General features: G+C 39.0%; 2 protein-coding genes across 4 annotated transcripts; one reads left to right on the top strand and one right to left on the bottom strand.

Moving 5' to 3' along the window:
* The first annotated feature begins 11339 nt into the window (after window positions 1-11339).
* CHPT1 (choline phosphotransferase 1) lies at window positions 11340-52037 on the top strand. Of its 3 annotated transcripts, none has more exons than XR_010321717.1 (9): window positions 11340-11627; window positions 28413-28560; window positions 28792-28933; window positions 43003-43087; window positions 45043-45174; window positions 46515-46673; window positions 47128-47253; window positions 49177-49376; window positions 51869-52037. XR_010321717.1 is itself a non-coding variant. In XM_064283687.1 (9 exons), exons 1-9 carry the CDS (start codon window positions 11355-11357, stop codon window positions 51911-51913), a joined length of 1221 nt encoding a protein of 406 aa, XP_064139757.1. In that variant the 5' UTR covers window positions 11340-11354; the 3' UTR covers window positions 51914-52037. The 3 variants fall into 3 exon arrangements, 2 of the variants coding, with proteins under 2 accessions (XP_064139757.1, XP_023394611.1); XM_064283687.1 differs by having other exon boundaries at window positions 49177-49287; XM_023538843.2 differs by lacking the exon at window positions 11340-11627 and adding an exon at window positions 25379-25429 and having other exon boundaries at window positions 49177-49287.
* On the bottom strand, window positions 50577-64732 carry SYCP3 (synaptonemal complex protein 3). The gene is made up of 8 exons (XM_003405292.4): window positions 64086-64732; window positions 63643-63712; window positions 63444-63478; window positions 61631-61748; window positions 59884-59983; window positions 56877-56975; window positions 52073-52177; window positions 50577-51948 (listed from the first exon to the last, which is right to left on the bottom strand). The coding sequence occupies exons 1-8, from the start codon at window positions 64216-64218 to the stop codon at window positions 51895-51897; spliced, it is 714 nt and encodes a 237-aa protein (XP_003405340.1). The 5' UTR covers window positions 64219-64732; the 3' UTR covers window positions 50577-51894.
* Window positions 64733-69278: the final 4546 nt, after the last annotated feature.

The raw sequence follows: 69278 nt of genomic DNA, 5'->3' as shown, positions 1-69278 counted from the left end.
AACATATAGACGTTATTATGCAATCTGTATGTACTGTGCAATCTGTATGTATATAACGATGTGATCTGTGTGCGCCTTACACACACACACACAAACACACACACACACACACACACACACACACACACACACATAAAAAATGGTCACCTTCCAGTCGATTCCAACCCGGGGAGACCCCAGTATGTCAGGGCAGGCCTGTGCCCCATAGAGTTTTCCGTGACTGATTTTTTTTTGTGAGTAGATCACCAAGCATTTCTTCTAAGGCACCTCTGGGTGGATTTGAACCTCCAACCTTTCAGTTACCAGCAAGTGCATTAATCGTTTGCACCACCCAAGCGTTCCTGTCATCTATCATGCGTACCCATGTATGTATGTGTGTGTATATACAGATAGATAGAGATAGATTGATATGTATTGTTGTCGGTAGTTGCCGGAGAGTCAGTTCTGACTCATAGCAACTCCTGTGTGCACAGTAGAACTGCTCCATAGGGTTTTTGTCTTAGTTATCTAGTACTGCTGTAACAGAAATACCCCAAATGGGTGGCTTGAAAAAACAGAAATTTATTTTCTCATAGTTTAGGAGGCTAGAAGTCTAAATTCAGAGCACTGGCTATAGGGGAAGGCTTTCCTTCTCTGTGGGCGCTGGAGAAAGGTCCTTGTCTCTTCAGCTGCTGCTTCCTGGTTCCTTGGAAGTCTCCATGTTTCTTGCATCTATCTTACCCCATCTCTCTCTGCTAGCTTATTTAATCTCTTTTCTATCTGAAAAGAGATTGATTGAAGATACACCCTACACTAATCCTGGCTCATTAACAATAACAAAGACAACCCATTCCCAAATGGGATTGTAACCACAGGCATAAAGGTTAGGGTTTACAGCACATGTTTTGAGGGGACATAATTCAATCTGTAACAGTTTTCAAGGCTGTGACCTTTAGAAGCAGATCACCAAGCCTGTTGCCCAAGGTGTTTCTAAATGGGTTTGAACCACCAACCTTTCAGCACTTTATCATTTGCACCACCCAGAAAAAACATATATATGTTTCTTCTTTGCCCTGAAAAGAACAGCTTTAAGTAAAATTAAGTGAGTCAAGCTGGTTGGTTTAGTTACCTAGTGCTGCTATAACAGAAATACCACAAGTACGTAGCTTTAACAAACAGAAATTTATTTTCTTACAGTTTAGAAGACTTGAAATCCAAATGCAGGGTGCTGGCTCTAGGGGAAGGCTCTCTCTCTCTGTCGACTCTGGAGGAAAGTCCTTGTCTCTTTTCAGCTTCTGCTCCCCAGCGATCTTCATGTGGCTTAGCATCTCTTTTCCCCCATCTCTGCTTGCTTGCTTACTTGCTTCATCTGCTTTTATATCTCAAAAGAGATTGATTTAAGGCACACCCTACCCTAATACTGCCTCATGAACATAACAAAGAAAACTCATTCCCAAATGGGATTATAACCAGAGGCATAGGGGTTAGGATTTACAACACATATTTGGGGGGGATAATTCGAACCATAACACTGGTCGTCTCATCCTTTAATTGCCCTCTGAGTCCTTTTTCTCTTCTTTCTACCCTGCCCCTCTTCCAGCTGGGGCTCAAGGGCCTTGCTCAGAGTGGTGCTCTCTCTCTGGAGCCTCTAAGACTGTGCTCTGTGTGCTTCAGTCCCTCCCGACTCAATACGTGGTCCAATGACCAGCAGTGTGGGCAGCACCTGGGAGCTTGGCTAGAAATGAAAACTTCAGGGCCTGCCCCAGACCCACTATGTCAGAACCTGCATTTTAACAGGATCTCCAGGTAATCTCTGTGCATATTCACGTCTGGGCGGGGGGCACCCATATAGCCTTCTTTCCCTCTTTTTCCCTGCATCCATATTTATTTGGGGCCTTTCTCAGACAGAATGATGTGTTCCAAAGGAAAGAGATTCTGAAAAACATATCTGTTATAAGGTATTCCTGATAACGACCTAATGTGTTAATCCTAAAAGCCCTAACGCAAAGACAGGAATAGCTCATGGGATTTCAGGCACCACAGGTTGCTAAAGGAATTTCTGAGGAAGGAGATTCCATCTAGTGTTCTTCAAATTATACCATGGACAACATTTGAAAGCAGTAGGACATGCACTCAGAAAATAAAAAGATAATAAATTAAAAATGGTCGAAGGATAGAGACAGAGTGCTAAGAACAGTGGCGGGGTAGGGAGGGTGGGAATCAGTTTCCTTCACCCTAAACTGCTTTCGCAATTCCAGATAAAGAAAAAAATCACCGTTACAACATCTCAGAGATTCTGTTTTGAAATTCTGTGTTGTGATCTTGTCCAGGAAATTAAGAGAGGAGAGCAAAAGTTTCAGTGAACCTATTACGGAATACCAGATATTTATTCGTGTGTCTTGTAAGCTACCATAGTTCCATAAAGTTTGGACTTTAGAGTCTCAAAGTCCAAAGCTATAAAAACACAAAGTAAATCAAAGCAAGTAACTGAAACTAAAGCATGTATTTGTACCACAGAACTATATGAATCTTATAAATACCCTACCTGCTGGTATAAAGCTCAGAATTCTAAACACAAGATAGTTTGACTACTAAAAACAAAAAAACCCGTTGCGTCAAGTCTGACCACCAGAAAGATAAAATTCTGCTATTCCGAAAGTCTAGCCAGGTGATTTCCTCATTACAACCTGTGCCTTTTTCCCAACCTTTCAAAATGAAATGGTATTGCACACACAGCTGCATTTCATCTGGTGATAAGAGAATGACTGTGGTGTTTTATAGAAACTTGGCCTAGATGTTGAGAATCCTAAGGAAGAAGATCTGAAATATGGATGCAAAATTGCACAAAAAGAGCCTGTAGCAAAACCATGAGCCTGGACCAAGATGTTCTTTCTTCTTTGGGAAAGGAATTCAATATAGCTAAACAATCAAGTAAAAATTTATGGATGCCTAAATGGCAACTGGAGCCTTGGTGGTGCAGTGGTTAAGAGCTCAGCTGCTAACCAAAAGGTCGGCTGTTGGAATCCACCAGCCACTCTTTGGAAACCCTATGGGGCAGCTCTACTCTGTCCTATAGGGTCGCTGTGAGTCAGAATTGACTCGGCAGCAACAAGACAGCAACTAACAACAACAACATTATACTACACATAAGTAAAATGTTACCATTGGGGGAAGCTGGGTGAAGGGTACAAGGGACCTCTCTGTACTATTTTTGCTACTTCCTATGAGTCTATAATTATTTCGAAATAAAATACTAAAAAAATAAAATAATAGATGTCTACTGGATGCCAGGCTTTGGGTAATACATTCAGCTCAGGGATGTGGTCCTGGTGCTCTGTGAGATGGGGCTAGGAAGCCAGATGGGCACATAAACAACACATCAAAGGCAGACCTGTTTACAAGGTTCAAAGGTACTCTGGTTGTGCAGGTGCAGGAATGATTAAATTGGAAGAATATGGGAGGTCTGAGAAGGTGTAATTTGTACTGAGTCTTGATTGATGGGCAGATGTTTTAGGGTAATTAAGGGAAGAAGGGACCTTCCAAGCACAGGGAAGGAATGAGGGGATGAAAATGTGATGGCTGTGTTTGGGAACAGCTAATGGACTACTGCAGATGGAGCATGGGACTTAGAGGACTGAAGGAACAGCTATTTGGGAGGTAAGACTGGGAAGGTAATGTGAGGCTTTGAATGCTGGACTAGGGAGTCTGGACTTTATTAAATCTTCTGAGGAGGGGAATATACCATCAGTTTTAGTAAATTTAGTATTGACAAAAATACTCATCTAAGTCCTATAATCAGTTGTTGTTATGCTGTTGTTAGGTGCTAATTGATTTCAACTCATAGCAACCCCATGTGACAGAGTAGAACTGCCCCACAGGGTTTTCTAGGCTGTAATCTTTACAGGAGCAGGTTGCTAGGTCTTTCTCCACAGTCACTGGGGGGGTTCTAACCACCAAATTTTTGGTTAGCAGCCTACCACTTAACCCTTGCACCTCCAGGGCTCCTTAGATACGGTGTATGAGGTAACATTTTGCAGTGGCTAGTATTGGCTCTGGAATCAGATTCCATGGGCTCAGATCCTGGATTCACCACTATACTAGCTGTGCAACCTTGGGCAAGTTATTTAACCTCATTGTGCTCCAATTTTCTTGTCTCCAAAATGGGGATAATAACGGTACCTACCTCATAGGATTCTTGTGAGGATCAACTGAAATAACTTGTGATGCTTAGAACAGTGCCCAGCATACAATAAAAAAAACAAAAACAAAAATAGGCACTCATAAATGTGAACTACCATGTTAGTTTCAGAAAAGAAAAATTATAGGTATCAATAACCATGATAATAGAAGAAAGCCATGATGCAATAGGTAAAATAATAGAGAATCCCTGGTCTACGTTTCTTTGACATTAGAATATATTATATGAGATATATGGAGCAGTAAGGTAGAAGAGACGGCATATGCCTTTGTAAGTCTTGAATTAATTTGAAATGTCCAAAAATTCACCGAAAAAAAAAACTTAGAGGAAAGTAGCTTAGGAGCATGGTGAGTGCTAAAGAAAATATTATTTTTATTTTTATTACTTTTTAATTATGAAATATTTCATATTTACAAAAGAAAATGACAATGTATATAAGGCATAAATAATAAAACAAACACCATGTTTTTACTTAGTTTAAAAATAGAGTATCATTGTGGTTGAGACTGCTAAATGGCCCTCCAATATCCACTCTTCCACTTTCCAATAGTAATAAAAATTTTAGTTGGGCAAATGGTTAGCCGGCTAAAGACTGTATGTCCAGCCTCCCCTGCAGCTAGCTGTAGCCATGTGATCAGGTTCTTTCTGGCCAACAGGATGAGAGCAGAAGTGATGTGTGCAACTTTCTTTAAAGGAAAGGAACACAGCATCCCCTTTTCTTTCTCCCCCTCCCAATTGGTTGCAAGTGGTAACCAGTCATTTTTGACCACAGGGACAAGGGCAACATCCTAAGGGTGGCAGATTAATAAAATGGCAGAAATTTTTGTTCCTGACACCATCAAGTTGCCATACCAGCCCTGAACTACCTAGACATTAGACAAGAGAAAAATAAGCTTTCCTATCTTGTTCAAGCCATTGTGTTTTCTCTAGCTGTATCCTACCTAATACAGTTACCAATACTTTTGAAGCCTCCTACACGCCCCGTCTACAATCCCATCTCCCTTCCTCTCTACCAGAGATAATCACTATCCCAAATTGTATTTATTATCATTTTTCCTTTTCTTTATACCTTTGCCACATATGCACATATACTTAAGTACAAAAGTCTTCCTTTTTTTTAAACTTTATATAAATGAAATCATCACTGTGCATTTTTTTGGTGACCTCCTTTTTCATCATTCAACATTATCACTTGAACATATACCGTACTGTTACACGAATAACACGGTTTTTTTTTTTTTTTTTTGCCAATTGTGCAAACCCCTCGAGCATTATTTTCCTAGGTACACTATCCACGTTACATGTACTGGTGCGTTATTTATGTGGGCGGGTTATTTGTGAAAAAATATGCCATTATGCTTGTACAATTCACCCACATTAGTAAGTGTAACTACAGTTCATTCATTCTTCACTGCTATATAAAGCATGTTATATTATGTGAAGAGATGGATGTTTAGATTATTTACAGCTTTTGGCTACTGTACATACAAAAACAAAAAAACCAAACCCACTGCTGTCAAGTCGATTCTGACTCATAGTGACCCCATAGGACAGAGTAGAACTGCCCCATTGGGTTTCCAAGGAGCACCTGGCAGATTCGAACTGCCAACCTCTTGGTTAGCAGCCGTAGCACTTAACCACTACGCCAGCAGGGTTATACAGAAGTGCTGTAAATATCCTTATAGCTGACTCCTGGGACACACGTACAAGAATTTCTCCAGGATATACTCCTGGATTAGAATTGTGGTGTCACAGGGTAGGTGTATCTTCAACTTTAACAAGTCAGATCACTTTTGAAAATAGTTGTGCCCATTTATTCTTGTGCCACAGTGTGTATAAGAACTCTGTTGTTCCTCATCTTTGCAAACACTTTTTCATTTTGGCCAATCTGGTGTGAAATGTATCTCATGTGATTTTAATTTGCATTTCCCTGATTACTAACGAGGACAAACACCTTTTTGCTTATATATGTATGTATGTTGTTGTTGTTAGGCGCCGTCTAGTCGGTTCCAGCTCATTATGACCGTATGTACAACAGAATGAAACACTGCCCATCCTGCACCCTCCTCACGATAGTTGTTATGCATAAGCCCATTTTTGCAGCCACTGTGTCAGTCCATCTTGATGAGGGTCTTTCTCTTTTTTGCTGAACCTCTACCAAGCGTGGTGTCTTTCTCCAGGGACTAGTCCCTGCTGATAAGATGTCCAAACTACGTAAGACGAAATATCGGATCCTTGCTTCTGTGGAGCATTCTGGCTGTACTTCTTCCAGGACACATGTGTTCATTCTCCTGGCAGCCTATGGCATATGCAATATTCTTTGCCAACATGATAATTCAAAGACATCAATTCTTCTTTGGTCTTCCTTATTCACAGTCCAGCTTTCATATGCATATGAGGTGGCTGAAAATACCATGGAGTGGGTGAGGTGCACCTAAGTCCTCAAAGTGACTTAACACTTTATAGAGGTCTTTCGCAGCATATTTGCCCAGTGCGATACTCATTTGATTTCTTGGCTGTTGCTTCCATGGGCTTATATCGTGGATCAGGTAAAACGAAATCCTTGACAACTTCAATCTTTTCTCCATTTATCATGATGTTGCTTATTGGTCCAGTTGTGAGGATCTTTGTTTTCTTTATGTTGAGGTGTAATCCATACTGAAGACTATAATCTTTGATCTTCATCAGTAAGTGCTTCAAACCCTCTTCCTTTCAGCAAGTAGGGTTGTGTCATCTGCATATTGAAGATTGTTAATGAGTATTCCTCCAATCCTGATGCCCTGCTTTTCTTCATATAGTCCAGTTTCTTGGATTATTTGCTCAGCATACAGACTGATTAAGTATGGTGATACACATCTTTCCTTATTTTAAACCACTCAGCATTCCCTTGTTCTGTTTGAATGCCTGCCTCTTTGTCTGTGTACAGGTTCTGCGTGAGCACAATCAAGTGTTCTGGAATTCCCATTCTTCACAATATTATGCATAATTTGTTATAATCCACACAAATGCCTTTGCATAGTCAATAAAATACAGGTAAGCATCTTTCTGGTATTCTCTGGTTTCAGTCAAGATCCATCTGACACCAACAGCGATATCCCTTGTTCCATGTCCTCTTCTCAATTCGGCTTAAATTTCTGGCAGTTCCCTGTGGATGTATTGCAACTGTTTTTGAATGATCTTCAGCAAAATTTTACTTGCATATGATATTACTGATATTGTTTGATAACTTCTAAATTCTGTTGGATAACCTTTCTCTGGAAGGAGTACAAATATAGATCTCTTCCAGTTGGTTGGCCAGATAGCTATCTTCCAAATGTCTTGTCATAGACAAGTGAGTGTGCCCAGCACTGAATCCGTTTGTTGAAACATTTCAATGGGTATTCCGTCAATTCCTGGAGCCTTGTTTTTGCCAATGCCTTCAGTGCAGCTTGGACTTCTTCCTTCAATACCATTGGTTCTTGATCATATGCTGCCTCTCGAAATGGCTGAATGTCAACCAATTCTTTTTTGTACAGTGACTGTGTATTCCTTCTATCTTCTTTTGATGCTTCCTGTGTTGTTCAGTATTTTTCCTGTTGTTGTTGTTGTTAGGTGCCGTCGAGTTGGTTCCGACTCATAGCAACCCCGTGCACAACAGAATGAAACACTGCCCGGTCCTGAGCTATCGTTACAATCATTGTTATCCTTGAGCCCATTGTTGTAGCCACGGTGTCAATCACCTCGTTGAGGGGCTTCCTCTTTTCCGCTGACCCTGTACTTTGCCAAGCATGATGTCCTTCTCCAGAGACTGATCCCTCCTGACAACATGTCCAAAGTATGTAAGACGCAGTCTCACCGTCCTCGCTTCTAAGGAGCATTCTGGCTGTACTTCTTCCAAGACAGATTTATTCGTTCTTCTGGCAGTCCATGGTATATTCAATATTCTTCTCCAACACCACAATTCAAAGGCATCAATTCTTCTTCGGTCTTCCTTATTCATTGTCCAGCTTTCACATGCATATGATGCGATTGAAAATACCATAGCTTGGTCAGGTGCACCTTAGTCTTCAAGGTGACATCTTTGCTTTTCAACACTTTAAAGAGGTACTTTGCAGCAGATTTACCCAATGCAATGCGTCTTTTGATTTCTTGACTGCTGCTTCCATGGCTGTTGATTGTGGATCCAAGCAAAACAAAATCCTTGACAACTTCAATCTTTTCTCCGTTTATCATTGGTCCAGTTATGAGGATTTTTGTTTTCTTTATGTTGAGGTGTAATCCATACTGAAGGCTGTGGTCTTTGATCTTCATTAGTAAGTGCTTCAAGTCCTTTTCACTTTCAGCAAGCAAGGTTGTGTCATCTGCATAACATAGGTTGTTAATGAGTCTTTCTCCAATCCTGATGCCCCTTTCTTCTTCATATAGTCCAGCTTCTCGGATTATTTGTTCAGCATACAGATTGAATAGGTATGGTGAAAGAATACAACCCTGACACACACCTTTCCTGACTTTAAACCAATCAGTATATCCCCTTGTTCTGTCCGAACAACTGCCTCTTGATCTATGTAAAGGTTCCTCATAAGCACAATTAAGTGTTCTGGAATTCCCATTCTTCGCAATGTTATCCATAATTTGTTAAGATCCACACAGTCGAATGCCTGTGCATAGTCAATAAAACACAGGTAAATATCCTTCTGGTATTCTCTGCTTTCAGCCAGGATCCATCTGACATCAGCAACAATATCCCTGGTTCCACATCCTCTTCTGAAACCAGCCTGAATTTCTGGCAGTTCCCTGTCGATATACTGCTGCAGCCATTTTTGAATGATCTTCAGCAGAATTTTGCTTGCGTGTGATATTAATGATATTGTTCTATAATTTCCACATTCGGTTGGATCGCCTTTCTTGGGAATAGACATAAATATGGATCTCCTTAGTGAGTTGGCCAGGAAGCTGTCTTCCATATTTCTCGGCATAGACAAGTGAGTACCTCCAGCGCTGCATGTGTTTGTTGAAACATCTCAATTGATATTCCATCAATTCCTGGAGCCTTGTTTTTTGCCAATGCCTTCAGAGCAGCTTGGACTTCTTCCTTCAGTACCATCGGTTCCTGATCATATGCCACCTCTTGAAATGGTTGAATATCGACTAATTCTTTTTGGTATAATGACTCTGTGTATTCCTTCCATCTTCTTTTGATGCTTCCCGCATTGTTTAATATTTTCCCCATTGAATCCTTCATTATTGCAACTCGAGGCTTGAATTTTTTTCTTCAGTTCTTTCAGCTTGAGAAACGCCAAGCGTGTTCTTCCCTTTTGGTTTTCCATCTCCAGCTCTTTGCACATGTCATTATAATACTTTACTTTGTCTTCTCGAGCCTCCCTTTAAAATTTTCTGTTCAGTTCTTTTACTTCGTCAATTCTTCCTTTTGCTTTAGCTCCTCGACATTCAAGAGCAAGTTTCAGAGTCTCCTCTGACATCCATCTTGGTCTTCTCTTTCTTTCCTGTCTTTTCTTCATGGATGATGTGTTTGATGTCATTCCACAACTCGTCTGGTCTTCGGTCACTAGTGTTCAATGCGTCTAACGTATTCTTCAGATGGTCTCAAAATTCAGGTGGGATATACTCAAGGTCATATTTTGACTCTCGTGGACTTGAAGAAAATCAGAGCAATAAAGACTAGGTGATACATACTCAGCGAAAGGCAGGGGTCGGCAAACTTATACCTCTTAAAGTGCCGGATAGTAAATATTCTAGGCTTTGTGAGCCATATGGTCTCCGTCACAACTACTGAACTTTGTAAACATTATGTATAGAATGATCACAACTGTGTTCCAATAAAACTTTACTCATGGCACTGAAATTTGAATTGCACGTAATTTCACAAGTCATGAAATATTATTCTTCTTTTGATTTTTTCCCATCATTTATGAAAATAAAATCCATTCTTAGCTCATGGGCTGTACAAAAGCAGGTGGTGGGCTGGGTGTGGCCTGCAGGCAGTAGTTTGCTGAGCCCTGCTCAAAGGTGTTGCAAAGAATCCTGTGGAACAAACTGCATCTGCTGATAAACGTTGCCCAAGACAACTATTTTGGACGCACTGTCTCAGCTTGCTCTATGTCTTAGAAAAGTGTTTACAGTCCCATGAATCGAAGAGCAAGGTAAGTGACAGGCCTACCTCAGATTATGCAACATACCATTTTTATGACAGAATGCTCCTTGTGTAAATGGGTGCATTGTGAGGTAAGGGGCTGCTGAACTATCATTGTGTGGCATGCCTCCTCAATGGTGGCAGTAAGAGGACACTCTATGGACTCTTGCCCTCTATTCTTAGGGAAGTGTGTGTGTGCAAATATCCACTGTCACTAGTATCAAATGCTCTGAAAAATAGGTCCCGTGTTACATAGTGTTTCCAAGTTCTGATTTTTGGCTTCAAAGCTCTGAACCTGCAGTGAGGGTTCCCTGGAGCTGATAACATGGCAGCGCCGATTTTCTCAGTGCTGGAGGGAAGAATCGGGCTTGAGTGCTTACCAAGCAGGACCTCTCCTCCGGCAGACAGATGGGGCCAAGGTGCTGGTGACCTAAGGCACACAAAATCATTTTCTCACACAAAAACACTCCAGGCTTTGCAGGCATCTTGGTGGTGCAGTGGGTAACCAAAGGCCAAAGCATGCGCAGACTAGGAGGATGGAACTGCAGGCGACTATAAATTAGAGGCACCAGCTTCAAAACTGTTGAGCCAGAGAGAAGACCTCGCTCAGGGGGGCATATCAGACGCCTGGGAGAAGAAATCGGGCCCTAAAGGCAGGTTCACTGGGCCCCTGGGGAAGTCAGAGCTTTGCAACTAATTACACAGTTCCCGTTTTTTGGGGGTCGTTGGCTGGGCCTTAAGGATGAGTTGCTGGCCCCAGTGGCCCGGTCCAACCTCCCTGACATCTCGCGGGCTCCTCCCCCTTTCCGCTCCTCCAAAGCCCCGCCCCCATCCTCGGGTCGCACCCGCGGCCTGGCCGCTTTGGGGGCGGGGGCCCCGGGACTAGGGGCGGCCCGGCCTGGCGGCGACCTCGGCCCCGCGGGCCCGGACGGCGGCGAGTCCCTGTCGGTCGGCGCAGGCCCCGCCGCGAGCCCCTCCCTCCGCTCTCCCCGCCCCGCCGGCGGCGCGGACCGCGTTTCCTCGCAGCCGCGGGGCCCGCAGGCGGCCATGGCGGCGGGCGCCGGGGCCAGGTCGGCGCCGCGCTGGCTGAAGACGCTGGCGGAGCCGCTGAGCGCGGCGCAGCTGCGGCGGCTGGAGGAGCACCGCTACAACGCTGCGGGCGTCTCGCTGCTCGAGCCGCCGCTGCAGCTCTACTGGACCTGGCTGCTCCAGTGGATCCCGCTGTGGATGGCCCCCAACTCCATCACCCTCCTCGGCCTCGCCGTCAACCTGCTCACCACGCTCGTGCTCATCTCCTACTGCCCCACGGCCACCGAGGAGGTAGGGCCCGCTGCCCGCCCGCCGCCGGCGTCTCCGAGGCGGCGGAGGGGCGCTCCCAACTGCTGTCTGCGCGCACCCCGGCCCCAGGTGCGCCGCGGCCCTGCCGCTGGAGGCGCCCGGGGAGGGGACGACCCACGCGCGGCTGAGCCACCCTCGGGGCCGCGGAGGGGCGCAGGCGGCCACTGCCCCACCCCGCGTCCGCCCGAGACTCCTACGGGCCGCCTAGAGGCTGCCACACCACTGCCCAGCCCGGGGTCCGTCCCGAGCCTCCCCGGGACCGCCGAGCCGCCGTCAAGGTCACGACCCCAGTCCCGTGGCGTCCCCGATCCTCTCCTGGGCCGCACATGGGCTGTCTCGACCACTACGAGCCGGGCCTGCCAGGCAGTCACCCTACCCCCGAGCCCAGGCTGCCAGGTGGACCAGTATTCGGTTACTCTACACCCTGGGCACTGACACCCTCTTCTTCCGTCCTGCCTGGCACAAGGACTTGTGGCCAGGTTGGCCAAGCCCGTGATGCCCTTTGGACACTTTTTATAATCGTACTCTTCTCAAAGGTTGTGCTAGTAATCCTGAAATTACTGGTAGCACTCAGCAGAGATAAGTTACTTTTTCATGATAAACACAGTGGGATGTTATCAAGGTGGTTATCCTTATCTTCAGGTCCCAGGGATAATAAAAGCCAGTAGATTTTATTAGCAACGAGTATTTGATCTGTGTCCACAATAAAAAGAGTAAATAATGTGGACCTTGGACATCTGTTAATCAGAATCATCCCTTGGGCCGAATGTGAAGGGGCTAGGGTGCAGAAGGCGGCTCACTTCCATCTATAGTTTTAGTACATGGAGTAAATACTATATTGCACTTTCTTTGATATTGTTTTGAGTGCCCTCCAAATAATGAAATCCCTTTATAATCATATTTGAGTATACGTCCTGGAGAGGACTAATTCAAGATGAGTTTGGATGGCAGGAATACAGTAGAAATATTTCATGCATATGGGATACATGCATTTGTTTTTTTCTTATGTTTGATGGAGCCTATGTTTTAACATATCTTGCCAGTTGATTGATATTTTTATTATATATGGTTTCTTCATAGATAGTCCCATTCTGAATTCATTTCCATACTGTTTGAAAAAGTCAGCTGATTTAGTTTCCATTTCTTCAGGCCTGTTTCCAGAATTCTCCAGAGACAATGTAGTAGAATTTCTGAGAAGTGGAGGACTTGGCTTCTAATCTAACTCTGCCATCCCACAGAGAAAACTTCCAGGTCCCTTCTGTGTGTCAAATGGAAAATAATACCTGGCGAACCAATGTCCCAAGGATGTAATGAGACCAGGACCAGGTGATATATTACATGCAGATAAATTTAGAATATTGTAAAGGGCTTAGCAAATTAAAGTATTAATGTTATTAATGCCCTGAGAACATGTAATAAATTTCATTTTTAATGAGTCTAGACTGAGCTAATAGCACCTGAATGTTTCTGATATTTGCCAGTTAAATTATAAACTTTTTAATATTATTATTAATTTAACCATAAAAGCCAAAACCCCTTGCCGTTGAGTTGATTCCAAGTCATAGAGCATAGTGACCCTATAGGACACAGTAGAACTGCCCCGTAGGCTTTCCAAGGAGTGGCTGGTGGATTCGAATTGCCAACTTTTTGGTTAGTAGCCGAGCTCTTAACCACTGTGCCATCTTTTTTTTTTTTTTTTCAGGGCTCCATTATTAACTTAAGAACCATTTATTGAACTTAAAATGAACAGGGCATACAAAGAAGTCCAATAGATTATATTAGGGGAGTCAAGAGTGGTCTGATGGAAGAGGTAAAATTACGATTAATTAGTTTTTAGGCTCAGCCTCCTTCCAAGAAAAAAAACGGGGATGGGGTGGGCGGGACCTGAGACCTTCCAAAAAAAAAAGAGTGGTCCAAAGAAGGGGAAAAGGATCAAAGTGGTGAGTTGAAACTAACCTAACCTAATCAGTTGCCATCTAGTCAGTTCTGACTCTTGAAGAGTTAATACACTGACACATATATCATTAGATGCTGCACAGGCTTCTAAATGGCTGAAGCAGTGAAGGGAAACACCGTTACAGGATTCACATTGCCAAGACTCAGACTGATAAAATCCCAGCAGAAGCAGGAAAGAACCACAGCAGTTTCTGCTCTTTTGCTTAAGGCCACAGAGCTAATGAATGACAGAACCAAGTAGGATTTAAATCTAAGAGGGCCTGACTCCAAAGTTCGTTTTCTTTTTACCATCTTGTTTGGAGTTCCCGCCTTTGTCTTTCTGCTATGTAGGAAAAACACCTTGTGTTTTGTATAACGCTTATCAGTGATATAAAAGGCTTTTGTGTTGATTTTGCATGTGTGTCTTATAACAACTCAAGGAAGTCGGCAAGTTTTTCCCATCCAAGAATGGCCTTCCCACCATCTCAGTGTTTCTTCTATCCATCCATCCTGAACTAAAAGTAGTATATATTTTTATAAGAGGAAATTGAAGCTCAGAGAGATTAAATAACTTTAATCTGGGTTGGAACTCTTTTTTTCTTTTTATTTTTGTTTTTTCTTTCCAGTTGCTTTCACGTCGACTCTGACTCATGGCAGCCCCACGTGTATCAGAGTAGAACTGTGCTCCATAGGGTTTTTAGTGGCTGATTTTTCGGAAGTAGATCTCCAGGCCTTTCTTTCGCAGTTCCTCTGGGTGGGCTCAAACCACCAACCTTTCAGTTGGCAGCTGAGCACGTTAATCAGACAGATTGCCTCCAGAAAGGGTCAGAAAAAACACATAAGGTTTTTAGATTTAGATGCTTGGGCTTACGTTACCCGTATATGCTATATAAGGAGACATGGTGGCGCAGTAGTTAAGAGCTATGGCCACTAACCAAAAGGTTGGCAGTTCAAGTCCACCAGCCACTCCTTGGAAACCTTATGGGGTAGTTCTGCTCTGCTCCATAGGGTCGCCATAAGTCAGACTTGACTCAATGGCAACAAGTTTGATTTTTGGTTATATGCTATAATGCTGACTACATATTTATATTGGTAATGTTTAATATTTATTTTTTTGACTACTATGACACGGCTGGGGATGAAGGGAAATTAATATAAAAAGTTTAAGTGACTTATATTAAGCTTCTATACTGGAGCTCTGAGCTGCTTTGCAAGCCACCGTTTCTATTATGGAACTTTCCACTCCAGCCAGGTTGAAACTACTTACTGTAGTAACAAAAATCCTCACAACTAGACCTAGAAGAAACATCGTGATAAACAGAGAAACTATTGCAATTGTCAAGGATTTCATTTTACTTGGATCCACAATCAGCGGCCTTGGAAGCAGCAGTCAAAAAATCAAATGACATATTGCATCGGGAAAATCTGCTGCAAAAAACCTCTTTAAAGTGTTAAAAAGCGAAGATGTCACCTTGAGGACTAAGGTGCACCACCACTCACCTCATACGCATGCGAAAGCTGGACAATGAGTAAGGAAGACTGAAGAAGAATTGATGTCTGGGAATTATGGTGTTGGCAAAGAATATTGAAAATATATCATAGACTGCCAGAAGAACAAACAAATCTGTCTTGGAGGAAGTACAGCGAGTATGCTCCTTAGAAGCAAGGATGGCAAGATTTCATCTCACCTACTTTGGATATGATATCAGGAGGGACCTTAAAATCTGTGGCCTAGACAGTGCTGCTCTGTACCCCATGGGGTCGCCATGAGTCAGAATCGACTCCACGGCAACTAGCAACAACAGGCGCCTTGCTTGCCTTACCTTAGTCCCCGGCCTGTCTAGAAGGAGCCTCTTCAGGTAACATGGCGTTGGCTTCCCTTTGAGGGTTGTCTCTTGAATTCCTGTGATTTAACTGTACTCGATTCCAGAGGAATAAGCCATTTCTCCTTTAAAGTTCTAGTTCAGGTGTGGATAAAATGTGGCATTGTGTGCATACATAACAGCTTGCAATCCCACTCCTGGTGTGTTTGACCTAGACTTAGGGCTGTGACCTAGACATAGGGTTTATGAACAGAGCAGATGTAAGGCACCCAGCACAACAAGTAACTTCACACCCCTCCTCCCTTCCTTGTTCCCCTTGGCACAGTGAGAGGTTGGCATCTTCAACAAGAACTTCAGTAAATACTGAAAGAGGGGAAAAAACAAAAAACAGAACTAGTCACATGAAATATAAAAAGAATGAAGCCGCCTTTCAAAGTTCGTATTTCTAATGTTTTTGAGAAAGTTCCTTTGGCCCTGAAGTGCTGGTTTAACTACACAAGCATACACTGCCTACTTCTCCACCCCTCCCGCCCCCCCCACCCCCCTGCCCCAGCTTGGAACCTGCTTTGTTTCCTGAAAAGAGGTGTGCTCCTCAGAAATACTAGCCCCTAACCCAAGCTGCAGGGAGCCCTGGTGGTGCAGTAGTGAAGTGCTGGGCTGCTAACAGACAGGTTGCTGGTTCAAACTCACCAGCAGCTGCATGGGAGAATGATGTGGCAGTCTGTTTCCATAAAGAGTACAGCCTTGGAAACCCTGTGGGATAGTTCTACTCTGTCCTATAGGGTCACTATGAATCAGAATCGACTTGAGGGCACACAGCAACAGCAACCACCTGAGTTGGGAGTCCCTGGTTAACATCTGGTTAACATGATTGGCCACTAACCGAAAGGTTAGCAGTTCGAGCCCACCCAGAGGCCCCTCAAGAAAGGCCTGGTGCTCAGCTGCCAAAAGGTCACAGCCTATGGAGTGCAGTTCTACCCTGTAACATGTGGGGTTGCCATCAGTCAGAATACACTCCACTGGCAGCTGTTTTTTATTTTGTTTTGTTTTTAACCTGAGCTGAGGCCAAAGGCCTGGGTTTAAACCGGCAATCCCCTAGGACCCGTCCTGAAGGTCCTGACTAAGAATGTTCATACCCTTCCTGACCACCAACTGCCTTCCGAGGCCTCAGCTGGGAACCCTCCCTCTGAAAACAAGGAAGTCCTTGTTTGTCAGTCACAGGCTCATAGTGTAACAGTGTCTTAACCCTGTCACAGGCACATAATATGGGTTAGTATAATTATACTCACAGAAGCAGTCGGTCATTTTTAATTGTTGTTCTTTCCAAAGTCAGATTAGCATCCTACTAGAAACTTGATGAATTCTTTTTAAAAAATTATTAGAATCAGCTGACTGGGTACAAAGATCGCCTTTTAATACCATACCTGCTTTACATTTCTTAGCATAGGTCCAATCTGTCTTCTGATTTTCTTTCTTCCTGCTTCTTAAAATTGCAGTTTTTATTTTCATGGAGGGAGGAGCCTATTGATATATGGATAGCTGAAATCTTGTTACCAGCTGATCTAATAGGTATTGGCTATGTAAATCCCTTTATGCATCTATGTCCACTTAGACCCAAGGCTATTAAAGTAAAGAGGTATTTTTAAGTATAAAAATTCATGTAATAGACATTGTATAATTCCAGTATTTCTCAAAGTTTAGTCTGCTAGTAAAATAGGAAACTTCTTGTTCATGTGTACCACCTATACTATTTTTATTTACAATTTTTCTTTTTACCAACTTTAACTCTCTTTTAAAAACTTAACCTCATCCTAAACTTTACAAAACGAAACAAAAATATTCAAACCCATTGCTGTCCAGTTGACTCTGACTCGATAGCAACCCCAGGTGTTACAGAGTAGAACTGCTGCATAGGGTTTTCTTGTCTGTAATCTTTTACAGAAGCAGATCGCCAGGCCTTTCTTCCTCAGTGCCGCTGGATGGGTTCAAATCGCCAACCTTTAGGTTAGTAGTTGAGTGCAAAGTGATTGCATCACCCAGGGACCTGTCGTAAACTTCAATATCTATAAAATCATAGATTTGTTATGCTGGCTATTTTTTCTCAAATTTCTGTATGCATATATCTTAAAATGGTTTACCCAGGAATCAGTTAGAATGACCTGATGTGGCATTAGTAATATTCACTGAGCCTTCTGCATATGCAGAGAACCTTTCCAGGCAGTGTACATGTAATGATACATTTAATTCTCACAGTGAACAGTGAGGTAGGTACAGTGATTATTCTCATTTTTCAAGTAGAGAGACTGAGGCATCGAGAGGCTGAGTAACTAGTCCAAATCAGTCAGTGGTAGAGCCAGAATCTGCATACAGGTTGAATAGCTCAAGTCCACATTCCTAACCCCTCTGCAAGAAAAACCCATGATGTTGTGGATTGAATTGTGTCTCCCCAGAATATCTGTCAACCTGGCTAGGTCATGATGCCCAGTATCGTAGTGATTGTCTACCATTTTGTCATCTGATGTGATTTCCCTGTGTTATAAACTCTATCACTGTGATGTTAATGGAATGGATTAGTGGCAGTTATATTGATGAGATCTGCAAAATTAAATAGCGTCCTAAGCCAATCTCTTTTGAGATATAAGTAAGCAGAGAGATGGGGGAACCTCATACCACTAAGAAAGCAGTACCAGGAGCAGAGTGCATCTGTTGGACCTGAGGTTCCTGCACAGAGAAGCTCCTAGACCAGGGGGAGATTGATGACAAGGACCTTCCTCCGGAGCTGACAGAGAGAAAGCCTTCCCCTGGAGCTGACACCCTAAATTTGAACTTCTAGCCTCCTAGACTGTGAGAAAATAAATTTCTCTTTGTTAAAGCCATCAACTTGTGGTATTTCTGTTATAGCAGCACTAAATGACTAAGACACATGACATGTGTTCTGCACTGTGGAAAACATTGCTGTACCCTGTCACCTGATAAAGGAGCCCTGATGGCACAGTGGTTAAGTGCTTGGCTGCTAATCGAAAGGTCAGCAGTTGAACCCAGCTGCAGCTCTGTGGGAGAAAGATGTGGCAGTCTGCTTCTGTAATGATTACAGCCTTGGAAGCCCTATGGGGCAGTTCTGCTGTGTTCTATAGGGTCACTATGAGTCAGAATAGACTCGACAGCAGTGGGTTCTTGTCACCTGATAGGAAACGTTTAGATTAGTTTAATCATCCATTTAACTAGTATGGTACGTACAGCAGATTTTAGAAATAGAAAGCAATGCATTTTTTCTGTGTTTCAGTCTGAGACCCGTCTTACTACTTACAAGCTCCTGGAAGCTCCTATTTGGGACTTCAGTTCTATAACCTGTCTAGCTGATTGGTACCATATACAGTCAGGGACACTAGTCCAGTGACAGAGATTGGTAGCATACAGTTATTCCATTACCGAGGCTTTGTGGCCCTTATTCTTAGGAACTCACTTTTCTCCTGTAATTTCTCTCTCTTGTCCTCTTGTTCTCCCCGGCAGTGACTCTCTCTTGTAGCAGGATAATGTTGGTGCTCTTTCTCCCCAGTCCCACTCCCGGCCCTGGACAGTCCCTGGGGTATTGTACTTCCCACTCAATACCTCTGTCTTCCCCAGTAAGCATGCACGCCCTGTGTCTTCTGCTTTGGAAGGCCATGTGAACCGTTAACATCCTCCCTCCTGGCTAACCGACCACTTGAGTGACTTAATTCATGGGCCACATGTCTCTCTCTTCAAAATAATTCACACTGTATTTTGAGAGAGACTATTTATGTGCCATTATGAAACCCAGTTGTTTGAGCACTAAGGAATTCGTTTTATGGCTGAAGTTCTACAGAGAGGTTCATTCCCCCAGGAAGTGAAACCAAGCCTATCTCTATGATACTTCCTGCCTTTCTCACTTTAAAGGGTTCCTGCCTGCCTTCATCGTGGGACCACCCCAGACACCACAGAGGCAGGAGTGCTGGTAACCCAGAGAATTGGCTTTCTCTTGTGTGCACCTTAGTGGTCAGTTAATGCTTATGATTGAGACCAGCTTGGAACCTCTCTTGTTCCTTTCTAAATCTCTTAATTCTGATCAAGGAACTCCAGTCTACTTTTCTTCTGGACCCTGAGAGACTGGTACCGGTTTGTTTCTGACGTTTCTTTCTTCATGGGATCCTGGTAACACTTAAACCAGGTATCTCTGCTGGCTTTCTTGTAAATTAAAACTGGTTTTAACCTAGTTATATTTGAATGTTAAAATACCTTATGGTTTATATTGACCAAGTAAAAGAAATATTTCCATCACGTTTCCTTTGAGGGCACTTCCTGCAAACGAGAATGAAGGAAGAGGAAAATTTGTTTATTTTTATTGTACACTTTAGGTGAAAGTTTATAGCTCAAGTTAATCTCTCATACAGATTTTTTATACGCATATTGTGTTATGATGCCAGCTGCAATCCCTACAATGTGGATAGCACACTCCCCCTTTCTATGCCCATCCATCCAGCTCCTGTCCAGGTAGAGGAAAATTTTTAAAATGAAGTAAAACCTAATTTTGGAAAATATTTTAAATTTTACAACTAAGGAGGAAAGTACGTATTCTTATATGTTGGAAAAACACAGGTGTTTTCTAAATTATCATTTAATTTTATGAAGTACCAGTAGCCGTCAAATTGATTCCAGCTCTTGGAGACCCCATGTGTGTCAGAAAGGGACTGCTCCATAGGGTTTTCAATGGTTGATTTTTCAGAGGTAAAGTGATTATTTTATTGAAGCATTGTTTACAGCAAAAGAAGGGAATTATCACTTTAAATGGAATAAAATAGAATATTACCATAATTCAATTTTCATTTGGTAGCTAAATTGATAAAGTAATTTAGTTTCCATCAATCTTACGATGAATAACATACATTTATATGATTATGAAGATAGGAATTTCCATATAAATAAGAGTTCAAGGTGGAAAACCTCTATTCCATAAGAATTTTCCACTTGTTTCTATTTTTAATTATAGATTAAAGATCTTAAAAAATTAATGACTGTTATGAATCTTGATCAAAAGGGGAAACATATAGAACAGGATTTCAAATTCCCATGGAATCCAGATTTTCTGGAGCCATGGACTGGATGAACCCTCGAAACTATTGCCCTGAAATAATCTTTAAACCTTAAACCGAAAATATCCCCCAAAGTCACCTTAAAACCTAACAGTAGTTTAGCTTAACTAGTAAAGAATATCTACCTTGAACATTATGCTTTCTTACGATCTACCCTACCGTATTTTTATGCAAATACCACACATGTTCTATGTTTGTCTGCCAGCCACACCCTCCCTCTGGGAGATTTTCGTAAGTGTGCTGTGCTGATTTTTTTTCAGAAACATATCTACATGGGATCAAATTGACATCAGCAATTCAAAAGATGAGATAGGAAACTTAGGGAGCAGTGAGTTTATGTTAATGGGGAAGAACAACTCAGAAAAGGAGGGTGAGAATGGCTGCACAACTTGAAGAACGTAATCAGTGTCACTAAATTGTACACGTAGAAACTGTTGAATTGTATGTTGTGTGTATATTCTCAACAACAAAGTATAAAAAAACTTAGTGTTATTTGAAGAAATGGCAGACCACGTTTCTGAAACCATGCAGCATCCCTTCCCTTGTTGAAATCTTTATCTAAGGAAGGTGATTTCAGAGCTTTGCATTTTTAACTTGTTTCTGCCACCTGTGAAATAATTTAAAACCAAGGAAACTATACCAAAGAAATAGAGGTGTTATAAAGTCATGAAAACCATCATTATGTAATTTCTTATATTTGTTTGCTTGAGATACCAGTGATCTAATGAGCATGCTTGGTACAACAGAAAAGCTATATGTTTGCAAAGGCTGCTTTAACACTGAAAAATAAATATTTGTAGAAGGTGTATTTTTTAAGTGATAAAGTTTGGAATATAGTAAGTGGAGATAAGTATGCTGGTGTCCTTTGATTTTTTCCTAGGTGAAGCTTAGTGAAGAAAGAGGCTTATCAGGTGGTCCTCAGAGGAGGTGGAATTTCAGTACTTGGCTGAATTGCGTGAGAAGAGTTTTAAAAAGGGAACGGCACTTTCTCAGTGGTGTAACTGGATTGATGGCAGATTTTTAAAAAACTAGGGGTCGTGATTGATTCTTAGTAATTATTTTATTTTCTGGAATAAACTTACATAACAACCTTTTGCAAGCTCATGTAAGAATCATCATTAGGGACATATTTAAATTTTGTACTGTGCAGTCATTAAAAAGGATGACGTGTAGATCTTTATGTTTAACCTGGAAAGATTTCTATGATATATTGTTAAATTCTGATCTTAAAGGATATAGTAGATACTGTAACAACTATATAATTAAAATTTTTAAGTTTTAGGAACTTAATATTACCTGGGGAACCCAGGTGGTGTAGTGGTTAAGAGCTATGACTCCTAACCAAATGGTCAGTAGTTCCAATCCACCAGGCACTCCTTGGAAATGCTGTGCTCTGTCCTGTAGGGTTGCTATGAGTCGGAATCGACTCGATGGCAACAGAACAGCTAATGTTACCTGGAGTAATTTAATTCCTACTTTTTGGAAGAGATTCCTTCTGTAGAATATATTGTTCATTACTTTATCATTCATAATCCAAGCCCAATTTTTTTTATCCTTACACGTAAAAGTTTTGACATTAAGTTCTCATGAAAACTAGAGTTGTCAGGGCAGCTCTGTATAGCCTGCTTCTTTCGGGAGTCTCTTCTGTAATTATTGTACCCTTTTTGAGAAGACTCCTAGAAGGAAGATGTCCTGCTGTGCCTGGCGGTAGAGGGGGACATGTAGGGTTAGTGAGGTGGATTCCCATGGTTTTCTCTGATGATGCATCATAAATACCATAAGAAAAGCTGAATGTGTTCTGCGCGATAACAGGTTAAAAGAGAAGTTGAAAAATTGCAAACTGCCTGTCTTAGTTATCTAGTGCTGCTGTAACAGAAATACCACAAGTGGATGGCTTTAACAAACAAATTTATTATCTTACAGTTTAGGCGGCAAGAAGTCAATTCAGGGTGCCAGCTCCTGGGGAAGGCTTTTTCTCTCTGTCACTTCTGGGGGAAGGTCCTTGTCATCAGACTTCCCCTGGTCTAGAAGCTTCTCAGCACAGGGACCCCAGATTCAAAGGACGCACCCTGCTCCTAGCACTTCTTTCTTGGTGGTGATGAGGTCTCTCTCATCTCTGTTCAATTTTCTCTTTTATATCTTAAAAGAGATTGACTCAAGACACAACCTAATCCCGTAGATTGAGTCCTGCCTCATTAATGTAACTGCCTCTAATCCTGCCTCATTAACATCATAGAGGTTAAGGATTTGCAACGCATGGAATAATCACATCAGATCACAAAACGGTGGAGAACCACACAACACTGGGAATCATGGCCTACGTAACCAAGCTGACGCACATTTTGCGGGGACACAATCCAATCCATAACACTGCCTGATAGCTTCTAGGTGGAAATGGAGGTGGAGACAGCAGGGAGAAGGAGAAAGTAGGTCAGGCTACTGAGACCTGGAAAAGTCTGGAAAAGGTGTGAATAGGGATAGGCCTAGGGCATATGACTGTGCCTTTCAGGGTTTAAGGGGAAGGAGGCCTCATGGGGCACAAAGCCATTTCCTGTAGCTCACTGTCACTTGAAATTGTGTCTTTAGAGCAGGGAAGTGCTTCTCCACAGGTTTGAGGCAAAATAGGTAGCTTGTGAAGTAAGAATTCAGGTGAGAAGCTCCACCCAGTCAGTGTAGTTTGTGGCATGGCCCATCACACTTCATAGCACAAGCCACAAGACTGGGTTTGATTCCTGGACCCTAGCTGCTTGATTTGATGTGAATTACCACACCTCCCTAAGTTTCACTTTGTTGTTTTTTTTTTTCACTTCTATGTTTAATAAAAAGAACGTGATGATAGCTGCCCTGCCTCTGTGAGTTGCTATATCAAATTAAATAATGCATTCGAAATGTCCTTTGTACATAGCTACACTGTTTTTAAGATAATGCTGTTTATTACCTTTCCAATTTTATCTTTTGTAATTCCCTTTGGATCTTCTGTTTCAAGAAAATGGATGTCACTGACTCATGAATAAGCCTTTCAGCTTCAGGCCCCTACCTTGGTTTTTGCTTACACTTCCTCTCCCCTTGCCTTTTTCTCTATTTAAATTTTAAACCTTAACTCCTCTGACATCCTAATGAAGTAGTTTTAAGCTAGTGGACCAGTCTTCATTGCCTTTTTCCAAATGAGGGGCAGGATGTAATTTCAGGCAGGGTGTACCCACCACTGTGGTGTCAAGGAGTAACAACAGAAGTTAACTGCCCTGACCTTTAGACTTGCCTTAGGCCAGTCTCTCAGAGGAGAGGCCAAATTTAAGCTTTTAATGAGGACCTTTGGAACCGCTTGAGAAGCTGCAGATGTTCAGTATAGAAAGTTGCTGTACATAGAGGGAGAAATGGAGATTCCTCAGATAGATGATTTACCCCCAGAAGTTACCATTTGAGGGAAGAGTATTTGACAGAAAATAGATGATGAGAAGAAAAATGACATTTTTATGTTGTCAAGTCAATTCTGACTCAGAGGGACCCTACAGGACAGAGTAGAATTGCCCCATAGGGTTTCTTAGGCTGTAATCTTGATGGGAACAGATCTGCTGGTGGGTTCCAGCTGCCAACTTTTCAGTTAGCGGTTGAGCATTTAACCATTGTGCTGCCAGGACTCCATCTGACGTTATATATCATTCCAGAAATTTTAGTAATTTCAGACATCTAATTTTACATATATTTGAAATATAGAAAAATAAGTAACAATTTGCTAGTGTGAAAAGGGTTAACAGGACTGTTCTCTATAAAACACTTTTGGATTCTTTCAAAAAATTCTAGGTTTTTAAAAAATTTTTGTACTGTATTGATGGTTTCTCAGTTCTTTGCTTTTTAGCCCTTTATTCAATTGCTTCATAGTTTCAAAATAAATCTTTAAAATTACGCTGATCAAAATGAAATGTGACATTTTATATTCATGTTCATACTTGGATTTATTCTATTCTTAAATTATTTCTAATTTATACTCCTCTTCTTTTAAATGAAACCCCTAGATGGCACAAACAGTTAAGCACTTGACTACTAACTGAACCACCAGGTTCAAATCCAGTCAGAGGTGCCTCAGAAGAAAGGCCTGGCAGTCTACTTCCTAAAAGTCACAGCGATTGGAAACCCTATGCGCAGTTCTAGCCTGAAACACATGGGGCGACTGGCTTTATTGCTGTCATTTTAAATAGCTTAAATAAAGCCCTTTATTAAGCAATTAGCATCAGAATCATTAGTACTGAGCATTTATAACAAACAATGAAACTTTTGTTAAAATTAGTTCAAAGTAAATTTCTATTTACTGAGAAAGACTGAGAAATGGGGTATTCAGGTTATTTGGAATTTACAGAATTACGTAAACCCTATGTAAGTTGGTATTTTAAAAAATTATATTTGTCACTAAAAGAATGCAAAACAAAATGTAATGACAATCACTAACCCTTAATTGAGCACTTACTGTGTAGGAGACTGTGTAAAGTGCTATCTAAGAAGTTTTCTATTAGGTACAATAATAGATATTCACATTACAAATGAGGTAACCAAGGCTTGAGGTTAAGTAAATTGCCCAAGGTCACCTGTCTTTTAATAAGTGACAGAACCAAGGACTCAAACATGATCTAACTTCAAAACCCTACTCCTAACCATTTTGCCACACTACCTCTCTAAGATGTATAATTCTAAGTTGAACATTCTCTTTCAACATTTTAGAAATGTTTTCTGCTTCCTTCTGGCAGCTACGGTTTCTGATGAGAAATTCAGTCATTTGAATTGTTCCCCTATACGTAATGTGTCATTTTTCTGTCTGCCTTCAAGACTTTTTGTTTTCGTGTTTGCAGAACTTTGATTATGCTGTCTCAGGGCGTGGATTTCTCAGGGCATGTGGCATTTGGGGTTCACTGAACTTTTTGAATCTGTAAGTTAATGTCTTGTGCTAATTTTGAGAAGTTTTCAGGCATTATTTCTTCAAATATTTTTTCTGCACCATACTCATTCCCCTCTCTTTTTGGAATGCAGTGACCTGAATGTTAGAAATTTTGCTATCCTAACACAGATTCCTGAGGCTCTGTGTATTTATTTATTTTTAATATTTTTTTCTCTCTTTTGTTCCAGTTAGATAATTTCTTTTGGTCTGTAAGTTTACTGACCTTTTCCTGTCTTCTATTTCACTGTAATTTTATTTCAGTTGTAATTTTCGATCCTAAAATTCCCATATGGTTCTTCTTTATATCCTCTGTCTTTCCTGAGACTTCTGTCTTCTCATTCACCTGAAAAGTGTTTGCCCTTTCTTATGGGAGCAATTTTATAGTAGCTGATGTAAAGTCTTTGTCAGATAATTCCAACATTGGCATTGTTGTCTTTAACCCTGTGAGTTGAGATTTTCCTGGTTCTTTGTATTCTGAGTAATTTTGCCTTTGTGTACTGGGCATTTTGAATATTTTATTAGGAGTCTCTGAGTTTTGGTTAAATCCAGTAGAGAATGTTGATATTTTTCTTTACCAGGCAATCAACTCAGTTTGAGCTGTGAGTTCTGACCAGCTTCCTACGGGTTGTGGTTTTAATGTCCGTCTTGTTTGCACAGTACTATTTTGGATCCGCCCCACGCGTGTACCACATTTTGCTCGGTCTGAGACCTGGGTGGTGGTCTGTCTCTTAGTTCAGTTCTCATAGTCTTCTATGCTGTTTAGCATCATATCTCTGCATGCTCCTTACTGGCCTGAGCCTAGGAGTTCATAAACAACATGATGGGGCTGCTTTCCTGAGCTCTTCCCTATCTGTGGTCTCCCTAGTACTTTCCAGAACTAGAAAACTTCCTGTGGAGCTCCCGCTGTCTGCAACCACATCCACTTTGTGTTTCAGTTCCATTTTAATATTTGCTCTAGAATTTTCAATATATGTACGACAGAGTAGAATTGCCCCATGTGGTTTCCACAGAGTGGCTGGTGGATTCGAACTGCTGACCTTTTGGTTAGCAGCCAAACACTTAACCGCTGTGCCACCAGGGCCCCTACTTTATCTTGGTGTGTCTTAAATAATGTTATACCACATCCAGTATAGTGTACGTACCTCACAACAGTATACTTCCATTACTTCCTTCCTGTCCTTTGTGCTGTTATTGTCGTATATTTTACATGTTATAAATTCCACAACCTGCTGTTACTATTTTTTGCTTTAAATAGCTAATTTTTTTAAAGAGTTTTTAAAATCAGAAAAATTGTCTCTATATTTACCCACTTATTTACCGTTTCCAGCATGTTTCATTTCGTGGTATTCAGTTTCCATCTGATGTACTTTCTCTTCTCTCTAGAACTTCACTAACCTTTCTTTATAGAGCAGATCTGCTGGTGTTGAATTGTTTCAGCTTGTTTCTCTGAAGCCTTCATTTTATGGCTTGCAGAATTTCTAATAAGTCTGATATCTTTATTATCTTTGTGTTTCTCTATGTAATGTTTCTTTTTTTTCTGCCTTATTTTAAGATTTTTTTCTTTATCATTTGTTTTTAGCAATTTAATTATGATATACCTTGGTGGGTGTCTTAGTTATCTAGTGCTGCTGTAACAGAAAGAACATAAGTGTGTGGCTTTAACAAACAGAAATTTATTTTCTCACAGGAGACTGGAAGTCCAAATTCAGGGTGCTGGCTCTAGGGAAGGCTTTCTCTCTCTGTAGGCTCTGGAGGAAGGTCCTTGTCTCTCCTGAGCGTCTCCTCCTGGGTGATCTTCATGTGGCTTGGCAGTTTCTCTTCCCTTATCTCTGCTTCTTTCCCTTGCTTGCTTAATCTTTTTTGTATCTTAAAAGAGATTGACTTAAGCCACACCCTACACGAATCCTGTCTCATTAACATCACAAAGACAACTCATTCCCAAATGGGATTTTACCCACAGGCATAAAACCCCAAAAAACCAAACCCACTGCCTTCGAGTCGATTTGGACTCATAGCCACCCTATATAGAGGTTAGGATTTGTAATACATATTTGGAGGGACACAATCCGTAACAGTGGGTTTTTTTTGTTTTATGTTTATTCTGCTTGGGGTTTGTTGAGCTTCATGGGTATGTGATTTATAGTTTTCATCAAAATTTGGAAAATTTTTTAGCAGTTATTTCTTGTCTTTTTCATGTTCTGTTCTCTCATCTCCAGTTACATGTGTTAGACTGCTTTCTGTCGTATGCCTGTTCAATTATTTATAGTCTTTTCTTTCCGTGTATCATTTTGAATAGTTTCCATTGTCAGTTTGCAAGTTCCCTGATCTTTTCTTCTGCAGTGTCTAATATACTTTTAATCTCATCCAGTATATTTTACATTTCAGATATTTTTCATTTCTAGAAGTTTCATTAGAGTCTTTTCTTCCATTTCTCTTCTCATAATTTTCATGTTTTTCTCTGCCTTCTTGATCATACAGAGCATATTTTTAATAGCTATTTTAATGTCCTTGCCTGCGAATTCCACTATCGCTGTCATTTCTGAATGGGAAAGTAAATCTGGACCCTGGTACTCTCATCATGACTGGGAATCAGGGGTCTACAGTTTCTGTTTAGAGTCTTTTTTTCTTAGCAAAGACTTAGTGAACTATTTCCAATCTAGTACCATTTGAGAAGTATTAGATCAAGAGAGCCATGGAGTAGGAATCAAGATCAGGGGCCAGTCCTTGCTCAGCTATGTTAATGCTGTGCTTCTTTCTCTCAATATAAACTTCTGTGGTCCTCTACCCAGATTACTTTGAGCATGTCGTATGATTTCTCAGTTCTCACCTGTAGAATGAGGGTTAGCATACTGGGGTGATCTAAAAGTGTGAAAACAAGAAAATGTGTTAATTGGTTCTGAGAGGTTGAGCTGTTTTCAAACAGAAGCTAATTTGTTATCACTTAACAGTCTTTATTGTCTACATTTGTTTTTAGGCACCATACTGGACATACCTTTTATGTGCCCTGGGACTCTTTATCTATCAGTCACTGGATGCTATTGATGGGAAACAAGCCAGAAGAACAAATTCTTGTTCTCCTTTAGGGGAACTCTTTGACCATGGCTGTGACTCTCTTTCCACAGGTAAACTAGTGAAGTTTTTGCTGTAGCCTTTGTTGTACAGATAGCTTAAAAACTAAAACTAAATCATGCATTGGGAACAATTTGCAGTGTGTTTAAAAAGTATATTCAAGAATTTACTTTTTAAGTGTACTTTATATTAATGCCACTAAAACTCTGTTTCTAAACAGTACAGGCAAATGTATCATTAATGTTTTCTAACTCTTAATGGGTCTTACACCTCGTTTCTTTCAGTATTTATGGCACTTGGAGCTTCAATTGCTGTTCGCTTAGGAACCCATCCTGACTGGTTGTTTTTCTGCTCATTTATTGGAATGTTCATGTTTTATTGTGCTCACTGGCAGACTTATGTTTCAGGCGTGTTGAGGTTCGGAAAGTAAGTATGCTTTTGTAAGTTGTAATTTTAAAAATGTAATTGAATTTATTTTCACAATCTGTTATGCTTCAACTATCCATAAAAGGGAGACAAAGCAGAAATCGATAAATTACCTTTTAATTTATCGTAGCATCCATAAATGCTACATTTAACTCTTTTAGGTATTCTGTATGTTATAATTCGATAAAAATTTTATTACTTTTCTCCCCATCTGCAGCTTACTCAGTAGTCCAGGAGTATAACAGTCATGAGAAAAATAAAAATGAGGGACCTGAATTATATAGAAAAAGGGTTGTTGTTGTTGTTGTTAGGTGCCACCGAGTCGGTTCCGACTCATAGCAACCCTGTGCACAACAGAACGAAACGCTGCCTGATCCTGCAACATCCTTACAATCGTTGTTATGCTTAAGCTCATTGTTGCAGCCACTGTGTCAATCCACCTCGCTGAGGGTCTTCCTCTTTTCCGCTGACCCTGTACTCTGCCAAGCATGATGTCCTTCTCCAGGGACTGATCCCTCCTGACAACATGTCCAAAGTATGTAAGACGCAGTCTTGCCATCCTTGCCTCTAAGGAGCATTCTGGCCGCACTTCTTCTAAGACAGATTTCTTCGTTCTTTTGACAGTCCATGGTATATTCAATATTCTTCGCCAACACCACAATTCAAAGGCGTCAACTCTTCTTCGGTCTTCCTTATTCATTCTCCAGCTTTCACATGCATATGATGCGATTGAAAATACCATGGCTCGGGTCAGGTGCACCTTAGTCTTCAGGGTGACATCTTTGCTCTTCAACACTTTGAAGAGGTCCTTTGCACCAGATTCGCCCAATGCAATGCGTCTTTTAATTTCTTGACTGCTGCTTCCATGGCTGTTGATTGTGGATCCAAGTAAAATGAAATCCTTGACAACTTCAGTCTTTTCTCCATTTATCATGATGTTGCTCATTGGACCAGTTGTGAGGATTTTTGTTTTCTTTATGTTGAGGTGTAATCCATACTGAAGGCTGTGGTCTTTGATCTTCATTAGTAAGTGCTTCAAGTCCTTTTCACTTTCAGCAAGCAAGGTTGTGTCATCTGTATGATGCAGGTTGTTAATGAGTCTTCCTCCAATCTTGATGCCCTGTTCTTCTTCATATAGTCCAGCTTCTCGGATTATTTGTTCAGCATACAGATTGAATAGGTATGGTGAAAGAATACAACCCTGACACACACCTTTCCTGACTTTAAACCAATCAGTATATCCCCTTGTTCTGTCCGAACAACTGCCTCTTGATCTATCTAAAGGTTCCTCATGAGCACAATTAAGTGTTCTGGAATTCCCATTCTTCGCAATGTTATCCATAGTTTGTTATGATCCACACAGCCGAATGCCTTTGCATAATCAATAAAACACAGGTAAATATCCTTCTGGTATTCTCTGCTTTCAGCCAGGATCCACCTGACATCAGCAATGATATCCCTGGTTCCATGTCCTCTTCTGAAACCAGCCTGAATTTCTGGCAGTTCCCTGTCGATATACTGCTGCAGCCATTTTTGAATGATCTTCAGCAGAATTTTGCTTGCGTGTGATATTAATGATATTGTTCTATAATTTCCACATTTGGTTGGATCGCCTTTCTTGGGAATAGGTATAAATATGGATCTCTTCCAATCGGTTGGCTAGGAAGCTGTCTTCCATATGTCTTGGCATAGAGGAATGAGCACCTCCAGCACTGCATGTGTTTGTTGAAACATCTCAATTGATATTGCATTAATTCCTGGAGCCTTGTTTTTTGCCAGTGCCATCAGAGCAGCTTGGACTTCTTTCAGTACCATCGGTTCCTGATCATATGCCACCTCTTGAAATGGTTGAATATCGACTAATTCTTTTTGGTATGACTCTGTGTATTCCTTCCATCTTCTTTTGATGCTTCCTGCATCATATAATATTTTCCCCATGGAATCCTTCAGTATTGCAACTTGAGGCTTGAATTTTTTCTTCAGTTCTTTCAGCTTGAGAAACGCCAAGCATGTTCTTCCCTTTGGGTTTTCCATGTCCAGCTCTTTGCACATGTCATTATAATACTCTACTTTGTCTTCTGGTGCTGCCCTTTGAAATCTTCTGTTCAGTTCTTTTTACTTCATGAATTCTTCCTTTCGCTTTAGCTGCTCAACACTCAAGAGCAAGTTTCAGAGTCTCCTCTGACATCCACCTTGGTCTTTTCTTTCTTTCCTGTCTTTTCAGTGACCTCTTGCTTTATTCATGGATGATGTCATTCCACAACTCGTCTGGTCTTCGGTCACTAGTGTTCAGTGCGTCAAATCTATTCTTGACATGGTCTCTAAATTCAGGTGGGATATACTCAAGGTCATATTTTGGGTCTCGTGGACTTGCTCTGATTTTCTTCAGTTTCAGCTTGAACTTGCATATGAGCAATTGATGGTCTGTTCCACAGTCGGCCCCTGGCCTTGTTCTGACTGATATTGAGCTTTTCCATTGTCTCTTTCCACAGATGTAATCAATTTGATTTCTGTGTGTTCCATCTGGTGAGGTCCATGTGTATCGTCACCATCTATGTTGGTGAAAGAAGGTATTTGCAATGAAGAAGTCGTTGGTTTTGCAAAATTCTATCATTCGATCTCTGGCATTGTTTCTGTCACCAAGGCCATATTTTCCAACTACTGATCCTTCTTCTTTGTTTCCAACTTTCACATTCCAATCGCCAGTAATTATCAATGCATCTTGATTTCATGTTCAATCAATTTCAGACTGCAGCACCTGATAAAAATCTTCTATTTCTTCATCTTTGGCGCTAGTGGTTGGTGCATAAATTTGAATAATAGTCGTATTTACTGGTCTTAGGCATATGGATATTATCCTATCACTGACAGCGTTGTACTTCAGTATAGATCTTGAAACGTTCTTTTTGACGATGAATGCAACACCATTCCTCTTCGAGTTGTCATTTCCAGCATAGTAGACTATATGATTGTCCAATTCAAAATGGCCAATACGGTCCATTTTAGCTCACTAATCCCTAGGATATCGATGTTTGTGCATTCCATTTCATTTTTGATGATTTCCGATTTTCCTAGATTCATACTTCGTACATTCCAGGTTCCGATTATTAATGGATGTCTGCAGCTGTTTCTTCTCATTTTGAGTTGTGCCACATTAGCAAATGAAGGTCCGGAAAGCTTTACTCCAGCCACGTCATTAAGGTTGACTCTACTTTGAGGAGGCAGCTCTTCCCCAGTTGTCTTTTGAATACCTTCCAACCTGGGGGGCTCATCTTCCAGCACTATATCAGACAATGTTCTGCTGCTATCATAAGGTTTTCACTGGCTAGTGCTTTTCAGAGGTAGACTGCCAGGTCCTTCTTCCTAGTCTTTGTTAGTCTGGAAGCTCAGCTGAAACCTGTCCTCCATGGGTGACCCTGCTGGTATCTGAATACTGGTGGCATAGCTTCCAGCATCACAGCAACACACAAGCCCCCACAGTATGACAAACTAACAGACACGTGGGGGAGAAAAAGGGTATGCAGTACTTAAATAAGCAGCAGTTAACTTGTTTAATAAAATGATGGGATATGGCATCTAAAGGCCCTTTTCTGAGCAAGTCTTCATGTGCTCAAAAAGGGGAATCCCCTTGACACCAGTCCCAACCATAGGTAATTGTGAGAACGCTCAGCTATGGTGGACAGTTGATAAGATAATGTGAAAGCACCTTGTAAATACTAGAGGTAAACATGAGTTGATATGTATGTCTTTGGTGCCTCTTTCTTAGATTGTTGTTGTATGCTGTTAATTCCAACTATAACAACCCTATATGACATAGTAGAACTGCCCCATAATGTTTCCTAGGTCATAATCTTTATGGGAGTAGATGGCCAGGTCTTTTCTTCCACGGAGAGGCTGGTGGGTTTGAACCACTGATCTTTAGGTTAGCAGCTGAGCACTTAACCATTGTGCCACCAGAGCCCCCCTTTCTTTTACCAGGAAATAGTGCACAAAGCAGGGCTTTGAACAGGTTTGTCCAAGTTCAAACCCCGGCTGAGAACTTGCACTTCACCCCCACCCACCCCCCAAAAAACCTGTTGCCATACAGTTGATTCCGACTCATAGCGACCCTATACGACAGAGCAGAACTGCCCCATAGGGTTTCCAAAGAGCAGCTGGTGGAATAGAACTGTTGACCTTTTGGTTAGCAGCCAGAGCTCTTAACCACTGTGCCACCAGGGCTCCCATTACACCCCAGGTATACTGAATTAGAATCTATATTTCAACAAGATCCCCAAGTTATTCTTATGTACCGTAAATTTTGGGAACCACTGCTCTGCAAATGGTTCTCAGAATTGGTCCCTAATCAGCAGCATCAGCATCACTTGTTAGACTTGCAAAATCTCAGTAGGGGTTCAGACCAGAACCAACTGGTTCGAGGCCCTAGCACAAAGTAGGAACACTCTTCTCTGTTCCTGTTTCCTCTATATCTCCCTCTCTGCCTGATCATTTAAGAACTTTCTGCCATTTGCTTGTTCTCGGCTTTCTTTTTGGTACATAGGGGAAATAGTACCTCTGGAAAAAAAAATCTCTGGTAATAGCAAATGGCAAGAAAAGCTCAAAACTAGGGTGAGTTTAGCAAAGGAAAGGCTTTAGCCAATTTTTCACGTTTATTCTAAATTATGGAATAATTACAGCTACCACCTATAGAGTGCTTGCACATCTCAGGCACCCTGCTCAGTGCTTTATATGTATTATCTCATTTATTCCTCACGTAACGCTGTAAGAGTACACATGAGGCTGAGAGTTTTGGTTGCTTTCTTATACTGCTAATATGTGGTAGAGCTAGGATTAAACTCAGGTCTATTTGACTCCAGACCAAACACTGTTAACAGCTGCTGTTCAGTACCGTGGGAAGGATACAGTATACATTCTAGATATAGCTCCTGCTTTTTTTAGGAACTATATAGTACACAGTATTAAAGAAAAGAGATTAACTTCTGTGACATTGCTAATACAGTCCATAAACAAGTGTAAAATGGCTTGGTTTAGGTTTGCATAATTACTGAAGAAATCCCAAGTAAAGAGAAGGTAATTGTAGGCTGCATTAATTTTGTCAGGAGCCAAGGATGAAAAAGGCTAGCTAAAAGTTCAACGCAGCCATGTAAAATTAAGTATCTGACCCTATTTATAGATTAAGATATGCTAACGTGAAAAGCAGGTTTGCAAAGTCCAGTGTCTTCTGATTTGCTGAACTGGCTATAGTAAACGGGAGTACTATAATACTGCAGTATTCAGTTGCTGTTGTTATTTAATGATTAACATTTCACCTTTTTGGCTTCTAATGTCATTAAAAATCTTTCCAAAATGAATTAGTTCACACCTGGCATAGTTGTAAATATTACATTCATTTGCTTTTTATCGAGAGCCTAATATGTGCTCAGAACTGGGGATCCAAAGATGAGTCGCCTGTGAGTAGGAGTATGCCAGGCAGACTGGGGTGAAAGCATACTAGGCAAAAGCATGAGAAAAGTACCGAGAACGCTAGGGGAATGGCTGTCATGGTTGAACACCAAGCACGTAGGGGAGTGGAAGAGATCCTCCAGTGCCCCAGAGGGTCAGCCATTTAAATACTAGCTCTTTGGCAGATGTCCTAAGCAGTATACTTGTCACTTTTCCAAAGTGAAAATACCATGGTGGATTGAGTAGGATAGATTAATGGTTCAATTCACACTACAAAACTGCAATACCCATTGCCACTGAGTTGATTCTGACTCTTAGTGACCCTGTAAAACAGAGTAGAACTGCCCCGTAGGGTTTCCAAGGAGCAGCTGGCAGATTCGAACTGCCAGCATTTTGTTTATCAGCAGCCGAGCTCTTAACCACTGTGCCACCAGGGCCTGGCAACACTACAACGGAGACATCAGCCAAACCCCTGGAAGTGCTTACAGACTGGGCTAGTGTCTCAGATGGGCTTCCTGAAAATCTGTCAATTATTTTAGAGGTTTTACTTTTATAATATTCATAGAATTGGAATACAGACGTATGAAACCTGGCTGAACAGTTTCAAGATATACTTAGAAGTTTGTTTTTTATGAATAAATTCTTGGTTTAAGGCTGTTTACATGGCTTCTTTTTTTTCTAGAAGACTGAAGAAAAAATATGCCAAATTAGGGTTTGCTTAGTTGGGGTAAAGATTTTATGTAAAATTTTACTTATATTACTATATTTCTACTACTTAATTTTTCTTCAATTTTCAGAACGCTTTACATTTATTTGGAAACCCTGGTGGCGTAGTGGTTAAGAGCTATGACTGCTAACCAAAAGGTCGGCGGTTCAGATCCACCAGCCACTCCTTGGAAACTCTATGGGCAGTTCTACTCTGTCTTCTAGGGTTGCTATGAGTCGGAATCAACTTGATGGCAACGGGTTTGGTTTTTGGTTGGTTTACATTTATATGTTAGTCAATATTGATTCTGCTTTAAGCCTACTTAAAAGCACAGGCTCTGGAATCAGACTGGATAGAATCAAATTCTAGCTCCAGCATACCAGTTGTGTGACCTTAAATAAGTTGTTTAACCTTAATTTCTTTATCTGTAAAATGGGGATACAGTACAACCTGTGAAAGCCAGAACCTGTGTAACACAGACACCTGTCAGAGAAGGAGAATTCAGGTATTTTCCATTAATAGAGAGTGATAGAAAAGTGGTAAGATTGCACCCTTTTAAAGGTAGAAAACTTGATAGACCCAGAAAAACAAGGCAGTCCTGTGAAGTTCTGGCTCTCACAGGTTTCTCAGTAACTGTCATAATTGTCTCAAAGGGCTATGGTAAAGATTAAAAAATGTTGTAAGTTGTAAAGGACTTAGTACAGAATCTAGAGCATAGAAGTACTCAGAAAAGTTATTATTATGCCATATGTTTTTATTTTAATTCAGCTTCTTTTGTATGTTTACTTCCTCATGAGTGAAATTAAAACTTACTAAAAATAGAAAAACAGGTGTCTTATATAGTAACTCATTCCATAAGGAAATAAGCATACAGAAGAAATTGAATTAGGATAAATTTGAGAATGAATAGTCAACAATAATTTGAATGATTTTTTTGAATAGTGATACAATATTTATACATTTGAATACTTTTGAAATATTTATTGAGCGTTCACTGTAAGCCAGGCTCTGTTTTAAGTGCTGAGGTAACAAGAGTTAACAGAACACAAAAATCTCTGCTTCCATAGAGCGTACATTCTAAAATGGAAAGCAGTCAGTAAAACAAGTAAAGTACTGCATAGCATGGTAGATGGTGGTAAGTGCAGTGCGTCAAGAACTGTACAGTGACTAGGATCTCACCCTACTCATAGGCTAACTAGCAAGCTTGTTACTGTTTCATGGATGCTGGCAGAAGACATCAAACACTTGGGTCAGAGGCAGAGGATGACTTCATTATTCATGGCAAATGCAGTGGGCAGAGCTTCATGTTTGTGCTAGGTCCCCACATCCCCCAAGTCCCATGGGAGCCAGGCTGGTGGGCCTACTTGGGCCCACATGCAGTGGGTTGCATTGCAGGAGAGGAACACTGAGAAGTCTATTGCTTTAAAGCAAGTGGAAGCAAGCCTACTCTTTATCTGGGGGGAAATGTTATACCATCCTTCAAGGTTGCTCACTGCAAACACAAACCTGAGAAATGGCCCAGGTAACAGAGATCAGGACCTTGGCTTCTTGGCATACCTGGCAAGAATGTACAGGGACGTCCAGGGCCCATGGCAGATTTTCTTGCCTAAGATTCTGAAGAAATACTAAGCAAGGCAGGAGGAGAGTGACTGTTTGAATAACTTCTATTTTAATTTTGAGTATAAAATACTGTCCTACACATGAGACTGTGGGCAGCTCCTGTCTGGAGGCAAGATGAGAAGGCAGAGGGGGTCAGGAGCTGGTTGAATGGACACAGGAAATACAGGGTGGAGAGAAGGAGTATGCTGTCACACTGTAGGGGGAGCAACTAGGGTCACATAACAATGTGTGTAAAAAGTTTTTGTATAAGAAACTGATTTGAATTGTAAACTTTCACATAAAGCACAAAAAAAAAAAAAAGCCAGATGTAAATTAAAAAGGAAAAAATACTGTCCTACACTGCTCCATAGAACAGAAATAGTGTTCTATTTGACTGGAGAATATTTTGTTATGTTTTATCTTTTGAAAATATGTAGATTTCAGTACAAATGTGAATTTGTTACCCTGAATTAGACACTTTAATCCACTATTTTTCAGGGATTCTAACCAGTTCAAACTGGTTCAGTGAGGGCTGGCAAAGTGAAACTGGAAGAGACCCAAATTTTTAAAGCTTGGGCAATCCAATATAATCAGAACGGGGAAAATTATGGGTCGAAGCCCTGGAATAGGTGACTTGGAAGAGGCGTAATGAGCACATTCAGGAGCCTGCTTTATCAGATTGGATTATTGGCAGGACTATGGGGAGCGAAAGACATTCAAAGTGGTGCAGTCAGCTGCCATCTTTGAGTGGGGCACTGCTGCTTCCCACTCTGCAAAATCTGTTGGGCAAGGGCTTTGGTTGCTACACAATAGGTATGCTGCACTTGTTAACAGTGAGATTAATTTTCTAGCAGGGCTTTGACCCGTAATTTTTGCCGTTTCAGTTATGGTTCCAGTTCACCCAAATTAAAAAAATTTGGGTCTATTTCGGGTTTTGCTTCCTCAGCCATGACTGAACCAGGAAGAACTGTTTCAAAACTCTGCTATTTTTAACCATAATCTTCAACTGTTAAAGATTGTTTTTAGCTAATCAGTGACACATCAGTTGGTATTTTTCTTGGCCCAGTTAGTGGGAAGATTTATAGGGTTATAGTTAAAATCCGTCCCTGCATTTACGCTTGTCATGTGAGATAAGACATTATTTATAGCATGTTTGTCCCATGTAGCCAAGGGCCTTGTGTAATTCAGTAGCACAAACAATGCTTTAAAAGCTTAATTTTAAGATCTAAACCAAGTATTTTTATCTTGAGTCCAATGTTAACTTCTATTTTGTGGTATTTTGCTATTTACGTGTGAATATTCAGACATGGTGTTAGCTTTCCTTTCAAAAACATGAGGATTTCCACACAGTATTAGATCCACAATGCAACAAACATGGTATTCAATCACTTAGGTAGACTTCTGTAGACCAGTACTTCTCAAACTACTGTTAAAGGACTAGTTTTTTTTTTTTTTCAATCCAACATAGACTATTAACATGCAATAAAAAAACAAAAACAAATAAAAATGTTGTTGTCGTTTGGTGCCGTTGAGTTGGTTCCGACTCATAGCGACCCTATGCACAACAGAACAAAACACTGCCTGGTCCTGCGGCATCCTTACAGTCGTTATTATGCTTGAGCTCATTGTTGTAGCCACTGTGTCAATCCACCTTGTTGAGGGTCTTCCTCTTTTCTGCTGACGCTGTACTCTGCCAAGCATGATGTCCTTCTCCAGGGACTCATCCCTCCTGACAACATGTCCAAAGTATGTAAGATGCAGTCTCGCCATCCTTGCTTCTAAGGAGCATTCTGGTTGTACTTCTTCTAAGACAGATTTGTTCGTTCTTTTGGCAGTCCGTGGTTCGCCAACACCACAATTCAAAGGCGTCAACTCTTCTTCGGTCTTCCTTATTGTCCAGCTTTCACATGCATATGATGCGATTGAAAATACCATGGCTTGGGTCAAGTGCACCTTAGTCTTCAGGATGACATCTTTGCTCTTCAACACTTTGAAGAGGTCCTTTGCAGCAGATTTACCCAATGCAATGCGTCTTTTGATCTCCTGACTGCTGCTTCCATGGCTATTGATTGTGGATCCAAGTAAAATGAAATCCTTGACAACTTCAATCTTTTCTCCATTTATCATGATGTTGCTCATTGGACCAGTTGTGAAGATTTTTGTTTTATGTTGAGATGTAATCCATACTGAAGGTTGTGGTCTTTGATCTTCATTAGTAAGTGCTTCAAGTTCTGTTCACTTTCAGTAAGCAAGGTTGTATCATCTGTATAACGCAGGTTGTTATTAAGTCTTCCTCCAATCCTGACGCCCCATTCTTCTTCTTATAGTCCAGCTTCTTGTATTATTTGTTCAGCATACAGATTGAATAGGTATGGTGAAAGAATACAACCCAAACGCACACCTTTCCTGATTTTAAACCAATCAGTATACCCTTGTTCTGTCTGAACAGCTGCCCCTTGATCTATCCAAAGGATCCTCATGAGCACAATTTTCTTGAATTCCCATTGTTCGCAATGTCATCTGTAATGATCCACACAGTTGAATGCCTTTGCATAATCAATAAAACACAGGTAAACATCCTTCTGGTATTCTCTGCTTTCAGCCAGGATCCATCTGACATCAGCAATGATATCCCTGGTTCCACATCCTCTTCTGAAACTGGCCTGAATTTCTGGCAGTTCCCTGTTGATATACTGCTGCAGCTGTATTTGAATGATCTTCAGCAAAATTTTGCTTGCGTGTGATATTAATGATATTGTTCTATAATTTCCACATTCGTTTGGATCACCTCTCTTGGGAATAGGCATAAATATGGATCTCTTCCAGTCAGTTGGCCAGGAAGCTGTCTTCCATATTTCTTGGTGTAGATGAATGAGCACCGCCAGCAGTGCATCCGTTTGTTGAAACGTCTCAATTGATATTCCATCAATTCCTGGAGCCTTGTTTTTTGCCAATGCCTTCAGAGCAGCTTGGACTTCTTCCTTCAGTACCATCGGTTCCCGATCATATGTCACCTCTTGAAATGGTTGAATATCGACTAATTCTTTTTGGTATAATGACTCTGTGGATTCCTTCCATCTTCTTTTGATGCTTCCTGTGTCATTTCATATTTTCCCCATAGAATCCTTCACTGTTGCAACTCGAGGCTTGAATTTTTTCTTCAGTTCTTTCAGCTTGAGAAACACTGGGTGTGTTCTTCCCTTTTGGTTTTCTATCTCCAGCTTTTTGGACATGTCATTATGATACTTTACTTTGTCTTCTAGAGAGGCCCTTTGAAATCTGTTCAGTTCTTTTACTTGATCAGTTTTTCCTTTTGCTTTAGCTGCTCGATGTTCGAGAGCAAGTTTCAGAGTCTCCTCTGATATCTATCTTGGTCTTTTCTTTCTTTCCTGTCTTTTCAATGACCTCGTGCTTTCTTCATGGATGATGTCCTTGATGTCATTCCACAATTTGTCTGGTCTTCGGTCACTAGTGTTCAGTGTGTCAAATGTATTCTTCAGGTGGTCTCTAAATTCAAGCGGGATATACTCAAGGTCGTATTTTGGCTCTCGTGGACTTGCCCTGATTTCCTTCAGTTTCGGCTTGCACTTTAATATGAGCAATTGATGGTCTGTTCCACAGTCAGCCCCTGGCCTTATTCTGACTGATGATACTGAGCTTTTCCATTGTCTCTTTCTACAGATGTAGTCAATTTGACTTATAAAAATATAGTCCCCAGTATTTAATTAGATTCAGCAGACGGAAAATTCCTCGATCAAATTGCCATAAAATTTCTAAATGCTTACTCAGTATTTATACTTAACTCTTTGCAGACTACTAACAAACCTTGTACCCCTTTGAATGCTTTTGGCTCCTAGCCCAAAGGTCAGCAGTTCGAATCTTCCAGCCACTCCTTGGAAACCCTGTGTGCCAGTTCTGCTCTGTCCTGTAGGATTACTATGAGTTGGAATCAGCTCAACAGCAATGGGTTTGATTTTTGTTTATTGTAGATTGTCCTTGATGGTAGCAGCCTGGGGAGTTAGGATACACCCACACTATATCCCCAATATCCATATTTCTTGCATTTTTAAAGCCCATTTTAAACCCGTTTTTTAAAAACTTAGACCCATTAATGAGTTCCCTAAGTTTTTGAATTGTTAGAGAAGTCTTCTGTTTGTCTTTCATATCTTTCAAACTTTAACTGCTGCTTTTTTTTCACAATTAGAGTATTTAAGAATTTGGTGAGTGATTCCATCCTTACTCTTCTCATAACCTTCATAATTTTATAGATTTTTATGACATCCTCTCAGCTTTCTTTTTTCAGACCAAGAATTATAATCTATTTAGTTTATTCTTAAAAAGCATAGAGAATGCAGCTGTGAGTTTGATTTAAAGACTGTAGTATGAGTGATGCATATGTGAAACCAAGATTCTTAGTTCAATCCACGTATGTGTCACTTAGTTTCAATTAGAGAAAGTTTCTTTTGTAATCCCTGTCAACTTTCCTAGTTGCTAATACCCTGTGAAAATTGTGGATTACCTAATGTAAATCTGCCACTATTACTGTAAAACAGACTGCAAAACTCTGAAAATGGGTCAAAATATAATAGGGAGTGTTGGCTCTGTCATTTTTCTCTAGCAGTATTCCAATACAGGCCTGCAAAATTTTTTATTTCCCTCTCCAATAAACAGGAATAGTCTCTAGCTCTAAGACATACAATAGAATCTCAGTAAATGTTAGTAATTTTCCCCCTTACCCTCCACAAAGTACCACACATTGTATTATGTTAACCTTTTTCAACTAACTTGACTGTTTTCCATGCAGCCTGGAGGCTTTGGTTTGCCTGCCACTCACTGATCTTGCAAATACTGGATGTGTTTATTCATAATTTGCTTTTATTTGTGGGTTAATGCTGAGTTCACCTTTTTCTCCTAACAAGAAGTCTTTTCTTCCATATCTGGTTTTATTTTATTACCTGATCCCTACATTTCTTATATTTGCAGAGCAGTTATGTATTCCTCTAGCATCTAAAGGCTCCTAGGGCATCCAAACAGATGTAAAGTAGGGAGACAGATGTAAAGATCTGGAGCTCAGAAAAAGCAATGTGGATTGGAGATACGAATATAGAGGTCAATAACATATAGATAAGTTTTAAGTATAGATAAATTGTTCAGAGAATATAAAAGAAGAAAAGATGGAGTTCTGGAAAGCAGTAGCATTTAAGATATGGGGGAAGAAGGAGTATAGGAAAAAGCCTGAGAAGAGCTTCCAGAAGGTAGGGGAATGAGTAGAGAACATGGGATACATCAAAACGTAGCAAAGCATTTCAAGAAAGAGGGCGTGATCGGCATTTTAAATACTGCAGAAAAGTTAAGTGAGATAAATTACCGAAATGTATTCTTTAGATTTGACAAATTCAGAGTCACTGTTTACCCTAAAATGTTTTAGCATAACAAAGGGGCCAAAAGCCAGACTACAATAGATTAAGTAGGTAAATACAAAAACCAAACCCACTGCCATCAAACAGATCCCGACTCCCAGTGACCCTACAGTACAGAGTAGAACTGCCCCATAGGGTTTCCGAGAAGCGCGTGGTGCATTCAAACTGCTGACCTTTTGGTTAGCAGCCGCAGTTCTTAACCACTACACTATTTAGGGTTTCTGGAAATAGAAGGAAATTACAAATATAAACTATTTTTCAGTTAGTTTATGGATGAAAGGATGAAGAGAGGTGCCAGTAGCTTCAGGCATTGCAGACTAAAGTGACCAATGTTGGATAGTGGGGTTTTTTGTGAAAAACTTAAGCATGTTTATGTATCAAAGGAGACATGTCTGTGGAGACCAAAAAACTGTAGTGACTGATTAAGAGCTTAAAGAAGACTATTGGGATTTTCCCTACTTTTTAAGTGAAATTGACTTGGGAGTGTTTAAGAATTTGCCTTAAGTCCTATGGTTGTTTTTATAATTTTTTCCTTATTACAAGAGTAACATATGATTGCTTAAATACAAAATTTCAAACTTTACAGAAGTATGTAAGTACAAAGTAGAAGTCTTCTGTAATCTTAGTGATAATTGCTGTTAGTAATTTGATGTATGCTGTACAAGCTTTTTCCCTCTTCACATGCTCATGTTTACCTGTATGTGAGTGTATGTTGTTTCACAGCCTTTTTCACTTAACAGTGTAGTCAGATGATAATGATGGAACGAAAGGTAAAAATAAACTCAGCCTATAGAGATTTCTACATCTTTAGTGTTTTTTTTTAGTGTTTAATAGATAATTAACTAACCTCCATATTCAGGAATTTATTTACAGACACTTTATTCTATGTCCTTCCTCTTTAGAGTGGATGTAACTGAAATTCAGGTAGCTTTAATAATCGTCTTTGTGTTGTCTACATTTGGAGGAGCAACAATGTGGGACTACACGGTAAATCTGAATATTTATATTTCTTTTAAGTACTTTACAAATATTTAGAAAAAATATTACTTTTCTTCAAAAATACCTGCATTTAATATTCATCTAATTTCTTAACCTTTCTCCTTCATTTTATAATTCTGTTATCCTGTGTACCTCATTACGGCATTTCCCTGTATACCTCATTATGGTGTTTCCCCTGTGTACCTCGTTACGGCATTTCCCCTGTGCAGGAATGTATCATATTACCACAGCAGCAAATGACCACCATTTCCCTGATACAAAATTAAATACACTAGTTGAACTACCTTTTCCAGGCCAAAGTTTGTCTCATGAAATACTTAAAAAAATAAATCTAGTAAGGTATTTTACATGTGAAACTTGTCTCTCAATATTAGGAAAGAAAAGCTGCTAGTTTGCACCTTTCATAAACCACTATGAGGTGAAGATTCCCATATTAAGGAATGTTTTTATTTTCTGCTTGGTTTGGGACCTCAGTATTTTGATAAAAAGGTGGTTCGTAGGAGGCCACTGTCACAAATTCGAGCTTTGCATAGGAAGAAAGTTCATGAAGAAAAAACTAAAGTCCACAACACTGGTTAACTGACTCAGCTTCATGCCCATAACGTTGAGAATAACAATGAGGATAATATCAATAGCCAACAAGTGGTATTTATTCAACACTTATTGTGTACCTAACATTTCACCGTCAGTGTTTCACCTGACACGTAGAACAAGCCTTTGAAATAGATACTATCATTATTCTGTTTTACAAATGAAGAAATTAAGGCTTAGAATGGTTAAGTAATTTGTCCAAGAGTTCACAGCTAGTAAATATTGGAACTAAGAATTAAGCAGATTGATTCCAGACTCTATTTTTAATCACTAAGCTATATAAAAAAATACCTCCAGTAAAAGCTAGTAAGAAATTTCCCTGTGGCATTTAATATTAGGATTACTAGTTGCAGTTCATTTCAGTAGGCTCAGAAATAGACGTGAAGTATATTTTTATGTAGTACATTTCCCTTGGCATTCCTATACCTTATCATGTAAAAATAAATAGAAAAAAAAAATGCTATAATAGGCCTATACAGTGTATCAGAGGAAATGTTTGTGTATCTTGGTACCTGCTCAGCTAGTAACCAGAAGAAGGTGAAAGTGGACCCAGAAGCAGTTAGGCAGGTCTGATCAGTAAGTCAGACACGGTTGTCTTAAATTTGGAATCCTCATTTAAGTATAATGATGTAAAACACTGGGGAAGAATTCAATTTAATCTTAAAATAATTTCATTCAAATTTTTGGCAATACCATAGGAAGAAAGCACACTATTCTCACCAAAGGACACCTGTTTTCAACAAAATTTTACTATTTTCAATAAAAATTTCAATACGAATTTGTTTTAACTGTAGTTTTCACAAATTTTGATATATTTCACAAGTCTAATTTCAAAAGGTAGTAGCCTACAGCTTCTGGCAATTCATTGTTACTTTGTTTTAAATCCTTTGCTGCCTTTGGAAGTTTTCTTGAACAGCAATTGACCAACAGGTAAATATATATTGCTAGAGATTTAATCCTGAGTATTAACTACACACAGTTTTTGCATGCACACACATTGTGATATTTTTTACATTTATAATGCAGATCTTAATGTCTGCCTTTCCCATGATTCCACTTTTTGAGGCTGTTGAATTCAAACAATCTATTCTTTCTCATGTTCCTTTTGAGGCAGGTGAAGATCTTGTGAGATTAAATATTTTATCATGATTATGTAAATGGACATAGCTGAATTTGTTCGATTCATTTTTCACTTAATGAATAAAACCACTTCAAGAAATGTTAGCACTTCAGCCTGCATTCCAGACATTGAAGGTTCAGTTACAAAAAAAGGACAGCTCATTGTACAGGGCCATAATAGAAATAGAAATTCCATTTTCTTAATGATTTGTTTCTTTCCTCTATTCCTAAAGATACCCATTCTAGAAATAAAATGGAAGATCTTTCCAGTTCTTGGAGTAGTGGGTGGAGCAATATTTTCCTGTTCAAATTATTTCCATGTTATCCTCCATGGTGGCGTTGGCAAGAATGGATCCACGATAGCAGTAAGGCATTAATTTTATCATCATACAGTACTAATTTTATGATAAATTTCCTTATCACCACCTATAAAGAGATACTAAAAAGATGCCAAAGTTTAAGAATAGGGAAGTGAACTAAATACCTTAAAGAATATATTTTAGGAACAATATAAAAGCAAGGAGGCCTGGTGGCGCGAACAGTGAAGCGCTTGGTTGTTAACCAGAAGGTTGGTGGTTCAAAACCCCTCAAAAACTCCTTGGGGGAATGACTTGGTGATCTGCTCCCATAAAGATTATAGCCTAGGAAATCCAATAGGGCAGTTCTACTGTATGTCACATGGGATTGCTGAGTTGAAATAGACTCAACAGCACCTAACAAAAACAGTATAAAATTTAAAAAGTTTGGACTGCTGACATTCCATTTAATTATCCAGTTTCCTTACTGTACGTAATTAAGACTTGCCGTTTGTTTTCTTGCATTTTGTAACTTGAGCTAATAGGAGGTACAGGAGGAATGAGTTCCTAATTGAATAGCAGGAAAGCAGCCGAGGTCAGTGATTTCACACGTGGGGCAGTTTATTATTCACTGAATAAATTTTATTGAAATTCCACTGAAATGTATTTGAAGAACTAATCTTTTTTAAAATTTAAAAATTTTAACCTTAAGTTGAATGAGTATACACCTTGTATTTGTGTTCTTTATACCTTGTTCATGTTATACTTTGGAGCCCTGGTGGGATAGTGGTCAAGAGCTATGGCTGCTAACCAAAAGGTCAGCAGTTCCAATTCACCAGCTCTCCCTAGAAACCCTACGGGGCAGTTCTGCGCTGTCCTTTAGGGGTGCTATGAGTCGGAATCAGTTCAATGGCAACAGGTTATGGGTTCATGCCATACTTTAATGTTTATTCACATTTTCTAAAACTTTGAAACTTTAAAGTTGGAAAGTTAGCATTCCTATCAAGATTTTTTTTTAAACAGATATGTCATTGATGTCTTTTTTTAAAAAGCCTGTTGTCATCTTCAAGCTAGTGGAACATAGGAAGATATGTACCTATTATAACATTGTTGGAATGCCTTTAAATGTTGATGGCCTTCAGTGTAATAAAACTTTGTACAGAATGAATCACATTATTTTTAGCTGGTTATTAGTTTATATTTGTATGTATGTGAAACTGAATCAGACATCTGTGGCACTGTATTACCTCTGCGTAACCCTAGGGTTTTGTGGAAGTTTGAAAAGCACAGCTCTGATCTGTATACGTCTTTAGTTCTCTAGTTCTTAGCACAAAATAGATACTGAAAAAATGTGTGCGGTATCATAGATATGTCAAAATATGATGCTGCTTTTCTGCTTTATCCTTTAGGGCACAAGTGTCTTGTCACCTGGACTCCACATAGGACTAATTATCATACTGGCAATAATGATCTATAAAAAGTCTGCAACTAATGTGTTTGAAAAACATCCTTGTCTTTATACCCTAATGTTTGGGTGTGTCTTTGCTAAAGTTGCACAAAAACTGGTGGTAAGAAATTCTCTTATGACTTATGATATAAATAATGCACTTGGTCCTCAAATACAAGGCTAGAAACAATTTCAAACAATGGGTAAGTTTTCTCTTGTGGTATCACTATAAATGGTTAGCTATTTGTGTTCCAGGTAAAACTGTGAAACTATGAGTCATTATTCTATTCAGGGTGACAGACTTGTAACTATATAGTAAGTTATTTTAATTATTAGTTTAGCTTTAATTATCAATTATAACTTTCTGATAGCAAGGAATTTAAATATTGAAAACTTTAATAGGCGACCAGTCATGAGTTGGAGAAGTTTCAGAATCAGTATTCCAATATGAAATGTGAAGTCAGTCTTTTTATCCTTACCTGTCTTAATATTGAAGTTACAATTATCAGTCCTGAAAATAAAAGCTAAAATATTTAAAACTTAATAGTGAAATGATTTTGTTTACTTTTTTATAGGTAGCTCACATGACCAAAAGTGAACTGTATCTTCAAGACACGGTGTTTATTGGGCCGGGTCTTTTATTTTTAGACCAGTACTTCAGTAATTTTGTTGACGAATATGTTGTCCTATGGATAGCAATGGTAAGTAAGCACATTTCTGCTGAGATTTTTTAACAGATGTCAGATAACACTATGCTTAAGGTCATCTTAGTGACATTAGTAGCCTCAGTATCTACAGTCTGTAAATATTTCTAAATTATATTTAAAATTACTTCTTTTAAGCTGTGAGTTATTTTGTTTATATAGAAATGGCCCACATATCTGGAGGTCAGGCTTCCAACAACTTAAATCCTTGAAAACACAACTGTGTACTTCAAAAATAATATTGAAGAGTTGCCACCGAATTGGTTTTGATACAGGCAAATCCATGCTTGTTGTAGTTGAACTGTGCTCCATAAGGTTTTAAATGGCTGATTTTTTTGAAGTAGATCGTCAAGCCTTTCTTGTGAGGCACCTCTGGGTGGAGCTGAACCTCCAACCTTTCTGTTAACAGTCGAGCACGTTAACCATTTGTGTCACACAGGAACTCCACCTCAAAACTCACTTCACTCTTAAAGGACTATAAATACTTATTAGTGTCTGGCTTTTACTTAAGCTTGTTAAGATTATAGAATTACTCCCATTTTACAGCAGATAACTGGCAAATTAGATGGGGTTCTTGCTGAGTGCCATCGAGTAGATTCCGACTCACAGCGACCTCCTGTGACAGAGTAGAACTGCCCCATAGGTTTTTCATGACTGTAATCTTCACAGAAGCGGACTGCTGTATCTTTCTCCCACAGTGTGGCCGGTGGGTTCAAACTGCTGAAAACTTAATTACTGTCCTACCATAGCTCCTTAGGTGGGGTTAGTGCTAGCAAATTAGATGGGATTAGTGCATCAAGAACTATCAGCTAATGTTGAGGAAACGGAACAGACAGTACTACCAAATTCAAGCTTCTGAGACCATTTTGTGCTAGAAGTAGGCAACCCTATGTGTCTTTATGGATATGGCATAGTTTTATTTCATAGCGATAACTGAGTTATCAAGCAATGGTTAAATTTTCATTGATTACATCCTGCTTAAGGGATGTGAGCTTATATATATATTTCTATTCAAAAGGTTATAAAATACAGAATTACGATGCTTAAAAGAGAGAAGCTTTAGCCATCTGAGGGAAAAAAAAATCACTGGTAATACTTCCACCACAATATTGGATAAATGAAGTATTACTGAACTTTTTTATTTTGTTGGGATATCTTTACGGTTGGTTTTCAGCTGATGGTGATTCCTCAATTTTGTATACATTACAATTTTGTGCATACCTTCTTTCAACTATGGTCTTTTCCAGGCCTTTTACCTTCCTACAACTAATCTCAAGGAATAAGAAATATATCTGATGGAATGAGTTCATTATAAGATAATGGCTGATAGCCCCATAAGTAGAAAATCTGAGGCTTCATTACACAGCAGAAAAGTGACCGAGTATAGAGTCAGAAGAACCAGGTTCTGTTAACTTCCTGGCTTTGGTATTTTAGTTTAGTTCTTTTACCTCTCTGAGCCACAGTTTCTGTAATTGTGAAATACCTTGCATATTCCAGAGGACTATAAAACCCACTGCTGTAGAGTCGATTCTAACTCATATTGACCTTGGTGGTGCAGTGCTGAAGCCCTTGGCTGTTAACCAAAAGGTCAGTGATTCAAACCCACAAGCTGCTCCACAGCAGATGTCAGTCTGCTGCCTTAAAGACTACAGCCTTGGAAACCCCATGGGGCAGTTCTCTGTCCTGCAGGGTGGCTGAGTGAGAGGACTATAAAAAAAAAATAAAACAAAAACCCTGCCTTGAGAGGACTATAGTGATGGTCAAATGTGCAACAGATGAATGTACTCTAAAACGTAATATTTTCAGTGAACTTTTTTTTTTTTTTTTTTTTAAAGGTTTGAGATTTGGGGGAAACAGAAAAATAGCTGCTGCTTCAGAAAAGACAGACCATAATACATACTTTCTTGTTTGTTTCCAAAGGTCATTGCTTCATTTGATATGATGACATACTTTAGTGCTTTGTGCCTGCAAATTTCAAGACACCTTCATTTAAGTATCTTCAAGACTTCATGTCACCAAGCACCTGAACAGGTTCACAAGCATATTGACTAATAGCCCAAGGAGAAGAGGAGAAGCAGTTAGGGGAACCTATGAGTGAAGGAAATCCCCCTTTGCAGGAGGCTAGTATACTATCAAATAAGGTTATATTTGAATATAAAACATAAGTCCTGCAGATTCCATTATGTCTATCTCAGTTATGAAGCCCTCATTGTATACCAGCATTTTTGATCACATATTATCAGAGTGAACGTGTAACAATCTACAAATTAATTAGAAACAAGACCAAAGAAAGAAATTTCAATCCTGAGGATAAGAAAGTGAGCTAGTGTAGCCTAAACAGCAGCAATCTGTCTCTGAGAAATATTTTAGGCATTTGGAGTTTTCACTACCAAATAATTACATAAAAATTCAGGACCTGAAGGATTTTATAGCTATCTCGAGAGTGATGCTTACTTTGATTGCTGAAAATTGAAAAGTGAGATCATAGTATACTGCATAAGTGCATAGCTTGTAATCCCATAATTGCTGCAACAATTTTATAAGAAATTATTTTTAACAGCCATTTTTCAAAAGGTGTTATTAAAAAATACTTATTTTGGTGTACAATTAGAATTTAAAGATCTAACTGGAATTTTCTATAATTTGTATTCAGTAACAGAAATTTGTCTTCCAGTTCAGAAAAACAAATCAATCTTTACATTGAGAGAAACTTGTTCTTTGATAATCTGAGTTAAACTTTCATTGCAATAAGAAAGAAGACATTAAACATTCTCTTATGAAAAATAAAACAGTAAAGCACAATTGAGATGTAAGAAAATTAGTAACTTAAAAAAACATGGCAAAAATATCTTTCCTTTAGCGTATCAGCCGAAGTTACTTTAAGTACACACACTCATTTGATATGGTTAAGAGGATAAAATATCAGCTATTGGACAACTCACTAAAACTAAGTGCCATCGAGTCGATTCCGACTCATAGCAACCCTACAGGACAGAGTAGAACTGCCCCATAGAGTTTTATTGGACAACTAAGTACATTATATACTAATTTTTACCTTTCCACTTTCACTTAAAATTTAGATTGCTCCTTATGAATACTGGAACTGTCACAAGGATCTTTGTGATTCAATCTTTAGACTCCCATCTGACCCTATTTTTAATTTTATGCAGTGGTTCTGTAGACCATATGCTGTATGATCAAATAATCAAAAAAGTACAGGAATAATAACATACTCTCATCTATCTTAAGAAAGAAAAAGGTTTATGAACAAAACAGTAAAAATTGATAATCCTTAAAAGTACACAGTGAACACTCTGGTCTAAAGTAGTTATTTTGCTTCTGTAACTGCTGGCAAAACTCAAATAAGGACCTTCTTAGATGCTTGAATAGTACTTAAAATTTATCTATATACCAACATACACTAAATGCAAAAATTTAGGAAGTAATCTGTCCCCTTTTTGTCAAGTATTAATGGTGAAGGACTAATTTCTTTCCAGTATTAAGTCATCACAGTTATAAAAAGAGAATCTGTATGGACTTTTAAAAATAACAGAAAACCTTAAAACTAAGAGAAGGGTGAATTGTAGACACAAGAATTAGAATTTAAAACTTGTGGAAAAACAGGAGAAAGTCACTCCTCTCCTCCTAATGGGCATATTTTTTGTTTTGAATGAGCCACTGAAATCAATTTCAGTAAAAAATAAGTTTAACTTATTTCAAATGCTGTAACAATTTAATATTTATTAGATCAAATGTTTCCAACTGAAGATTCCATGTTATTCTATGTTTTAAAACATACGCATTTTAAAAGACAAGGCGTAAGAATTGTCCAAGTTTGGAAATGAAGAATGTAAAATCAAATTTCCATATAGTCACTGAATACTAAGACTGAAGAGAACCTTCTGGGTAATTCAAAGACAGATGTGAAATATTTAAACCATAAGTAATTAAGTATGTTAATGAATGCTCGTAATCATTGCTAAGGGCAGTGTGTCATTTAATTGTGGACTAAACCCAATTAAATGGTATTTTGATATTTTTAGAAATGACATATTCACAAATCTGTGTCTTAAAACTGGTATTTATTTATCTTGTTAACGATTTTTAGCAGTTTAATTTATTCCAGAATACAAACTTAAGTTGCTCTTAATAAATTTTTTAAGTCAATAGTGTAGATTTTCTTCTGAACTCTTACATTTCATTAGCTTTGTAACTTAATGAGTGTATACAAAGAGATGTACATAGAAAATATTTTGTATTTTTTTTTTCTTAAAGAACAACAATGTAATCTTCCATACTGTGCTTTCTACCGTTTGGTACTGATATAAATCTACTGAAGCCAAAACCTAAAATAATCTTTATTGCTAAAGTTAATTGACATTGTTAGGGATAAAAATGCACTATGACTACCAAAGAGCTGAAAGCTTCATACTATAACTTTAGAATTGCTGCTACCCACGTTAACTGTTCAGATTTTATTTAAGGTTAACAGAAAAGGGGTCTTGTGCTTAACAAACAAGCTAATGAATAACAGGATATAATAATCTAAACTGGAATTTTTAAACTAAAGATGTGCCCTCAGCTAATGTTATAATTGTGTCATATTACTTAGGTTCAAGTTCTTTCTTCAAAGAGTCATCAGAATAACATGGACTGAAGAGACTTTCGAACACTTGCCATCTCTTGCTGTTGCTGTTATATGAAAAGAGATATTAAACATTTGTTTAATATTTAGTTAAGTGTTATGCATATTTCAGCAAATAAAGTATTTCAGTGTCTAATCTGTAGCTTTTCAGTTTTAAATATAACTACTTACAGTGTCCATCATAATTCTTTTTTGCAACATAGCCATTTCTTTTTTAAGTTCACTTTGTGTACCAGTAAAAAGATTATCATGGCTCTTCTCCAGGTCCTCCATAGTCTAAAACACAAAAGGTTAGTTCAGTCACAAACCACCACGTTTCATCTCAAGCTCTAAACTCGTACAATTAATTTTCAAAAATAAGAACTTTTTAATATTCAAGTAATGTTTTTTTATTCCAAATAAAATTCTAAGTCATATGTGAAGACCAAAATACCACTAAAGGAAGTTTTTAAAAGTGATATTTGAGTTGAATATAGGAGGTACAACAGTAGTATACTCTGCATAAAACAATGGGTTAATGAACTGTTCAGGTCAAGATGAAGCAAAAAATAGAAGTGCCATATCAATAAATACCAAAATTTTAAGAATCTATAATAACCCTTCTAAACACCAGGTAATAACCCATTTATGGGCTATGTGGGTTAGCCAATGTGACACGATTTCATCAGAGATAATAAAATGACCTGCACTATGACCTCTTTCAAGTTATGAAAAAATAGTTTTAAATCTTCACTCTTCATCCAACAAATAGTTATCTAGTGCCTACTATGTAAAAAATACTATGTTATGTGCTGTGGAGGAATTAAAAATGACTACACGATTGCCCCCATATACTAGTGAGAAAAAACTTTTAAAAAACAAATTTTGTATTAGGTATGGAAATGCAACTTGTAGCTATATAGTAGAAAATGGGAACTACTTCCAATTTAGCTAGCAAAAGAATAAGATTTCAATAGGTAAAGGAGTTTAAAAGTATTCTCAAGGAAGAGCCTAAGTAAAAGGATTGAAGTACATGGTCAGTTAGTTCAAAAAAAATTACTTTAAGGGGTGGGAGAAAAAGGTGGCAGTAAATGAAGCTAAATTAAAAGGGGTCATACAGTTTTTCAAGTGGGAAAGGATATGTTTTAGGAAGATAATATGGCAGATCTATAAAGGATGGATTAGAGAACAGACAGATCAGTTAAGAGTTTTAATAGTCCAAGCAAAGCTGATGAGGTCCCTGAACTAGGACGGTAGCAGTGGAATTTAAAAGAAAGTAAGTGAATAACCTCCGCAGAGATAAAAATTACAGTCTAGTAATAATGTGAAGAACAAGGGAGATACTGTCAAATACTAAAGATTCTACCCTAAGTGGTAACATTTAGTAAAAATCTTTCCCAGTTCTTTATCAAACCTTCACACAAATTAATAAATGGTTTTCAGGGAGCATTAGAGCAAGCCAACAAGCTCTACTAGGAAACACTTTTAAAGTAACTGTTTTTTGTTCATATGTGTGTGTGTGTGTGTGTGTGTGTGTGTGTGTGTGTGTAAAATTTTAAACAGGGCTTGGAACTGGTTCATTCCAGTTTGAGCCCCTGCTGAGAAATTTGCATCTCTAACAAGTTCCCAGCCAATGCTATGATTCTACCCCAGATAAACTGAATCAGAATCTGCATTTTAACAAAATCCCCATAAAATCTTAAGAATCTTCATACCTAAGAATCACCTGGGTAGCTAACAGATACATGAGGAAATGCTCACAATCATTAGCCATTAGAGAAATGCAAATCAAAACTACAATGAGATTTCATCTCACTCCAACAAGGCTGGCATTAATCCAAAAAACACAAAATAATAAATGTTGCAGAGGCTGTGGAGAAACGGGAACACTTTTACACTGCTGGTGGGAATGTCAAATGGTACAACCACTTTGGAAATTGATTTGGCACTTCCTTAGAAAGCCAGAAATAAACTACCATACAATCCAACAATCCCACTCCTTGGAATATATCCTGGAGAAATAGGAGCCTTTACACAAACAGATATATGCACACCCGTGTTTATTTCAGCACTGTTTACAATAGCAAAAAGATGGAAGCAACCAAGGTGCCCATCAACGGATGAATAGATAAATTATGGTATATTCACACAACGGAATACTACGCATCGATAAAGGACAGTGATGAATCTGTGAAACATTTCGTAACATGGAGGAATCTGGAAGGCATTATGCTGAATGAAATTAGTTGCAAAAGGACAAATATTGTATAAGACCACTATTATAAGAACTTGAGAAACAGTTTAAACAAAAAAAAATATTTGATGGTTACGAGGGGGAGGGAAGGAAGGTGGGAGAGGGGTATTCACTAATTAGATAGAAGATTAGAACTACTTTAGGTGACGGGAAAGAGAACACACAATACAGGAGAGGTCAGCACAACTGGACTAAACGAAAAGCAAATAAGTTTCCTGAATAAACTGAATGCTTCGAAGGCCACGATAGCAGAGGCAGGGATTTGGGGACTATGGTTTCAGGGGACATCTAACTGGTATAATCTAAGATAACATTCTGCATCCCACTTTGGAGAATGGCATCTGGGGTCTTAAATGCTGGCAAGAGGCCATCTGAGAGGCATGGATTGGTCTCAACCCACCTGGATCAAAGGAAAATGAAGACCACCAAGGATACAAGGTAATTACAAGCCCAAGAGACAGGGCCGCATAAGCCAGAGACTACACGGGCCTGAGACCGGAAGAACTAGATGATGCCTGGCTACAACCGGTGACTGGAACACAACAGAGAGCCCCTCGGGGAGCAGGAGAGCAGTGGGATGCAGACCCCAAATTCTCATAAAAAGACCAAACTTAACGGTCTGAGACTAGAAGGACCCCAGTGGTCATGGCCCCCAGACCTGTTGGCCCAGGACAGAAACCATTCTCAAAGCCAGCTCTTCAGACAGGGATTGGACTGGACAATGGGTTGCAGAGGGATGCTGGTGAGGAGTGAGCTTCTTGGATCAGGTGGACACCTAAGACTGTCGGCATCTCCTGCCTGGAGGGGGGATGAGAGGGTAGAGGGGGTTAGAAGCTGGTGAAATGGACACGAAAAAGACAGAGTGGAAGGAGAGAGTAGGCTGTCTCATTAGGGGGAAAATAATTGGGAGTATACAGCAAGATGTATATAAAGTTTCTGTGTGAGACTGACTTGACTTGTAAACTTTAAAGCACAATAAAAATAAAAAAAATTAAAGAATCACCTGGGGATCTTGTTAAAATGTAGAGGTAGAATCATTAGCATTGGCTGGTAACTTGTTACAAATGCAAATTTATCAGCAGGGGTTCAAACCAGAATGAACCAAGTCCAAGCCCTGATTTTAAAGTTCTTTTAAAAATATTTAAACTATTTTACTAGTTTACTCAAAGCATTCAATTACAGGTAGTTCCTGACTTATGACAGGGTTCCGTTATGATGACTCTGTCTTAAGTTGGTTCTCTGACATAAGTCAATTACCTCTCTTTTTGGTTTTCATTATTATTGCTTTTTATTATCAGTATCTTTATAAATCCAATAGTCTTTGGGACTTTAAAACATTACAAACAAACATCTGCAAATTATACACTGCATCATATGTAGTACATGTTACTAATGGTAAGATGTACCAAAAAAAAAAAAAGATGGTTTTAAGTGTGGTTCATCAGTTCTAAGTCTGGTTTGTAGTAACTCCAATACATCATAAATTGGGGACTACTGTACTTTAGAAGAGTGACATTTTAACATGTATTTGATTATTTAAAAGAATTCTCCCATTAAAAAAAAGTATATGCGGATTCCACCGAATGAATAGCTACTAAAAAATAAATGTGTATCTGTGTAAATAAGACATCAGCGTCACAGATATTTACTAATATGCACATGTGACAGGGAAGTTTCAATCCACAAAATTTTAATCCTCAAGGACTTTTTTATTATACATCTGGGCTCTCTTTTATGATTATCAGTTGACATATAAAGCCATTTTTTGTCACTTTAATAATTCTAGAAGCAAATATGCCATAAATACTTACACAATGAACCAAAAAAAAAAAAACCAAACCCGTTGCTGTCCAGTCAATTCCAACTCATAGCAACCCTAAAGGACAGAGAAGAACTGCCCCACAGGGTTTCCAAGGAGCACCTGGTGGATTCCAACTGTCGACCTTTTGGTTGACAGCTGTAGCTCTTAACCACTACGCCATCAGGGTTTCCACTTAGATAATACATTTGAAAATAAAAGATTCAGTATTTTAGTTGGGTATTTCCTATTTAATGAACAGTGGTGATACAAAGACAAATAGACTACCTAACCAAATCCAAACCCACTGCCATCGAGTCAATTCCGACTCATAGCGACCCTACAGGACAGAGCAGAACTGCCCCACAGAGTTTCCAAGGAGCGCCTGGTGGATTAGAGCTGCCAACCTTTACGGTTAGCAGCTGTAGCACTTAACCACTACGCTACCAGGGTTTCCATTAGTTGGGTATTTCCTGTTTAATGAACAGTGGTGATACAAAGACAAAATAATAGACTACCTAGAGGGTCGCTATGAGTCGGAATCGACTTGAAGGCTCTGGGTTCGGGTTAAAAAGGATTTACACTTTATATTTTCAATTATATATTTACTGCTGCTCTCCTAAAACACTGATTGTTAGAGAACTAAGATTAAAGTGTTAAAATATTAATTTTATGCATGATATACACATTTCTAGGTAAAATCTCCAATTTATCATTTTCTCTTTTAATTCCTACAAAACCATTAATGAATTCTAAAAGTAAAAATATATTTAACACATAAGTTAAATAAGGAATAATGAATTCAAGTGGAAAATGGATAAGAATTTAAAATGTATAAACCAAAATGTTTTTTCCTCATAGATTTGCAAAGAAAAAAAAAATTCCACTTCCATATATACACTATGTTTTATAAGAATGAATTGTGCTACCAAAATACAACAAACCTTTATGAACTGCTCATATAACTGTTTAATTGTTTTCAGTCTCTGGCTCTGAATAATTCTAGATTGTTGAAAGAATTTTTGTTGCTGTCGAAACATAGTCTACAAATATAAAAGGAAAAAGTGATAACACATTTGGGTAAAATTTTAAATTTAGCAAAAAAATAATTCTACATTAAAAGTATTAATTTTAAAATTAATACTTTTTTAACATTTTCTTTTTAACTATTAAGATCACATTTCATTAATCTGTGTTCACCACTAATATATAATAATCCTACCAGTTAAGTAGAAAATACTCTTTCTCAACAATATTCAAAATGTATCTTAATTCTTGGCGATTTCAATGTCCACACAGATGATCCTTCTGATAATGCTGGCCTTTCAGTTCCTTGACTTACTCTCCACCAATGATTTTTGTCTTTCACCCTATTTTAACCATTCTCTTACACTGTCTTACCCTAGATTTTGTCATTACCAATAACTATGACCAGTACACACTATTAATAATAGCAAAAACTTATATATTAACTGTGTCAGACAATGTTCTCAACCCCTATAAATTTATATATGAACTCATTTAATCCTCAAAACAACCCTGAGATACGTATTCTTATTACATCCCCTTTCACAGATGAGAAAACTGAAGTACAGAGATAATTTGTCCATGATTTGACAGCTAGCAATCGATCAAACCAGAATTTGATTCCAAATTTGATTCCACAGTCCAGTGTCTATAAACATTATATTTATACCGTCTCTCCATATATCCCATTAGTCAAACACTACCTCCCTGCCTCTTAAGCTCACTTAGTACTACAGCTCAATTACCTATCAGGACCTAAAATCCATTCATCCTACTACTTTTACCATCCCTTATCTTCAACCCCATGTCCTCATTTTTTCCCAGTTTAAATCCCATGGTTAAGCATTATAAATATTCTCATGCATATATACCTTGCCCTTTCTCACCATCACATTTGCTTGGCTAAACCCCAACCCTGGAAAATCTAATTCTCTAGGTACTCTGCAGCTATTCATAGTTACAGAAAAACCCACAACCATGTCGACGGGCCTCACTTTAAATTCATAATCGCTATGACCACTAACCTAAATTCGACCCTTAATGTTACCCGGCAATTACATTTCCTTAGTCCATTCACTGGCCCACACTCAGAAAACTATTTCATACTTTCTCCTCTGTCCTCAAAAGGTAACACCTCCCTCCACTAACTTTACTCTTAACTGGTGACCTTTTTTCACTAAACAAGTAGAAGCAATCCAAAGGTTACTTCTAGTCTCCCATCACATCTACCACCTACCTACATCCATCTGTGCTTGTATACTCTACCTTCTCTCCTACTTTTAAGCATGAACTATCCCTGTTCTTTACTAAGACCAACTTTTTCACTGGCCACCAGATCCCACCTATTCTCAGCAATGGTCCTTTTCAGCAGTGGTCCCTGTCCAGTATTTAAAAAATTTCCCTCTAGATTTTTCATATCAGCATACAAACATACCACTATTTAGCTAATCTTAAACAAAAACTATATTCCATTTCTCCTCAGGCTACCACCCCATTTTTTTCTTTGCCAATCCCCTACTCATTCCAGTCAGGCTTTTGCACTCACTCTTCCACCAAAATCATGCTTACAAAGATACCAATGACCTCCCCGTGGTCAAATCCACCTTATTTGGCCCATCAGCAGCATATGACAGTTAAAAGGCTTTCTTCACTTGGTTTTCTATTAGGCCACTAATTCTCACTCTCCTTAACTGGTTCCCCCTCATCTCCTGGAACAATGATGAAGTACTTCAGGGCACAGCCCTTAGACTTGTCTTTAACATTTATAATTCTTCCCTTGCTAAACTTATACACTTTCACAGCTTAAATTCTATCTTTATGCTGATAACCCCTAAGTGTCATATATCCAGTGATCTACTCAACACTGCCCCTTGGATGTTTTATGTACACTTCGAATTTAGTATTTCCCAAACTGAGATGATCAATCCCCCTTAAATTATTTTATATGAACAGTACGTTGGATCTTAGAGAAGAGATACATGATAATTTTACAGCTTTTAAATAAGAAATGTGTGATATTTTACAGCTCTTAGATAAAAAATGTGTGATAATTTTACAAACAATGCAAGGATGAAATAAAAGTAGAATGTAGTAGTTATGCAGGATATGGGCAGGGCTGACTTCCAGCCCTATAGGGATGGGCAGATGACAGCAAGTCTGACCATTACTAATAAACCATATCCTGACCACAATGACTAGTTCAGGAGGGGGCAAATGATCCAAACTAGATCAGTGATATATTCCAGAGGACTTTTCTGTCAGCGGTATTGAGGAAGACTGTCTTAATCGACCAGGGTTACAAAACTGGTGATAAGTCAAGGATTGCAAGAAGCTATCTTGCTTACTACATTAAGAGAACCTAATAAGAAATGGAGATAGAGCCCAGGTGACAATGCATCAGCAACCCTTCCCCTCCCCCATCTAGCTTTACCTAAAGCTAAACAGTTCTTGTGTGCTGTCAGTCCATTCCAACTCATAGCGACCCTAATAGGACAGAGTAGAACTGCCCCCACGGGGTTTCCAAGGCTGTAATCTTTACGGAAGCAGACTACCACATCTTTCTGCCTTGGAGCGGGTGGTAGGTTCGAACTGCTGCCTTCTCAGTTAGCAGCGGAGCACTTAACCACAGCACTACCAGGGCTCCTTACAGCTAAACTACCTAAATAAAATTATTATTTTGTGCTCTGGCAAATTTCTGTCACCTGGAACTATAAGAATCTCAACTAACGGGAAGCAAAGATTTTTATAAGTTTGATATATACCTATACTTCTGTGCTTTACAGTTCAGCAGGGCCAAAACACATAGCCAGCAATGGGTAACGGAACCTGGCAAAGTTCCATGGGTCTACTACAAGGCTAGGCTCTCCCTTCCTACTTGAGACTTGGTTACAACAGATTGATTATAAAGCTAAGCATGATACCAACAGCTAGTTTTTCTTCTTGTTCCTCAGCTTTCTGCACATCTGTATCCCACTGCTGAAACAAACTCAGAAACTGCTGAGAATATTCTTGGTTAAGCTTCTGCCTATAAAACATAATAATGAATATGAAAAGATGTTAACATTCAAAAACAAAAAATTTTTTTTTGACAATTTATACTACACAAAAAAGGAAATAATAGCAGCTTAAATCTGATGGGAAACCAAGAAGTAAAATTATCACCACTGGACTAAACCGAAAGCTAGGAAGTTTCCTGAACACAACCAAACACTTTGAGGGACAGTGTAGCAGGAGGAGGGGCCTGGAGACTATGGTTTCAGGGGACATCTGGGTCAACTGGCATAACAAAGTATATTAAGAAAATGTTCTGCATCCCACTTTGGTGAGTGGTGTCTGGGGTCTTAAAAGCTAACGAGTGGCCATCTAAGGTAACATCAATCGGTCCCAACCTACCTGGAGCAAAGAACAATGAAGAACACCAAAGACACAAGGAAATATTAGCCCGAGAGATAAAAGGGGCCATATAAACCAGACACTCCATCAGCCTGAGACCAGAAGAACTATGTGGTGCCTGACTATCACCAATGACTGCCTGACAAGGAACACAACAGAGAGTCCCTGATGGTGCAGGAGAAAAGTGGGTGCAGAATTTAAATTCTAGTAAAAAGACCAGACTTAACAGTCTGACTGAGACTGGAGGAATCCCAGAAAACATAGCGCCCGGATTCTCTGTTAACCCAGAACTAAAACCATTCCTGAAGGCAACTCTTCAAAGGACAGACTGGATTATAAGACATAAAATGATACTCGTAAACAGTGCGCTTTCTGGTTCAGGTAGACACACGAGACTAACAGGCAGCTCCTGTCTGGAGGCAAGATGAGACGGCAGAAAAGGACAGGAGCTGGTTGAATGGACACAGGAAATTCGAGGTGGAAAGGAAGAATGTACAATCACATTATGGGGATAGCAACTAGGATCACATAACAATACGTGTATAAATTTTTGAATGAGAAACTAACTTGAGCTGTAAACTTTCACCTAAAGCACAATTAAAAAAAAAAAGTAAAAACTATGATTCTCCTAACAAGCTAATAACAGAGACGCCCTCTCACATATCTTAGCCCTTAAAAACTAATGAAACTTTGTATGTATAAATTTTCCAGAAAAAACTTATTTTATTGCAAGTTTAATTTTCATGTTTTTCTACCGAATATATGTTCTGATATGATATTTAATGAGGTTATTTATCATATAGGGTTTATAAATAGAAATATTTCACTTAATTTTTTCCGCACTTTGACACAATAAAAGTTCTGTACAAGAAATAGTTAATTCAGCTAAAATACACAAATTATTTACCACGAGACTGACCTTTGTCTACACCAATGAATACAGTTAACTACCACAAGACTAATGGTTTATATACTTGTTACTCAGCTAGCGTATTTCTAGAATGAATATAAATTACTTTTATAGTAGGAAAAAAATGTTATTTGAAAGGGGAAAAAAAGGTAATCCTTATTGACTACTAGGATATATATCAATTCTATAAGAAGTGAAGTTTAGGTCTAAAGGATTTATCTGCTTAGAGAAAAATCAAGCCAAATATACTTTTGACTAATACTCCAATAAACAGAAGACAATAGTATTTTCATTAGTAATTTGCTTAGTAGCCCATGCATACTAATTAATGAAACAAATGTTGTACCTCTAAGAATACAACAAACTTACCTTTGCTCTTTTTGTGTTTTCCAAATACTTTCAATTTTCTGGTTACTGCTTTTGAGAGAAGCCTTAGTATACATTTCTAATCTTTTTCTCTTTGCAAGAAGAGCCTTGTTAATGTCAGCTATATTGGAAATATTCATTAAATTTAATTTTGAAGAAAATTATTTTGTTCCACATGTTCAAATTAATTATGAGTAAAGCTGATTCAACAATATTGGAAAGACATTTTAAATTAAATTGAAACATAGACATTTTAAAAAGCAAGATTATTTGCTCATTTCTTTATGCTAAGAAAATTTTCAGCTACTAGTATGGCAATTCTAATTTTCTGAACTTCAGATTTTTTTTTTTTTAGAGATTATAAAAACAGAAGTAATAAACAAAACAGTTTCTATTTTCCAAAATATGTATAAGGGATCTCAAGTACAGGTTTTAATTTTCTCATGTGAAAACACAAAAGCTAAATTTTTTTAAGTGTATAAAATTCCCTCTAATTAAATGGGCACATTTAGATGAATTATTGTTAGAACTCATTACATGAAACACACAAAAGTATTCTATAAAAAATTGAAATCCCAAAGAATTAAAAGTTACATAAGAAAATTATTTTTAAAAATATAGTGATACTTTTAAAGTGTCTTTTTTACTAAAAGAGACAAAGACCAAAGATAAAAAAAATTCTAGTTTCAGTAAATACCTAAATAAATTCAAGAACACTTTAAAATACTTCATTTTTTTTTTTTTTTTAGGGCATTTTCCCATAAGTACTGTACTTCATACAATACTTCAAATAATGCTTTGGTAAACATATGCTTTTATGTTATGGAGCTACACGCAATGGTTATTTTTTAGTAATCATAATGGAGCCGAACTATTATACAAATATTTTACACTTTAGTATCCATCTATAATAATGAATTTGTAAGACCATTCATAAAAAAAGCACTTTGTCACCACAAGTTAGAGCAAAGCTCCCAAAAAAGACTTGCTTGTGTGAATAATCCATATAGAGGAACCAAATATTGACTTTTTTTTTAATAGTAACCTCTAACAGTTAATTTATCTCATCTGACATACCATTTATAACTTACGAAATTTTGAATCTGAGTATGTATCTCTTACTAGACAGCAAAGTTGTCTTTAGCTCTCCATTACGTAATTTATTAACACAAAAATAGTGTTAATTTCAGACGCTTGAATTTATACTGCCCCTCCCTTGAAGAACACAGGGAAGTCACAGAAAATAACTGAATTGAGAAAAACTGAAATGTGTACACATGTGTGTAGTCACTTACCCTGTGAACACAGACATAGAGTTTTCCCATCCATTTTTCTTCTAATATTCCATAGTCCATTAAATTCACACATGTAGAAAACTACCATTCTTACCTCACCATTGTTAGGACCACTCTTACCCTTCACATCAACAATATGGAAAAGGTAAGAAAATCTATGAAGCTGAATTACACCACTTACGCATAATCCTATATATAAGAACAAGGCATTAATAACAGTCCTGTAGTCCACTGATTATCGTTTACTGTTACACAAGTCAAGGAGCCCTGTGGTACAAGGATTAAGTAATCAGCTGCTAACTGAAAGGCTGGTGATTGTAACTCATCAGCAGCTCTACAGAAGAAAAGATCTGGTGATCTGTCCTGTAAAGATTTACAGCCTAGGAAACCCTATGCAGCAGTTCTACTTGGTCATATAGGGTCACTGTAAGTCGAAAATCAATTCAATGGTACACATTAACATTTTAAAAGTCATGGTTTAAAGCAATTTTCTTTATATACAAATACCTTCTAAAACATACCTCCAAATCTTTCCAGCATATTCTGTACTTCACCCCTGTGAAGAAATTACATTAAGAACTTTTAACTAAAGGTACATAAAATACCATGCTTGTTTTGGGAAAAATATTACATGCCAAGTGTTTTACATACAACAATTGTAACCAAAGTAGAATTTTTTAAAAGTACTTCAACAGGCAAACGTTATTTTGAGCACATTACCCCACATCTTCCTGAACTATTCCTGTGGAAGGCCTTTTCTTCCCATGCTTATCAATTACTGGAGTCTTTCCTGCATTGACAATAAAAAAGAAAAGCATTCTTGAACATAAGTATGCTATTTTGGTAATTTTTAATGAAATAATTTTCATTTTGGGGTCTTGGTTTTTTGTAACAAAAATTTATAAACGCAGACTTATAGTTTAAAACATAGTGCGTCAAAAACAAATGAATTGTAGGACGTTGTTACTGCCAAGGAGGCCTGGTTGCACCGTGGTTAATACCTCGGCTGCTAACCAACAGGTCAGCAGTTCAAAACAACCAGGCACTCCTTGGAAACCCTATGAAGCAGTTCTACTCTACTCGCTGTGAGCTGGAATCTACTTGACTGCAATGGGTTTGGTTTTTTGGTTTGTCACTGCCCAAAGGTATTAGATATACTGTACCTTCAGTAATATCCTCCGCTGAACCACTTAAGTCCTTTTTATCTTCTCTGTCAAAGCCATATGCTCCTGTAACCTGATCCTCCATTGCTGGCTTCACAGATTTTCCAGTATGCTTTCTTCCAGAAGGCGCCATTGGTAGGTAGGTGTTTTCTGACTTTAAAAATAGATCTCTCAAAACTTATTTTAAATACACTATTTAAATATACTGGTAGATTTTACAATTAGGGATATCGAATGATTCGCTTGGTTAATTAAATTTTAAAAAACAAAGACTGTGAAGTTTCCTCATTTCTCTTAGAAAGTAGGCCAAAAAGGTAACAAAGATCACAGCATCAACCCTGACTCCAAGTTGGCGACGGAAAGTTGGATCTGGGAACTACTGGGTCTGAATTTTCACCTTGCCACTGCCAGATTCGTGCTGGTTAAATTTGGGCAAATCTAGTCTCTGCATCTCAGTCACAAAGTGAGAATGTGACTGTTGGGAAGACCAGTCGTGCACATGCCAACAATAAATTCACAGCAATACAAGTAAAATATAAAAACTCTGGAGGATTGGCCTCGGAAAATTAACTTCCACCTGAGATTTCCACAAAATATACATCGAGGAAAAACGAAGAGAAGCCCTTAGTTAATTTTAGTTTCTGAGGCGTTTGGGGGTGGGCGGGAGGGAGAGACAGACGAAGCCTCCCAGCGACTTTAGCCCTCGCATTCCACTCGCCGCTGCTAACCTCCCAAGAGCGACCTGACTTTCAATTTCAACCCTCCCCTCGCCCGCTCAGGCCCGGCCCTCAGTGAGGTTCGAGGCCTCCATTTTCCCGTCAGAGACCCCAGATAACACCACGGAGCAGTTTTACCTCACCCGCCACGAGCAGCCTCTGGGCCGGACTCCCGGGCTGTACAAACTCCTCCTCACGCCACAAAAAAACCCCAAAGGCTACAGACCACAGTTATCAATCTCCTGAGACATGACCCCGCAAGTCCAGCCTTCCCAAATCCCGCTCCTCACCTAAACCGCGCGCTTCTCCTCAGCGACGCTCGGCTGAGGTACCTCAGCGCTCGCGCGGGAGTAAAACCAGTCTCGCTCTCGCTGATTGGTCGGCGCGGACGCGCATGCGTGCTGCGAGGCGGCGGAGCCTGGCCCCTGTGAGACGGCGTCGCTCGAAGCCGCACGCCCAGAGCTTCTGCGCCGCTGCCCGTGGTTGGCTTGGCGCGTGTTGCTTTCCGGTTTTTGCTTTTAAGGTTTTTATAATACTTGAAAGTTACCAAAGAATGTGTAAGTTCTGAAACATGACGAACCGATCACGTAATTTGTAAGGTGGAACTTTACCAACACCCACTGAATCTCCTCGTGAAGTCCTTTCCATCCTGTGAGGCTTTCACCCGTCAGAGATATAATCCTTATACCAACTTTTGTAAATTATTCCTCCCTCCCATTTTCTAAGTTTTCATTACCACATTATGTCACTAGGAGAATCTAGGTTATTATTTGGAGCCATTGACAAGGTACCCTTGAGTTGACTCCCAATTCATAGCAACCCCATGTGTGACAGAGTAGAACATGCTCCATAAGGTTTACAGTGGCTTAGTTTTCTGAAGTAGATCACCAGGTCTTTCTTCTGAAGTGCCTGTAGGTGGAATCCAACTGTAGCCACAGTTCTTTCATTTTCATGGCTGTATAATATTCCACTGTGATACAATTCCATAATTCATCCATTTCCTTGTCCATGGACATCTGGATTGTTTCCAAAGTAGAACCTTTATAAATAATATGACTGTGAATAATCTCTTCCATCTATGCTAAATTCTGCTTTTATTAGGTTTTTCTGGCTATTTCACCTTAAGTCTCTTACAGTTTTTCCTTTATACCCTTCATAATGCCCTTCATCCAATTTTTCCTTACTTAGGTTCTTATTGAGACCATGGGTTGTGTATACTTCTTCCAGAGAGATTTCTGTTTCCTTCAGGCAGGTCTTAAGGGGGCACTGCTGAACAGGGACACTTTTCAAGGGTCTAGGTTTCATGTGGGAATCTCAGAGGAGTCTCCTCTACCCTGCAGTGGGCCTGAAAGCTTATTCTCTGACCCCAGCATTGGTATCAGCAATATTTGCTTTCATATTTGCTTATTGCGTACTGTTTTTGTTTTAAGTTTGTGTTTTTCTCCTTAGAGAGGTATGTTTTTATAATGAACATGGTTATATTGAAACAGGAGGGCTCTTCAGAGTATCTGACCTGTCAAAGTATTGAAAGTCCAAGAATTCCCTTTCTGTACTTAATTTTAAAATTAGGAAACTCCTCAGCTCTAATTATTACAGAACTCCTCAATATTTCTAAAACATATCCCCTCCTCTCTATCCCCACCTCACTATCCTAATTTACACCTTCATTATTTTTCAACTGCTTTGTTGCTAATTCTGCACCTTGCTGCTTGTGACCTTTCCAAAATAAAAACTTGATCATAGCCTCTAACGATGATGATGATAGCAATAATTATCATTAGCATAAAACCCGTTGCTGTCGAGTCGATTCTGACTTGTAGCGACCCTATATGTCAGAGTATATATCAAGTCCTTGTCATATAAAATGTGACCACTAAATGGCAGCTGCTATGCTAATGATTTTTTTGTGTGTGAAAAAAGATCATTAGCATAGCAGCTGCCATTTAGTGGCCACGTTTTATATGACAAGAACTTGTTACATACGCTAGTCCTCTCGAAAACCTACAAGAACAGTTACTTGTAAATGCCAGAGTAAACATTTCATCTCATATTTGTCAGACTCTAAGTTATTAGCTCTTTACCATGATGCCTAAGATTCATCAGTGGTTTCTCAGAGCCTCCATAGGAAAATCCAACCTACTCGTCTGTCATACAAGGAACTTTTTAGCCTTTTACGTTGTTTAACTCCCCTTTTCTCCATTCTGAGCTTCTTGCAGTTTTCCCAAGCACACCCTTGCTGTTTCATGCCACTAGGCCTTTGCACAATTCAGCTTTCTTCTCTGTAGAGTATTATTTATTCTGTTATCAGTATTTATTCTGTAGAGTAAAAAAAAAAAGCAAAGATGTCACTTTGAGGACTAAGGTGCACCTGACCCAAGCCACGGTATTTTCAATCACCTCATATGCATGGGAAAGCTGGGCAATGAATAAGGAACACCGAAGAAGAACTGATGCCTTTGAATTATGGTGGTGGCAAAGAATATTGATTATACCATGGACTGCCAGAATGAAGAAATCTGTCTTGGAAGAAGTATAGCCAGAATGCCCCTTAGAAGTGAGGGTGGCAAGAGTTTGTCTCACGTACTTTGGACATGTTATCAGGAGGGACCAGTCCCCGGAGAAGGACATCATGCTTGGTAAAGTAGAGCCTTTCTCCATTCACCACACTGTATTAAAATCATCTGCCAAAGAGACCTTACTATCCTGCCTCACTTTGACCATGCTAGAACACTGAATAATTATGACCAAGCCAATTTAGAACTCAATTGCTCATTATTTGACAAATAAAAACGTTGGTGTAAGCTTTACTGCCCTTTAAAAGTTTTCATAAAGATTCATTTAATTATCATAATAACCATTTGGATAGGAATTAGAGTAAACTCCCTCCATAATCTAAGAAACTGGGCATCTAAGAGGACAAATATTTACCCAAGATCACAGAGCTACACAGTAGAGCTAGGACAAAATCCTTGGTATTTTGACTCCATTGTTCTCCCCTGCCCATCACCTATCAGTGTTCTGTCTTACTTTGCTGCCCTTGAAATCAACCACATCTTCAGCTGTGAGTGGTGATCTTTAGTAGTGTTTGCATCTTCCAATAGTAAAGAAAATATTTTGTAGTGTTGACTATAGACATGAAAGCCCTTTATAAAGATGTTGTTTTCAAAATAAATTTCAAAATGACTTAACAAAGAAAAACATTGCCTTTGACATTTGGGGATGCAACTAAAAGTTATGAAACAATAAACCCGCTGAAGAGTTCATGCAGACCAGAATATGAAAAGAAAAAAGACCCTATCGCCTATATAGCATAGATCGGTAGTTCTCAAAACTCATAATAGTGTGCATCAAATTTCAGGCAGATTCTGATTCTTTAACTCTGGCGTGAGGACAGAAATATGTTAACATGTACTCCCAGGTGATTCTGATATGAGTGGTGAGGGGATCACACTGGCATAATTAGTAAAAATAATCTAAGTAAGCATCGTGGCAATTCCCAAATTTGCCTAACCATTCTATCTTCCAGCCCTACATTCTTAACCTTGATTCCCTTGCAGCTAGGGTTGGGCATATGACCCATTTCAGAAGCAGGGGCTGGCCATGTGATCCAGCAGAAGTTGCAGGTGGCATTCTGGGAAAGCGTTTATAATTGGGCAGACTGAGCTGGCATCCTCCTTTCGATTTTTCCCCTTCATCCTGCGTGGAACACAGATGCAACACTTGTGACCATAGAGAAAAAAAACCATATGCTAAGGATGGAAGAGCAAGAAGAGAGAACTTGTTCCTTGAATTGTGGCACCAGCCCTGGATTGCCTATTCCTAGTGCTTGTCACCTGAAAAAAAACACTATTTGAAATGCAGCCAAATGTAATTCTGAATGATATAACAGTGCATAACTGAAATTTATTTTTTACCCAGCTTGCATTAGCTAGGGTAGACTATTACTGCAACAGACAACCCTAGGCATGTATAATGATTTAAAAAAAAAAAAAAAAAAGCTTGTTTCTCCTGTAACAGTACTGGATAATTGACAGGTCCTCAGGGTGGCCTTCATCCATGCAGTCATTCAGGGACCCAGGCTGATGGAAATTCGCCATCATCTTCAACATGTGGCTTTCAAGATTGCTCTATGGAGTTCCTCTCCATTCCAGCCAGCTCGAAGGGAAAAAGGTTCATGAGGAGCACTAGTTAGGTGGTTTTTATGGTCTAGGTCTGGAAGTAACACATGTCATTTCTGCTTGCATTCCATTGATAGAACTCAGTAATATAGTCACACCTAACAGTAAGGAAGGCTCGAAAATGTTGCCTAGCTAAGGGCCCGGGAAGAAGAAAAGAACAAAGATTTAGTTGAAAGCTAGAAGTTGCTGCTACTTACTCCTTTCCAAAAAGCATTTTAGGAGAATAATGTTTTTCAAGGAGAAACTCATAAAAATGGTCTAAAGCATAAAATGAAAATTCAACGCAAAATTAAATTAAG

The sequence above is a fragment of the Loxodonta africana genome, chromosome 4 (assembly GCF_030014295.1).
Source record: "Loxodonta africana isolate mLoxAfr1 chromosome 4, mLoxAfr1.hap2, whole genome shotgun sequence".
Taxonomy (NCBI): Eukaryota; Metazoa; Chordata; class Mammalia; order Proboscidea; family Elephantidae; genus Loxodonta; species Loxodonta africana.
Note: the sequence above shows the minus strand (reverse complement) of the source record. Positions and strands in the feature narration are given on the sequence as shown.

Excerpts from the sequence above, each read along its gene's own strand:
- CHPT1 (XM_064283687.1), top strand. The coding sequence starts at position 11,355 with ATGGCGGCGGGCGCCGGGGCCAGGTCGGCGCCGCGCTGGCTGAAGACG. Across the intron at positions 45,175-46,514 it reads AGAATGGATCCACGATAGCA|GGCACAAGTGTCTTGTCACC; the intron begins GTAAGGCATTAA and ends TTTATCCTTTAG. Across the intron at positions 47,254-49,176 it reads TTGTCCTATGGATAGCAATG|GTCATTGCTTCATTTGATAT; the intron begins GTAAGTAAGCAC and ends TTGTTTCCAAAG.
- SYCP3 (XM_003405292.4), bottom strand. The coding sequence starts at position 64,218 with ATGGCGCCTTCTGGAAGAAAGCATACTGGAAAATCTGTGAAGCCAGCA. Across the intron at positions 63,713-64,085 it reads AGCGGAGGATATTACTGAAG|GAAAGACTCCAGTAATTGAT; the intron begins GTACAGTATATC and ends TTGTCAATGCAG. Across the intron at positions 51,949-52,072 it reads AAAGAATTATGATGGACACT|CAACAGCAAGAGATGGCAAG; the intron begins GTAAGTAGTTAT and ends TTCATATAACAG.